The following is a 72,089-nucleotide window of genomic DNA, read 5'->3' as shown; positions in this document are numbered from 1 at the left end:
GCTTCCGGTTCCCTTCATTGTAATGAACTATGACTCATTCTATGCGAAGCTCTTAGATTTTCTGGATGATTGTGAGGATTGGGGTACCGTCTCTAAGGGAGAGGTTTCGTCTTTGTGGAAGATCTATAACACTAATTCTGATGCTTTAGCGTACTTGGCATAGTTTTATGATTTATTTTACTTTTGTTGTTACTATAAGGTTAAAGTGTAAATTTGTTGCCATATTATAGGTGAATGTTGAAATTTATTACTATAATTTATTTTACTTTTATTGTTAATGAAAAGTAATACATTCAGAATAAAATTTGACCTTTCTATTTGTTATTATAAAAATTTATTTAATAAAAATAGTTTTAATAGGATCATATCTTTTATTATAGTACAGGAAGGGTTGTATATGAATGGAAATTGAATCTGCCAAAGTTAGTGGCGTTTTTTCATAAACGTCGCTAAAGAACGGTACTTTTAGCGGCGTTTGTGATAAAAGCGCCGCTAAAGATCATGTTCTATAGTGGCGTTTGTGATAAAAGCGTCGCTAAAGGTCATTATCTTTAGCGGCGTTTGTGATAAAAGCGCCATTAAAGATCATGCCCAAAAGCGCCGCTAAAGGTCATGTTCTTTAGCTGCGTTTTTCACATAAATGCCGCAAAATTTAGCGGCGTTGTCTATAGCAGCATTTTTTGCGGCGCTTGTAAAAGCCAATTTTTGCAGTAGTGGGTGTTTATATAGCTTTCAGTGGGCTGCTGTTTTTGGTTTTGGATTAATTGAGAGCTTTGTTCTCACTAAAAATAATTTTATTTCTTGTTAGGAAAAAAACCATAAAATTTTCCAACAACTTAAAATAGCAATTCCATCGTTTCTAAAGCAGTCAGTGATGTAAGATCATTGCCATATCGGATCATAATAAAGCGAATTACAAACATTTTTAATGGCAACCGAATCACGCTCTTAAAGCAGTTCATATCGCTCTCCAATTCACTGATGTATGATCAACTTCCATCGTTACTCTCCATGATGTAACATCAATGTCACATATCAAACATATAAGTTACACATTTAAATATGTGAAAAGTTGTTTTCTTTTTTCTCAACAAGTACTAATGATTTTATTAATTCCAACAAGGCATAAAGATACCAAGCTACGGGCATAAAGAATCTCATACAACCAGCAACTACACACCTAAATAGGAACACACAATTAAATCCAATTAAAGCAATCAAAAGAGCAAATCCAATTCAAACCAGAACAAGGCCAATATAAACCAACAAAAGGCAGTAGAAAAAGTTATGCTTCCGCCACGCCTAAAACATAAAGGAAAACAAACTTCCTCGACTTTGTCTCTGAAATATCTTTGATTCCGTTCCAGCATATCTCAAAAACTTCTTTTCCCTGGCTCAAAAATAAGACAAGTTTTTACTCATGAATTATCGATTCAGTCTTCACATCTTCAGGTGTGTCAATTCCATAAGTCTTATGCTCAATGTATATCACCGTAAGTGTGAAATTGCACACTGATAGTCCAATAAAGTCGATCCTTAATGCTCCAATCAGCTCAAAAGAAAATACCTTACTTATCCCTTTCATCGAGATGGATTCAAACATTGTCTCATAAATCATATAATCATATCCACCAAATTTCTATAATTAAATACTTCAACACCCTCAAAACTCCAATTTATCTTCGCTACTGCCCTCTCTTCCTATCTATTTTGATTTCCATCAATTCGACAATAACATCTTCTCATCTCCTGTTAGTCCTCAAACCCAGACGCAACATATCAACCTCATTCCCCTTAATCAGCTTCCTAACTGCCCTCTCTTTTAACCCCATTACTCATACCCCTCACATTTTAGAAACAACTGCTCTTATCCCATTTAAGATTTCAAAATTCAGATATAATTCTTGACACAATTAAAATTATTTTGTTAAATTTATATTTATTATAACTTCATTTTTTAGTAATATTACCATCAAATGAATTTTTTTTCAAAATATTACATCAACAAATTTAATAAAACTTTTTAACAATGTTTACAATTAAATCCGAATTTTAAACTTTTAAAATAAACAATTAAATTTTAAAAATAAAATATAAAATTAAATTCTAAATTTATAAAAAATACGTAGCTTTTATATATATAGCATTAAAATAATAATAATAATAGTTTAAACACAGTATATATTTTCTGGCTATGGATTGAACACATTGGTAAGTTCCACACCAACCAAAAGCTCATCCCAAAATCACCTTCAAACGTCCCTATCTACAATTTCATTTCAATGTATAAAAACTTTGTGCAGCCCAAAACCCTATTTGACGTGCGCGTTGCTATTATAAAGCTTATGATTACTGCTCTGAAAGTATTTTAGTCACATCATCTAGGATGGTGATTGAGTGATACTACTTGAAGGTCATACGTATTAACGATGAATTTTGTTCAGATCTTTTTGGGAAAGTAGAACTAATATTTTGAGGAGTAACGTTATGATGGAATTCGAAAAGTTATATTTGCGATCGGAATGTTCAAAAGTAAATTTTGAAAAGTTTAAACGTAGTTTTAAACTATTTGCGTAATTATTTAAATATATTGAAATAAAAGAATGACTTAAATTAAAATTTTATATTATTGAACATATTTTAAAACTATAGGCTTATCAATTCAAAACAAACGAAATCCAACCTCTATTTTAATTTCGTAAAACCTGATAATTTTAGAAATAGATATATTTAGTATTTCATTTGAAAAAATTCAATCATTATTCAAAACTATTTCAGATTATATTAAAACTCGTTTTCAATATTAGCAGGGAAAAATGTGATGTTGACAAATTTTATTTAAAACTAAATTTCAAGTGAAATCATTTAAAATACCCATTTGAACAATTTTTAAAACTCTAGTGTTATGCAGTCAAGTTATGCAAATTAGAATAATAATCCCCAAAATAATGTTCCATGCCACAGTTCGTAAGTAAACTTATTACAGTTCCAAAATAATAATTAAAATTTAATTTAAAATACTTAAATATGAACACATTTGAGAAAATCCTTCGAAAGCTGTGCCCAAATCCTAACCTTGAAGGTTATCTATAAAAACAATAAACTAAGGGGGTGAGCTAAAGAGCTCAGAGTGAGTCTTAACTTATAACAAACTGTAATTTAAACATACATTTCAGAAAATAACATAAAGTTTATAAGCATTCTAATTTAATAGATATCAGTATGCATGATGATGCTGATGCAAAGTAATTCAGAAATCAGTGCAAAATTTTCTGCTAATGTTCCTACGCAACTCCGCTACACACCATAAAAGAGTTCCCCAAGACTCATCTATCTAATAACACATGGAAATTGTAGACAAGCCACCAAATAGTGCAGACAAGCCACCAGAACAGACAAATACATGGACAAGCCACCAAAATTCCAAATATACTACTAGAATATGTGGATATACCACTAGAAAGTGTAGATCATTAAACTGCCAGAATATTTCTCCTTTCAATATCATCCTGATGACATTCTAGAATAACATATTTTTATGTATTAATTATGTATTTATTCTGAGTATGATCCTGCTAATTTGAGCTATTTATGATCTTTTATCTCATAGGGACTAAATTTGAGGCAAAAGAAAAATTAAGGGCCAAAAGCATGAATTTAGAGATAAAATGGGCCAATGTGTGACACAAGGAAAAGTTGGTGCCAAAAGTGCAAGTATGGAGGACATAAGGGTTGAAATGTAAAAAAAAAAGAGATTTTACTCTATCAAACTCTATTTTAATTATATTAGGATAATTAATATTAAGATAATTATTAAGGATTATTTAATTTTAGGATTTTATTTAATTTATATTTATTTATCTTCAATTAAATGTATTTATATTTTGAGAATTTAAGTAGGATTAGACTATCTCCCCTAGCACTATAAATAGGGGGTGAAGTGACTCAAAATGATCCATATTTTTCTGTAAACACTCTCTTCCCAAAAGCCTAGGTTTTTGTTCTTCTCATATTTCCTTTCAATAAAATCTCCATTTTTATTTTATTTATTTTCTTTTCCACCACAACCATGAGCCACTAAACCTATCTAGCCGAAGGTTTTCGATATCCTCCAAAAAGGGTTCATAGGGCTTAGAGTTCGTACTTAGCCTCATCGCTGAGTATTCATCATTTCTTCGCACTACGGGGCTGACGCTTCCATCCATGTCCCTTAAGAAGTAAGCTTTTCAACGTATGCAAAGGCGGACGCTTTACATTTTTGGGAAAGTTGCACAGTCGGTTCGTTAACTTACTGCGTCAGAGGTTGGCAAGCCCAAGAGACACAAAATGGCATGGGATTCGCCATTGAGAAGCGTTGATCTAGCATAAGACGAACCCACAGAAGCGATTGTTGGCTAGAGTCAGGTTCCACTAAATCATAAGTCTAAATCCTTGGAGCTGGTGGTTGTAGGCGTCCTCTTCCACTATAACTTGCTTATTCAGTTTGAGAAGGATCATCTAAAAGCCGAAGATTGAACCCAAGGCGGAACGGGACAACTGGAGGCTGGAACCCCCATAAGAATTTCCTTTCTCTCAACTCTATTTTTAATTTCTCAAATTTTCGATTCAATGTTCTTATTTTTTGTTTTTATTTTATTTTTCGTTTCTAGATCCAAACTTTTAATTCTGTTATTAAAAAAATTGTTATTTTTTATTTTATTTTTTTCCAGGAACGCAGGTTTTCTTGGGCAAGATTCTGCTTGGGATTTCACGGAACTAGATATTGTGCAAGTCCAATCCCTGAGGATTTGACCCTACTTCCCTTTTACTATTTTTTTCATTATTTATTAGGGATAAGATATGTTTGGTGCTTTCAATTGCCGCATCACATCCCAACTCCATGTTATGTGTTATGGCATACAAAAACAAAATCAGAACAATGGGCATGCTTAACATGCAATCAAGTATAGCAATTTCAGAAATTTATCTCGTATTAAGATATCGGACTAGCAGAAACAAAATTATGCCATAATATCATAAAACATGAGTATCAAAACATAACATAACATATTTCATTATCATACAATCAATCAAACATCACATAATTCAAATAAGAACACTTACCTTAGATTCAGAATCAGTAAGAATTTTAGTACATCCCAATCATCACTTGATCATGTTTTGGAACATATGTTATTCATATATTAAACACAATTGATTAACATTAAATAATTAATTACATAAATTTTATTTGTTAAAACTTACACCTTAATCCTCAAGTCCGCAGCATAAGTTTGTAAATTCATAACTCCAAAACTTAGATCTAGACTAACCTAGATCGGGTTCGTACCTAGACATCGTAAAACTTAGTTAAAACCACCCTTAGGCAACTCCAAAAGGGTTCAACCAACCAATAAATAACTAATGACAATTCAGATCCATTTTCAGAAAGCATACTTACACTGTTTTGCCACTAATCGAATATGCAAAATGATTCCGTGGTCATCGTTGATTCGAGGCGTTTAGATCAATTCGTAAGACCAAAATAATACATAAATCAGAAATTAAAAATCACTCATAGTCTTAGAGGCATTCGACCAAAGTAGAAAAATTATTGGGAAAGAAACAATACTAGATCTTGCCTAAATTCGCACTTATGCTTTCCGTTTTCCTAGATTTGGGATGTAATCTCAAACAAAATTGAATGACACTATTCATCCAAGTAAATGAGCTTATTTAATAAGGAAAAAGTGCACAAAAAGACAACAATTAAGGGCAGCAAATGAAAAGCAAAACAACAGCCCCTTGTGATGCTTAAAAGGGGCGGCAACACCACAAATGTTAACTGCAAAAGGGTTGTTTTGAGAGGTAATAAATGGGTTAAACTGACAACAAAAAGAACAATTTTGGTGACCGAAAATAGTAACAAAGAGGCTGGAATAAATAGTGTAAAATGACAGTAAATTGAATGAGGAAAATAGATGCAAAGTGAAGGCTTTATGGACGACAACACAGGAGGAAAAATTAGCAGCAAACGGGTTGCAATGCGTGACTTCAATGTGAGGCTTCAATGTGAGGCAATATAAAGCAATAAAATGAGCAGTAATGGTGCTAAAAATAATAACAACAATGGGGTGCTTAAAGGATAAAAAATGACAACCAGTAGAGAAGAAAAATGAAGAAGGACGAGTAGCAAAAAAAATAAGATCCTCACATTTACCTTAGATTGTATATAGAGGTGAGTGATTCCTTCAAGTTAACTGGAGTACCCGAAAATGCACTATGATTAAAGTTGTTTCCATACTTAAAAAGGGAATAAACTCGAGCCTGGTTGAACTCATTGCCACCAGATTTCATCATCACATGGTAAGAGTTAGCAGAACTCTTCCTTATGAAGTACTTCACACTTAGCAAGAATGCTAAGTTGCAGAATGAGATCACTACCTTCCAATAGATGGATGACGAATCCTTGTATGAGGCGTTGGAAATATTTAAAGAACTATTATAAAGATGCCCTCATCACAGAATCCTGTATTGCATCCAATTAGAGACGTTCTATAACGGTCTCAATGCTCATACGAGGATGGTAGTAGACACTTTTGCTAATGGTGCTCTCCTTTTTAAGTATTATAATGAGGCTTTTGAAATCATTGAGAGAATTTCTAGTAACAATTACCAATGGCTGACCAATCGAGCAGTGTTAGGAAGATGAGTCACAAGAATACATGAAGTGGACGCTCTCATTTCACTCGTATCTCAGGTATCTTCGATATCCTTAATGCTTTAAAACTTTACTACTAATGAGTTTAATAATTTTACAGCTCAGCCACTGAATCAATTCGAAAATGTAGCCTGTGTTTATTGTAGGGAAGAGTACTTATTCGAAGAATGCCCATCAAACCCAGAATCCATGTATTACATGGGTAACTAGAAGGAAAACCAAGGTAGGTAAGGACCGCAATCCAATTTTTATAACCTATCTTGGCGAAACCACCCAAATTTCTCTTGGAGTAACCAAGGGGTTGGATCCAGTAACACTTACTCACAACCCAAACCAAACCAACCCATCCCTCTGGATTTACCCAATAAGTTTAAAAACCAACTCAAGTTGAACCTTTTAATGGCTTAGAAAACCTGTTGCAGGCATACATAGCGAAAAATGATGCATTGATCCAAAGTCAAGTAGCCACATTGAAAAACCTGGAAAACCGAATGGGACAATTTGCAACTGAACTTAGGAACCAACCACAAGGTGCTCTGCCTAGTGATAGAAAGAATCTAAGAAATTCGGGGAAAGAGCACTGCAAAGCATTGACACTAAGGAGCAGAAAGACAATAGAGCTTAACATTGTCGAATTCGAAGAAGAGCCAACTGATGTTCAAGATGCAGTGGAAGTTCAACCAAGTGTTGAAACTCCACTTTCACATTTGTTAGATGCAGAAACATCACCACAGACAAAGTACCTAGTTCAAGTTAAGAATCCTCCACCACTCTACCCTTAAAGACTTCAGAAGCAAAAACAAGAAGTCTAGTTCAAAAAATTCCTAGACCTACTCAAACAACTTCATATCAACATCCCGTTGGTAGAAGCTCTTGAGCATATGCTAAACTACATCAAATTCATGAACGATATCCTGTTAAGAAATGATGACTTAGAGAATTTGAGATAGTAGCTCTGACGAATGAATGCAATGCATATTTACAAGATAAACTATCCCCAAAGATGAATGACCCTGGATGTTTTACCATACCTTGCCACATTGGAGCATCTTATTGTGGTAAGACACTATGCGATTTAGGTGTGAGCATAAACTTGATGCTCATGTCCATATTCAGAAAATTGAGGATAGGTGAGGTTAGACCAACTACAGTTACGCTTCAGTTAGCATATCGATCCTTAACACATCCGAAAGGAAAAATTGAGGATGTATTGGTATATGTAGATAAATTTAATTTTCCTACTAACTTTATTATATTAGACTTTGAAGTAGATATAGAGGTGTCAATCATCCTAGGAAGCCATTTCCTAGTAATTCGAATGACCGTTAATGATGTGTAGAACGACGAGCTTACCATGCATGTTCAGGATGATCAAGTAACATTCAATGTTTTTAAATCCATATGATTTCCTAATGCAATTAATGAGTGTTTTGCAGTATTTGAGTTAGAAAATTTAGCTATAGAGTGGGAACTTAATTTTATTGAGGATCCACCCATTGGAATAGTTCTTTATGTCGGACCCTCCAAGTGATAAGGAGGGGGAGGAATATTTAGCCTTGCTAAAAACTGACCAAAAGGGATTTAATCTGCAATCCCGCTTTGAATATTTGGAATTAGAGAGCAGATATTATGTCCAACCAAAAGTGTTAATAGAGGAGCCACCTAAATTGGAACTAAAGGTACTTCCCTGGCACATAAAATATGTTTATCAAGGTAACGCTTCTACTTTGCTTATGATTATTTCAGCAAAGTTAACTAAGGAGCAGGAAGAGAAACTTATTTTAGTGCTGAAACAATTCAAGAAGGCTATTAGATGGACCATAGCTGATATTCATGGTGTTAGTCCATCCGTATGCATGCATAAGATCATCCTAGAAGATGGTGAGAAAGGGAAGATTGATGGACAATGGAGATTGAACTCCAATATGAAGGACGTAGTAAAAAAAGAAATCATTAAGTGGTTAGATGCGAGTATAATTTAACCTATCTTAGACAGTTCATGGATAATTTCGGTCCAATGCATGCCAAAGAAATGAGGCATTATGGTCGTGGAGAATGAAAAAATGAGTTAATACCGACCAAAATGGTTATAGGATGGAGAATTTGCATAGATTACTGAAAATTGAACAAGGCGACTAGGAAAGATCATTTTCCTTTGCCATTTTAAATCAAATACTGGATAGACTTGCGGGGTGAAACTATTACTATTTTCTTGATGGATACTCAGAGTACAACCAAATCACTGTAGCACTGGAGGATCAACACAAAACAATATGCACATGCTACGTTTCAAAGATGTATGGTGGCAATTTTTACTGACATGGTGGAAAAGTTTTTAGAAGTTTTTATGGATGATTTTTCAGTGTTTGGAGACACTTACGACGATTGCTTAGCCAATCTAGCTAAGGCACTAAGGTGGTGCGAAGAAACAAACCTTGTACTCAACTGGGAAAAGTGTCTTTTCATGGTACGAGAAGGTATTATTTTGGGACACTGAATAACTAGAAAATGGATCGAGATAGATCTAGCAAATGTAAATGTCATTGAGAAACTCCCACCTTCAACATCTTTAAAGGGTGTTAGGACCTTTTTGGGACATGCTGGATTCTATTGGAGATTTATCAAAGACTTCTCCAAAATTGCTAAACCTTTATGCAAATTATAGGGGAAGGATACAACGTTCAAATTCGATGGATAATGTTTGAAAGCTTTTAATGAATTGAAGAATCGACTAGTTTCAACACCTATTATCGTTGCACTCGATTGGGAATTGCCATTTGAATTAATGTGTGATGCAAGTGACTTCACAGTAGGAGCTATGATGGACCAGCCAAGGGAAATTTTTTTACATCCCATCTACTACGTAAGTCGGACTCTGACTGGAGCTCAACTGAACTATACAGTAACAGAAAAAAAGTTACTTGCCAAGAAAGATGCTAAGCCAAGATTGATCCGATGAGTACTTTTACTTCAGGAGTTAGATCTAGAATTTCAAGATTGAAAATGGGTAAAAAATCAAATAGCAGATCACTTATCCAGATTGGAGCCGCAAGAAGGAACTTTTCCACTTATACCCATTCAGGAGACATTCCCAGATGAGCACATACTTAAGGTAAATCACGTCTATAACACCCCTTGGTTTGCTGATTTTGTTAACTATTTAGCTTGTGGTTTGATGCCACTTGAGAAATCTTATATCATTTCCATACAACTCTAAGTGGAGGACACTTCAGAGGATCACACACTGCAGTTAAAATATTGCAAGCCAGATTCTTTTGACCAACTCTATTCAAGGATACGTATGCCTACGTAAAGAGTTGTGATCGATGCCAAAGGGTTGGAAATATAACCAACATAAATGAGATGCCCCAAACAAACATTATTGAGGTAGAATTATTCGATGTTTGGGATATTGACTTTCTTGGTCATTTCCCTCATTCTTTTGGTCGCAAGTATATATTGGTAGCAGTGGAGAACGTATCTAAGTGGGTTGAGGCTGAGGCATATCCAACGAATGATGCCAAGGTAGTAATGAAGTTTTCGCAAAAACGTGTGTTCACAAGGTTTGGAACTCCTAAGGCTATCATCAATGATGAGGGGTCCCATTTTGTGAACAAATGGTTGAAATGGTTGCTCGATTGACATGGAGTGAAGCACAAGGTTGCCACAGCTTACCATCCGTAAACAAATGGGCAAGTTGAACTGGCAAATAAGGAGATAGAAGGTATACTCGAGAAGGTAGTTTGTTCAAACTGACGAGACTGGTCCAAAATACTGGATGATGCTTTATGGGCCTAAAGGACAAAAAATAAAACACCTTTAGCGATGTCCCCTTATCGATTGGTTTTTGAGAAGGCCTGTCATTTGCCCTTAGAGTTAGAACATAAAGCTTACTGGGCTCTTCTACAGCTCAATTTGGATCTCAAGCTTGCTAAAGAGAAACAGATGCTTCAACTTAATGAGTTAGAAGAATTTTGAATGTTCTCATATGAAAATGCTGAATTTTTCAATGAGAGATTAAAAACATGGCATGACAAGCACATCCAAGTCCGAGAATTTAAAGTAGGTCAGCAAGTCTTGTTGTTCAATTCCAGAATAAGGTTTTTTTCAGGTAAGTTAAAATCATGTTGGTTTGGTCCATTCACTATTCATCAAGTTTTCCCATATGGGGTTGTTGAACTTCACAGTAAGAGAGGTAATTTCAAAGTTAACGCTCAACGCTTGAAACATTACTGGGGGGATAAAATTGAATAGGATAAAACCTTGCCCATTTTATCGGATTCCTAAATTTTTTTCCATTTTCTTCTTTTTAAATAAATCACTTAGGCTATATTTTCTAGCTTAGTATGTTAAAACAAATTTTGCCTAAGAGATTGGAACTTAAGCGGGACCACTTGTGACCCCTCCAATCTTTCCTGAGAATTGATTTTAACATAGTCTTCCAAGAAAATGTTTCCTAAGTGACAAAATAAAATTTTAATTTGTTGAATAAAAGGGTCGATTTTGATCCAAGTTTTAGTTTTCTTCTCAAATTTCAAATTATCTTTAAGTTCGGTACTTAATTGAATTATTTGCAATAATTAGCTATTTTTATAAATATTAAAATTAGCTTTTTTTCTATAAATATTTTAAAATAGCTAAAATAAATATTTTTATTTTTTATTTTTAATAAATAGGATAATAACAACTAATATATTATTATATTTTATAATATATATATTAATTGTTATTAACCTTTCTGAGATTAGAATTGTTCATTATTTTATCATTATTTTACCTAAGAGTTTTTATTTTTAAGGTAACATCAAAATTCCCTTCAACCAACCCTAACCCGACACAAATTGCTCCACCCTCTCCTTATTTTCTTGAGTTTTTATCTAGTGAATTACAAAGGTGGTACGAAATTATTTTACCAAAATTTTAATTTTTTTAATTAATTAATTTTTAAATTTATTGAACTGTTGATATTTTCTTTATAATTAAAATTTGGGAAATTATTATTTGTTTTTGTCTTGTGTAATATTCATGTTAAATCATGTCTCACAAAAGAACTCGTGCCTCTGTCCAAGTTGAATAATCACGAAACAAATTTCATTGTGAAGAATCCAAAGCAAAATACAACATCATCTTCAAAAATCAACAATTGCTCCCAAAGAAAGGTTTTACGTTAAAAGAAAGCAACTATACTAATTTCATGGCTAGTATTCGACAAGTTGTTGAAGCTTTAAATTGGGAAGTTTTTTGTGAGAGAAGACCTAGTACAGATGAATAGTTAGTCTAAGAGTTTTATGCAAATTTGACCTCAAGAGAATTAACAGAAGTCTTCATCCAAGGAGTCAAGGTAACAATAAACTTAAATACTATTAATGAATTCTTTGATTTACCTGATTTCAAAGACGATGAATATTCTTCCTTGATGGAAAGTATTGAGGTTGAGAAATTTCAAGAAAATTTAGAAGAACTTAAAGTTCTGTGTTCTAAATGGACTGTGTAAAATCATAGGACTCACACTTGTCGCAGAGAATATTTGACACCATTAGCGAATGTATGGTTTTATTTAATTCGATTCAGTCTTATGCCTATCTCACATTGGGCTACGATTTCAGTAATAGTCAATTATGATAACAAAGACCATTGATGTGAGAAAGATCATTCTAAGAGAAATTCGAAACTGTGCTGCTAGACGTTCTAGTCCAGCCTACTTTCCCTTTACGATAACAGTTTTGTGCTTGAAAGCTAAAATCTTTGCAAACATAAAGAATATAGGGTATAACCAAGGCACAATCACAGATTGAGACCTTTTCCGAGTAGTAGGAAATTCTATTCTACAACAGCAAGCTAAATCGAGCGATGAACCTGAAGAAGAAGAAGTTCCTACAGAGACAGAACCAATGCAGCCAGTTGAAATTCCTGATTTGGCAGAGCCAAATGAACTAATCTCTAAACCTGACATGGCTGCCCCAATGTTTAGAACTCATTCGCCTCACTTAGATCTTCGTGATGAGCTGTCAAAGTTGATGGACATAATGCAATATATGCAGTGGCATTCAAAAATACGAGACGACACAATGAGGGGCGCTTTTACAAAAATATTTCATGACCCGTTTATTTTTGTGCCTGAAATTTCAGACTTCATATTTGATCCATGGACTTTAATGTGGAGGAAGAACAAGGTGATTTAAGCAAAAACAAAGACGATGAAGCAAAAAATGGGTTAGATTCTCAAGGGTCTACAAATAAATAAAAATGGGGGATCTTGTCTTTACTTTATTTTATATTATTTCTTAGGATATTTTAAAGTTTTTAGGCTTAGGTTCTTTTATGATATTTCTATTTCTTGCATAATAAAATAAGAGGAGAAATCATAAATAAAAGTGAACAATTTGCAAAATAAGGAGTGTGACAATAGATATGTACATGTCTAGGATTGGATATAGGAAGAGCTTGATATTTAAGCAGTCAAATTTGACGCACCTCATTTTCTTGAGATCCTACCAGGTGTACAGTATCTATTCACTTCTATATTTTTGTTCTCTCTATTATTTTTAATAATGAGGACATTGTTCATCTTAAATAGGGGGACCAAAATTGAATTTTTTTTCAGAATACATTTTCTTATAATTATGATTAAGTTATATTTTATTCAAAAATTAAATTTTTTTGGTAATTATGCTAAACTTTAGTATAAATAAAGTTCTATGTTAGCTGATTTATGAAATAAATGTTAATCTTAATAAATTATGTAAATCGAACCATAAAGTTTTTAATTCTTTAGGAAAGCTAAGCATGCTTGAAGGTTTAAGTCTCTAGAATTGACTTAGTAATTTCTTGAGGCAAAATCCTAGGAAGCATGACATTTTGAAAATGATTTAGGCAAACTTTTGTTTGGACCGATTAAGCCTTTCAAGCTAACCTTAACGAATATTTATCACTTGAAACCCAACTTTGAAACTATAACACACAAAACCCAGCCTAGATGTTACGGCCAAATCTAGAGAAATTATATTAGTTTGTTTAAAATCCCAAAGTTTTAATCCCAACTTTAGAAACCATAAGTTCTGAAAATATTAACTTAAAGCAAAACACTTATACATTATTTTTTTGGAAATTACGCACATAACATATTTATTTTATAGAAAACTCCCAACTTGATCTCATTTGAAATTTTCTAATTTCAGTGCATGTTTCAAATATATAAATATGGCACTACTCTTACATATTTTAGAAAAACTTATACTTGAATACTTTTATATCACAAAAAACCATCAAGTCATGTAGCAATAATTTTTCCTATTACAGATTCTAATTTTGAAAATTGATTTCAAATATGATAAATCGTACGTTATCATCGTTTTACGTTAAAAATACCAAAATCCGACGAAAATGAATAGAAACCATAAAACAATTTTACAAACCAAAATATCATAAATAAACTAATCATAAATCAATTTATTTACTTAACCAGAAAATCAATCTGAGCTCTCGCACGCCGTCCGGTCCTAAGTCTGAAGACCACCTGAAATGCATTAAACAAACAAGTGAGCTAAAAGCCCAATGTGTAACACATCCAAGGAAAAAATCAGAAAACGTACACAAACAGATACGTTTTCATATACAGATTCAGTCATATTCTCATATACGAAATCAGATGTATTCTTATAATCAAATGCAAATGCATATGCAGATTCAAATATAGATACAAACACAGATCCTACCCCTATCCGCTACTCACCAACGCCGTCCAACCAATCACACCAATTAGGACTACAAGCGTCCATCCATCCCATCACAATGGGTCATGGTGGTATAGCACTCATATAAGTGCAGTTGAGCTATCAGGCAGAAATGTTGCGGCAAACCGCCATAATCATGTATATATGGTCGAGCCACTATAATTGCAGTCAAGCTGTCAGAACAAATATTGCGGATACTACACCAGAAGGTGCAGTAATACTGTCAAAATCGCACTTCCTCCATCACATATCATCTCCCACCCCAATGCATACACAAATACTAACAGACATCAGATGCACATACTCAATACATATTTTTCACATCAGAACATGCTAACAGAATTATCAAATCACAAACCATATACAAATTTCACATTTTAGACACACAAACAATATCCCTATCACATACAATAGAAAAATATCAAATGTCACATATCCGAGTCATTTTTAAGCCATGCGAACCCCACGAGAGGTCTAATTACGAATTTCAAAGTCTAAAGAGCCTACGTGAAAGTTTTCAAAAAATGGGCCCACATGACCCAACTGGCCCAGCTCATGTGGTCCACACAGTCTAACACACGACCCCAAATAGCCCAGCCCATGTGACACACACGGCCTGACACACGACCGTGTGACACCGATTGAGTAGTTTTCGACTTCATGTAGTTTGCTATTTTTCGAGTTTTTCGTTACACACCTTAATTATTTTGAAACACGAAAGTACGACACCTCTCTAGACCCCAAATAAACAACAGCCCTGAGAGAATCCCCTCACTCACTAAAGAACGTTTTACTCCTCATGAACCACTCCGAAAAAAAAAGGAAGATACGGCGGCAACAGTAGTGACAAGCAATTGTAGTGCCTTAGCAAATGGCGTCTTTGAAGAGAATGAAAAATATATTGTTTAAGAGAAAGTATATGAAATAAGACGAAAAAAGAAAAGAAAACAATAGAGGAAAAAGTGACAGAAAAATTACAGTAGCAAAAAGTAGTGAAAATCAAAATGGGAAAAGAAATGGAAAAATGAGAGTGTGGGACGTGAGAGAGAGTGGGGAGAGAGGGACAGTTGTGAGGGTGGAATTTTAAAGGAAAATCCCTCACCACTATTTTAAAACTACCCCACTAACTCCTATCATTATCCACATCAGAATCTTTTTCTTCTGAATTTAAAACAAAAAAAATAATCCCCATTTTGCACACACACAAGATTCGAACACAAGACCTAGGGATAAGCTAACACCTTACTACTGAACCAACAGACTCATTCTTGACATCAATTGAGAAAAAATAACATATAGGCTATAAGTTCAAAGATAAGGGTTTAGGCAAAATAGCAAAAATTCAAGGGAAATGATTCAAACCTGGAACCTTGCACACACTACTTACATCTCTCAACCATTGAACCAGATTAATTGACTTGAAAAAAACTTCACGTTCTTAACTAAAAAATCAGGGTGTGACCACTTTTGATTTCACGAACCCAATTTCTTCTAACCTAGTTTTTGGGATGTGACAGAGACTATATGGCCTGATTTTATTTGAACCTTGCAATAATAAGTCAACACTTCTCTTATAATTATATCTAAATTATCCCAAACACTAGACTCAGCCTATCTAAAATATTCTCTGAAGATAAGTTTGGGAAGTTGAGAAGAAGTATCAAAAACACAAAATTGTAGTACATGCAGTAATATGCTAGAAAAAAAGAAAAGAAAAGAGAGCATATGTACTAAAAAAAATAGATGTACAAGGAGCATGCGTACTCAAAAGCAAAATTAGTTGGTGAATGTGGAGGTATTTATTCCGAAGGTCCGATGTAAGCTGAGTCTAGGGTTTTAGCTCAAAATTATCTATCTTTTACCTATCCTTAGCCTAGCCACGTTACAACCTATTTAAAAGGCCTATTGATTCAGATTTCTATGCTGACTACATTAGTGGAGAGAAATTCTTAAGTTCAACATATGGATGTATAAATTAAACTTAGTGATTTCAGTTTAGTCTTAAATGATGGAATAAAAATTAATTGGTAAGAATTTAGCATGTCTTTATTAAGAAATCATTTAGTCTATTCTTTCTATCATGATAATAATTGAACATGATAATAATTAAATGCGTTAATTATAAAATAATTAAATTGAACTCAAATTATGAACATATTAAATTTTAGTTATTTTTATAATAAATGTATACAAATTTGATTTATTTTTGATAGTTTTGCACAAAGGGTGAAAATTGGCTCAGCAGTCACCTTGAGAAGCTTGAACCGTTAAGGCAATTTTTGTATCAAGTGACCCAAGAGTATGGTTGATTGTTTTTCCAACCATAGATGGTCCCATAATAATTAGTGAACACATTTTATAATTAATTTTGATCCAACACAAATTGGGTTACAATTAATTACAAGCTTGATGAAGAGAAAGGGGTCTAGTTGTGCAAAGTGAAGAGGACTGGTCCACCAAGAAATTTAGCAGCCCAACCTGTCCCATGTAGTTGCCCCAATCAGCTATTTTAGCTGATTTTTGTAACTGCAAATCAGCCCTTGAACTTGTCTTTAATTTTGTTCAAACCCCTCCCCTTTTTAAGCTTGCTATTTTTAGCCACAAGCTATTTTTAGTAGTCATATCCACCTATAAAAAGCCCCCTTCACTCCCTCATTTCTCATCCCTCACTTCACACATCTCTCTCTCTGTCTCTCTCAGATTTTCTTTCTTTCTCCCTTCTAGTTGCCTTTCAATTCCCTTCGTCCCTTGTCAATTTCCCCTCTTGAAAAAAAAACCTTGTACGCCTCTTGGAGTAGCAATAATCGAGTGTTCATGAAGGCCTTGGATCAGCAGTAATCGAGCAGAAGAGAGGAGCGCGCTAGTCTGGCTTTGAAAAACCATCGAGATTTGTTCTTCTAGTTCCCTTCTCTTAAACTTGGTTTTAAGTTTTGTGAACATGAATATTTGTATTATTGTTCTTCAATTAATTAAAATGACTTAAATTCCTTTCGTGTTAGATTAATTGCATTGTGTTTGCTTAGATTATTAAAAATGTGTTTGTGTTGTTATTAGGTCTCAATAAATTGTTCAATTAAATAAAATCATGCTTATGTTATACTTGCATTTTAGTTGTAAGGTAACAATTGAATTAATTATTTAAACGGATTAAAATTGTAATTAATGGACACAATATTTAATTGGTGCATGTTTGTTCTTCTAAGGTAATTGAGAGTAAAATTAATGACGGTATTAAACAATACATTAGCCTTGCATAACTTGCAAAATTATTGTGATCAAATTGTTTCAATATAGAGATATATTATTATCTCACGTAATCTTTTATTTGCTTATTAAAATTAAATTAATCAGTTGAATTGACATAGAGATATGGTCAAGAGATTAATAGGTTCTAATAGGTAAGTATGTGCATTAGTTAGCAATTTATCCGATTCTTGTGTGAAATTATTCGTAACAACATAAACACATCTTTAATTATTCTAAGTTAAAGAATAAAATTGATCTAACACATTTATGTCATATTGATTAAACTTATCTTTTAGAAATCATGCATTGAAATATTTTTACTTTTTATTTTCTTAGTTAAATTACTTAGTTAATTTTTAGTTTTACAACACCTCTTCAAATTTTTCATAACCAAATTGTTTAAATTTGCATTTCATAAATATCTTCTTGCATAGCCTCTGTGGGTACGATAACTCGACATTACTTGTCACTTTATTACTTGATACGATTGTGTACACTTGCACATTTTCATCATTCCAGTATACAGCATTGGGCGTACTATGTGGATGTGTGTAAATCTTTCAAAAAGGTTCAAATGTATTATCAGTAATGTTATGTATGATTTGTCTTTGGAACTCAGTAAGTTCATATGAACTTACTTTGTTACATTTTCCTTCTTAGGCTTGGTAATTGAAGGAAAGCTTTTTTAGACGGACTACGCTAGAATGCTACTACTATTGTGAGCTGACTATTTTATTTTGCGTCATGCATGACTCGAAGAGGTGGCATATAAGTTTATTTGTAAATGATTTGTACAAAGAACTTTTGTTTTAATAAAACTCTATTTTTATGAGATTTCTAGGAAGTATTAATGCTTGGTTTTAAATTAATATATTTTGTTTAATGATGTTATTATATTTTAACTTATACGCCATATGGTTTGTATATTATTTTTAAGCTGTAGATGTTTTCATTCAAACCTTGGTAAAGTAACAGTTAATATTTGTCTTGTATTTATAACTTTGTAAGAATTATATAAAGTTTCTCCTAAAATGTTTTAAATTTAGTTTGATTTTAAGTAATGCCATACCATACTTGGATCTTATTATACGGTCGGGTTTGATGTGTTACATCTAGACTAACCTAGATCGGATCCGCACCTAAACATCATAAAACTTAGTTAAAACCAGCTTTAGGGATCCCCAAAAGGGTTCAAGCAACCAATGAATCACTAACGACAATTTTGATATGCTTTCAAAAAGCATACTTACACTGTTTTGCCACTAACCAAATATGTGAATTGATTCCGTGGTCACCGCTAATCCGAGGCGTTTAGATAAGTTCCTAAGACCAAAATAACACATAAATCAACAATTAAAAATCACTCATAGCCTTGGAGGCATTTGGCCAAAGTATAAAAATTATTGGGAAAAAAACAATACTAGATCTTGCCTGAATCCACACTTACGCTTTCCCTTTTCCTAGATCCGAGATGTGATCTCAAATGAAATTGAATGGTATTCAACCAAATAAAGGGGCTTATTTAAAAAGGAAATAGTGCACAATAAGACAGCAATGAAGGGCAGCAAATGAAAAGAAAAACAACAGCCCCTCGTGATGATTAAAAGGGGCGGCAACACCACAAATGTTGACAACAAAGGGGGCTATTTTGAGCTTCAAAAAAATGGGTTAAACGAACAACAAAAAGAACATTTTTGGTAACCAAAAATCGTAACAAAGAGGCTAGAATAAACGGTGGAAAATGACAATAAATTAAAGGAGGAAAGCAAATGCAAAGTGAAGGCTTGATGAAGTTGGTTCAAAGATGCAAAGAAACTCGACAAAGATGCGAGCCATGAAGACCAAGACATGCAAGAGTCATGCGATGCAAACTTATTTTGTTTATTTTGTAATTTCTAGTCAATGAAATGTAATCTTAGTTCATTTTTAACTAAGTTAGGTTGTTGACTGATGTAATTAGCTTATGTATGAGCTGTAAACACAACTTTGTATAGGTTTACAAGCTAAAATTTCAAGTTTCCATGTAATTAGTGGGAGTAGGTGAAGTTTAGGTAATTACTTGCTGTTTTTGACAAGCTTAGTGCTTGGTTTATGTATTGGCATTATGCCATTATTCAATTTAATGAATGAAGATCAGTTTGTTCATCAATTTTTCCTCTTCATTTTTCTTAGCTTTTCTTCCTTTCTTTTACTCAAATTCTCTTGTTTGCTCAGCAAGTCTCGAGACTTGCTCGACAAGTCTGTGCTGAGTCTGTTAGTTTCAGTTACAGCATCAACAATTGGTATCTAGAGCCTATTTCTTAAGGGATCTGTTATACAAATACATGGCTTCATCAAGCTTTTCACCAGCTGGACCTCAAGTCTTCAATGGAGAAGGCTATCACATATGGGTGGTCAAAATGAAGACCTACCTGCAGGCATACGATCTGTGGGAGGTGGTCAACTCAGATGTTGAACCAGAACCACTTAGAGGCAATCCAACAGTGGCTCAGATCAGGCAGCATGCTGATGAGAGGACCAAGAGGCACAAAGCCATGTCTTGCATCCAGAACTCAGTGTCTGATGTGATTTTCACAAGGATTATAGCATGTGAATCACCAAAACAGGCCTGGGACAAGTTGCAGGAAGAGTTTCAAGGGACAGAAAGGACAAGGCAGCAACAGTTGTTGAACTTGAGGAGAGATTTCGAGAATTTGAAGATGAAGGAAGAAGAAACTGTCAAGCAATATTCTGACAGGATTATGGGCGTGGTTAATGACATCGGGCTCCTTGGAGAGCGCGTTCAATGAAGCTAGGATAGTGGAGAAGGTTATAGCAACTCTGCCTGAGAGGTATGAGGCAAAAATCTCATCTCTCGAGGACTCAAGGGATCTGTCCATCATCTTCCTGACAGAGTTGATCAATGCTCTATATGCTCAAGAGCAGAGGAGAGCAAGCAGACTGGAGGAGCACCAAGAAGGTGCCCTTCAGGCAAGAACAAATACTGCCTACAAAGGCAAGAAGGCCTGGAGAGACAAACCAAAGAATGATGCTGCAAGGAGAGAAGGTCAGACTTGCAAGCACTGCAGAAGGGTTGGTCATCCAGAAGAAAAGTGCTGGTTTAATCCAGAAGCTGTATGTCAGTATTGTAAGAAGAAGGGTCATGTTGAGAGAGTCTGCAAGAGTAAGACCAAATCGAGGTAGAATCAGTTTCAACAGATGAAAGTTGAGGCTCGAGTAGCTAAGGAGGACAGTGATCAAGAGGAGCAAGTCTTTGTTGTGTCATGCTCAGCTGCTCAGGAAAGGTCCTCATCTGGTTGGCTCCTAGACAGTGGATGCACCAACCACATGACACCTGATGCTGCAATATTCAAGTCTTTAGACAGAAGCTGCAGAACTAAAGTCAAAATAGGAAATGGTCATTTTATTCAAGCTGAAGGCAAGGGTGATGTGCTGATATGCACCCTTACAGGTACCAAAGTGATTTCAAATATCTTTGTTGGTGCACAAATTGATGAAAACTCGCTTCGAGATAGCTCGATTCTTTGGAAAAAGGTTATTCATTGTGTTTAAAGACCACGATGCCAAATCGGTGATCCAAGTGGATCCAAACGATGGCGATCCTATGGTGATAAGAGCTTTGTGGTTGATGGACAAAGAAGTCGACATTGCCTACACGACCACTTCGGATGAATCCAAGTGTGGCATCAAAGATGGACATGCCAACTTGGATCGATGGCGAATGGTCGAGAGGACTGGCTGAAAATTTCATCAACTCGATGGACCATGATGATGTATGTAAAGTATGTCAACTAGGAAAGCAGGCCAGACTCCCATTTCCCTCGAATCAAGCCTGGAGAGCCTTTGAAAAACTCAAACTGGTGCATACTGATGTGTGTGGCCCTATGAAGACTGAGTCATTAAGTGGAAACAAGTATTTTATACTGTTCATTGATGATTTTTCAAGATATTGCTAGATTTACTTCTTAAAACAAAAATCAGAGGTGGCCTCAGTGTTTTGGAAGTTCAAGACTGCTTCTGAGACTGAAACAGGCTGCAAGCTGAAGACCATAAGGTCTGATAATGGGACTGAGTACACCTCAGCTCAGTTCCAAGCCTTTTGTGATAAGGCAGGCATCAAACATCAACTTACCAACACATATACACCTCAGCAGAATGGTGTAAGTGAGAGGAAGAATAGAAGTTTGATGGATATGGCAAGGTGCTTGATGATTCAGAAGAATCTGCCTAAAACACTATGGGCAGAAGCAGTTAACATTGCAACATACATTCAAAATAGACTTCCAACCAAGGCTTTGGATCAGAAGACTCCATTCGAGGCCTGGTTTGGCTTCAAGCCATCACTGGCTCATCTGAAGGTCTTTGGATGCATCTGTTATGCACATGTACCTGCTGTTAAAAGGGACAAATTGTCTGAAAGGGCTCAACCTGGTGTACTGGTGGGCTACAACACTGTTAAGAAGGGCTATAGGATCTTGGATCCTTCAACAAACAAGGTGTCAGTTAGCAGGGATGTGGTATTTGATGAAAGGTCATGTTGGAACTGGGAAAGACATGAACCTGAAGAAGTTTCTGAAGAACTAGCAACAGACCAAGCTGAGCCAGACCAAAATGTTCCAGAAATGGACATTGATGATGTACCAGTCAGAGGAACAAGGCCATTGACTGAGATTTATGAAAGGGCTCATGTAGCCATAGCTGAACCAAGCAACTTTGAAGAGGCTGAGGCTCAGCAAGGGTGGAAGCAGGCAATGGCTGAAGAGATCAGCATGATTGAGAAGAACCAGACCTGGGAATTGGTTGAAAGGCCAGTCAGAAGGAAAGTGATTGGGGTGAAATGGGTGTACAAAGTCAAGGACAATGTTGATGGAACCTTGAACAAACTGAAAGCAAGGCTAGTTGTCAAGGGGTTCAGTCAGAGGTATGGCCTGGACTACCTGGAGACCTTTGCACCAGTGGCCAGGCTCGACACCATCAGACTACTGATTGCCTTAGCAGCACAGCTCGAATGGAAAATCCATCAACTTGATGTGAAGTCAGCCTTTCTAAATGGTTTCTTAGATGAAGACATCTATGTTGAACAACCACAAGGGTTTGAAATAGGTGGCAGAGAGCATATGGTCTACAAACTGAAGAAGGCCCTATATGGATTAAAACAGGCTCTAAGGGCCTGGTACAGCAGAATCGATGGCTACTTGACTGATCTGGGATTCGATCGAAGCAAGAGTGAGCCAACACTGTATGTCAAGAAACAAGGGACACAAATACAACTCATTGTATCCCTGTATGTTGATGACCTTCTGGTGACAGGAGGAGATCGAGCAGTGCTGGCTAATTTCAAGACCAAGATGCAGGAAGTGTTTGAAATGTCTGATCTTGGGGAGATGTCCTATTTTCTTGGAATGGAGGTGTCTCAAGTACAGAATGGGATATTTCTAAACCAGAGAAGCTTTGCCACAAAGATTCTGACCAAGTTTTCCATGCAAAACAGCAAGGCAACTAAAACACCTGTTGCTGTTGGAGAAAAACTATCGAGCCAAGGTGATTTTGAGAAGGTATGTGAAACAACCTACAGGAGTCTAGCTGGTTGCTTGCTATACTTGACTGCCACTAGACCAGACATCATGTATGCTGTAGGATTGCTCTCAAGGTTCTTGCATTGCTGCAATGAGAAGCATTTCCAAGCTCCAAAGAGAGTGCTGAGATATGTCAAAGGCACTTTAAACTATGGTTTGAAGTATAGCAAAGAAGGAAATCTGAAGCTGGTTGGCTACACTGATAGTGACTGGGCTGGCTCGATAGATGACATGAAAAGCACCTCAGGGTATGTTTTTAACCTTGGTTCAGCCATGTTTTGCTGGAGCTCGAAGAAGCAAAGTCTAGTGGCTCAATCTACTGCTGAAGCAGAGTATGTGGCAGCAGCAAATGCTATCAACCAAGCCATATGGCTAAGGAAAATCTTGGCTGACTTGAATGTGCATCAGGAGGAAGCTACTGAGATCTTCTGTGACAACCAATCTGCAGTAGCAATTGCTAAAAATCCAGTGTTCCATGGAAGGACAAAGCATTTCAGCATCAAGTTACATATTGTTCGAGAAATGGAGCAAGCTCAGGAAGTAAAGCTGATCCACTGTAATTCAGAGGATCAACTTGCAGACATTTTAACCAAAGCCCTTAGTGTCACAAGGTTCGAATGTCTAAGAAAGAAGCTAGGTGTTTGCTCCATGCAAACCAAGGAGGCTTGATGAAGTTGGTTCAGCATGCAGCAAACTCGACAGCATGCAGGCCATGAAGACCAAGACATGCAGGAGCTGCTGATGCAAACTTATTTTGTTTATTTTGTAATTTCTAGTCAATGAAATGTAATCTTAGTTCATTTTTAACTAAGTTAGGTTGTTGGTGATGTAATTAGCTTATGTATGAGTAAACACAACTTTGTATAGGTTTACAAGCTAAAATTTCAAGTTTCCATGTAATTAGTGGGAGTAGGTGAAGTTTAGGTAATTACTTGCTGTTTTTGACAAGCTTAGTGCTTGGTTTATGTATTGGCATTATGTCATTATTCAATTTAATGAATGAAGATCAGTTTGTTCATCAATTTTTCCTCTTCATTTTTCTTAGCTTTTCTTCCTTTCTTTTACTCGAATTCTCTTGTTTGCTCAGCAAGTCTCGAGACTTGCTCGACAAGTCTGTGCTGAGTCTGTTAGTTTCAGTTACAGCACCAACAAGGCTTTATGGACGACAACACAAGAGGAAAAATCAGCAACAAAGGGGTTGCAATGTGCAACAATAGAAAGTAACAAAACGGGTAGTAATGGTGCTGAAAATAATAACAACAATCAGGCGGCTTGAGGGCTAAAAAATGAAATACAATAGGGAAGAAAATTGAAGAAGGACGAGCAGCAAAAAGAGAAGAAAAGGAGAAAAAAAACAAGATGGCACCACTACTGGTGGAGGAGAAAAGGTGGTGGGACAGCCACACGTAGAGGAGGAAAGGAGGAGAGGGAAAGGGTGAGGAAAGAAAGGAGAGAAAAAGAAAACAAAATGAAAAGAAAGAAAACAAAAATATTAGCTTAGTCCTTTTAAAAAAAACTGATATTATCTTCAAGATAATTTAGATAAATCTTTTAATTATTCAAAATAATCAGTTTTTCAGTGTTTGAGTTAAACTGAAATCTAACAGTTGACTAGAGGACAGTTATGAACTGTACAAGGGGAGCAAAAATACTAAAATTTAATTTTTTACAAGGGAAGGAAATCGAACTTAGATCTCGAAGCCAGCTATACTCACTCCTTACTTTCTCTTAACTATTTAGCTAGGAACTCTTTCTTAAAATAAATTTACAAACTAAAAGTCACAACGTGACGACTCTTTTTCTACTAACCTAATTCTTCTAAACCCATTTTTGAGATGTGACAACTACATCTTGTACACAATTCTACAATTAGTTCAAGGTAGATAAAGCAAAAAGCCCAAGAAAAAGAACAATCGGGCAGAAATCTAAATTCGAGAAAAAGGAGAAATTACGTTTGAATCAAATCGTCATTGTTGATAAAGACAAAGTGATGACAGAAGCTCTCATTGGTCTATTTTGTGTTCAGCCATTATAGCAAGGAGAACTCTATCAATGTCCTTACCTTTGTTGCAATGAACACGTCTCTGCTAACCTGATACAATAACTAAGAAAAACTCGTATCAAATTAGGCTATTTTAGAAAGCTTAAAAAATCTATACAACGGTCAAATTTTTCAAATGGCGTCATCGTCAAAATACGTAAACAATTGCAACAACACTCACATAGAAGGAAGACAAAATCACCTCGACATTGGAGGTGGCCAAGGATGTTCCCAACGTCAAGCACACTAAGACCGACTTATTATTATGTTGTAAAATGGAACACAAAGGAAAAGAAAATGACGAGATGGGAGAGAGGCTAAAGTGCTCCGAGCCTCTCACTTTCATCTTGTTGTTGGCTAAAACTGACAAAGCTGGTGGAAGAAAAGAAGTCAGAAAGCAAGGTGAAACTAGAAATTTTATTTGGGGGATTGAGATAAAATTATAAAATTATGGAGAGGTCAAGGTTAAAAATTTGATATTAAAATGCTTAAATTATAATTTTTTATTTGTATACAATAAAAGTTTTTCATAATGCATTTTGTCATATTTTATTGGTATATGAATGAGAATGAAACTTCGAGAGTTGGACTTAAATCATGTCTTATACAAATTAATTTATAATAGATTATTCAAGACCATATAGATGTGAAAAGTTTTCAAATTACGTAACTAAATTTTTATGTCTATCTCAAATTTTATAATTGACAATAAATTAATCCAATTACAACTCAACATACACATTAGCTCAAGTATAAACACATATTTCACCATGCACACATAAAACATTTTAAGTAATAAACACTAAAACTTTATGAAGTTGGTAGTCAACATATTTAAAAATTCTATTACTAATATATCTAATACAAATTATTTTTATTGTCACTTACTACTTATCACATCAAAAACAACAAACAACCATATATATACACACATACATACACAATATTTATGGCTATGGGTTGAACACATTCCACGGTTCCTCATCAAGAAAAAGCTCATCCATAGTATTGCCAAAATTGTCTTCATTCATAATTTGGTCCAACACACTTTCATCAATGTCATTGGCTGAACATTGTAGCTGATGGCCATCAACCTTCTTTTCATTCATCATCATATTTTCCCACCACATGATCTCATCATGGTCAGGGAAACAGTATCCACCGTGGTTGTCACCGCAGTTAGCCAATACCACGTTGTTGCTTGTTTCTGCACGGTTGTTGTTATTGTTATTGTTATTATTGTTGTATTCATCTAAATTTACAAGAAAATTACGCTTTGATAAGATCTGAGGCCGAGGCTTGATAACCTTAGTATTAGATTTTAGTTGATAAGATTTCGGGTTCGAGGTTTTAGTGAAAGTATCTATATTTTTTTTAAGCAAGTGGGTGTTCCAATAGTTTTTCACATCGTTTGCTGTTCTTCCTGGTAGTCTACCAGCAATCAGTGACCATCTGCAATTGTTAAAAGTAACATTCAATTCAATCAAGTATTAACATTTCAAAAAATAAATTAAAATTTACATAAATTAAAATAAAAATATTAACTTCATTGCATTAAGAAAAAGGTAAATTATAGTAGAGGTCGCACAACTATGATTTTTTTCGTCACCTAACTATTAGTAAATTTCTTTTTTAGTCACCCAACTATGAAAAGTTACAAAATGATCACTCAACTAATTAATTTTGTCTTTTTTGGTCACTAGATGACAAACATAAAAGTGAAAACACTCAAAAATCCAAGATAATTGGGTAACCAAAAAAGAAAAATGAAACATAATTGAGTAGCTACTAATATAGTTTACCCTAAAAAGATATGTTCAACCAAAAAAATTAAAATCTTTACTTAAAATTGCTTGTAGCGGTTAAAGTTCTTATTTTACATATAAATTATATAAGTTCAAACTTTGTCATCCTCTTTCTACTATTGTAATGATTAAAAAACACTCTTTACCCACTACTTATGTTACCTTTTGTATCTAAAAATCAAATTAATTGTTAGCTCAAAATTTATTTTTATATTTTTAAATTTATTTTTAAGAAAAGTAAAACTAATATTTTATTTAGATAATTGCTCCCTACTTTTATAATGTGTTAGTATGGTACACTCACCTTTTTCCCTAAGTTGTTTATTTGTTTGTATCAAATTATAGAGTAAAAGTTTGAAGATTAAATATACTCTAAGCAAAGTTTTTAGAACTAAAACGGTGGTCGAACTGATCAGACTACTGTTTTGTATTATTCGATTAAATGAATCATTTAAAACATAAAAATAGAAATATTTTCTTTAAAAAAATAGTTCAATCGATTTTTTAGCCTAGTTCTCCTAGCCTATAACAATTCGTGGGTCAATCGGTCTGATGCCTCTCTCTAGACTAGTACCCCGATCGGTTCAAACAGTCATGACTCTAAGTCTCTACACTTTGTACATTTGGAATTTAGTCTTCCAACTTTTACTTTCAAGAATTTGATCTATCAACTTTATAGATTTAAAATCCGCTTTTAAATTATATATAACCACGTAATATTTAAATTGAAAAGCTAATGATATTAACTATTTGAACTAATTAATAAAATTATAAAATGTAGAGACCAAATTATGTTAAAAATTAAAATGTAAGGATTAAATCTTAAATTTAAACATATTACAAACACCAAAATTAAAATTAACCAATTTTCATAAAATGAAAGAGAAAAAGAAAAGGAGTTGGTGGGTGTGTGCCACGTGTTTTAAGGAGGAAGGTCCAAATTAATACAATTATAAAAATATAGAGACCAAACTAGAAATTAAAATATAAGAATTAAATCTCGAATTTAAGCATATTATAAAGATCAACTTTAAAATTAATCATTTTCCATAAAATGAAAAGTAAAAAGCTAGTGGGTGTGTGCCACGCGTATGAAGGACCTTCTTTTAATATATAAGTATATAGATATTATCGAAACTATATATTGTAATTATCTTATTAATAATTATTATTTTTCAAAAATTATTAGTTAATTTTTCATTTTATTATCCACATAAAAATAATGAGTTTTCATAGAGTTAATTTACACAATATCTAGGGATAAATTTAGCATTCAATATTTATATATTTTTTTATCAATTTGGCCATAATTATCTTTTTTAGCTAAATTTTTCTCTTGTTATTTTTTAGTTAAATTTGACCCTTAACCTTTAATAAAAGTCAAATTTGACCATCAATATTTCAAAAATAGTCAAAATGTTGTTGTTTTAATGAAAATACTAACTAAAACATTAATTTTTAGACAAGGCACCAACATGGCAATCCACAAATATTTCATTTTTAAAAAATTTATGAACTTTTATAATTTTTGAATTTTGAATTTTTATTTTGAGTATTTATATAATTTTTAAATTATTTATTGATGTGACATATAAGACACATAGAGCCATATTAGCATGAAATACACATGGACCGCCATGTGAGTTTTCATACCAACATCGTTAAAATTTATTTTTTAATTAGCATTTTCGTTAAAAGAGTGTTTTGACTCTTTTGAAAGATTAATGATCAAATTTAACTAAAAATAAATTAACAAAAGATGTAAATATTGAGTGCTAAATTTATCATTATGTCTAATATTAAAGGTAGCAAGTGAAGAATATCAACTCAACTTAGTGGAGAAAATGATAAAAGACAATTATATGGTAAAATATAATATATTAATAAAGTTAAATGATTAATTTAGGTAAAATTATGATTTCATCCTTTATACTATATTTAAAGATTTAACCCTATAGCTTAAATTCTCATAATTTGAACTTTCTATTATTATCAATGTTAAGCCTTAGTTTAAATAGCTTAAATGTACAGGTGGAATGTTTGTTTTTTAGTATTTGAAACTTAGGAATTTTGTATGTCATTGGGAAGGTGAAATTATGGTTATTAGAATTTGTCATTTATAGAGAAATAACATAAATTTTAGCTCAATCTCATGAATTGAGTTTTTTTTCATATATATAGATTCTACATTTCTAACTAAAAATTTAATTGTGCTATTAATTTCAACTAAGACACATGACTATTAATTTTAGCTTAACTATATAGTGATTTATAGCTTTATTATTACACAAGGAACTTTGTTACAAGTGAAGTGATTTATTTTTCCTCTTTCTTTGCATGCACTTCCTGTAAAGGTGCAATTCAACGATATCATTATATTTAGAATTAGTACTGGACTCTTGTCCAATTTGATTAGTTTTAACATAAATGTTGTTTTGAATTGGATTACTTAGTAATATTATCGATAGCTAAATCATTTTAAAATTGTATAATCATAAATTAATATAATATAATTATATTTTAATTTAAAAATTCATAATTTAATTCAATTCTAAAATGTTTTTTATTTACTTTAAAAGTCGCGAGTTGGAATGGATTTAAGAGACTTGAGAAGTTAAGTAGGGCTTGTGATACGAGGTAACAATATTATTATTTTACCATCTTTGGATTATTTATAAAAGATTAAATTTAATTTCATGAAATTATACGTAACATAGTAACTTTCTCATTTATAAATAAAAATTCAAACTCTTTTAAGAATAATTTATATCTGGATTTTACTAAGACCAATTTACAAACAATTAAAATATGCTTTTAAGTTATTCTACTCTTTGTCAATTTGAAATTAAATCTCTTTAGGTTTATTTTTAGTCTATATTTTCATTTTCAAATTTCAAATTTAATTGTTAACTCCACTTTAAAAGTTTTCTATCAAATTTGCTATTATGACATTTTGAAATTAAAAAATGCTCACTTGATAATCATGTAATAAAAAATATAACATTGTTTAGTATTGACGTGCATTTTAACAAAAAGAACTTCAAAGTTGTTTACATTGGATTTTTTTGTTTTGTTTTTGATAAATAGGGACACTAAATTCTTTAAAATAAAAGTAAGGGATCTATATTTCAAATTACGAAAAATTCATATACTTTAGAATACATTTTAACCTTTCAAAAATATTGGGATTAAATTATAAACTTTTGTATAGATAGTTGGAATTGATATGGTAGAAGATAAAAGTAGCATACCATTAAAATTCCAAAGATTAGTTTTTAACACATTAAATCTAACCAAAAAATACGATAGATATATATTTATTGTTTAATATATTATTTCGAATACATTGCGCGTTATATTTTTGAGCTGATATTTTAACGTAAAGACATGAATAACTGTAAGAATGATGGAATAATTGGAATTAGAATATTGACTTACCTATTACCTAGGAGGTTATGGAGGCGAATAATGAGGTCAACTTCATCAGCAGCAAAATGTCCTCTCTTGATATTAGGCTTCAAATAATTTAGCCACCGCAGTCTACAGCTTTTCCGGCAACGATTCAAGCCTGCACTTTAAGTCTTTTAACCCCTTTTTTTTTTTTGGCTCATCATCACAAAAATTACAATATGTAAAAAAAAAAAAAAAAACCCATTGTGTGTATGTGTGTGTTTACCAGCTCTAGCAGGCACTTGATGCCATTTCCCTTCACCATATTTCTCAATACATTTCTTAAGAAGAAGGTCTTCTTCTTCAGTCCATGCACCTTTTCTAACTCTTAAAGATGAGCCCTCCATATAGAAGCTGTTATAGCTAGCCTGCTAGCTAGGTGTGTTTATAAAATGTCACCTTTTCTATAATATCCTGTGTTGGCCAAACTCCGTTTATTTATAGCTTAGAATCTCAGTGGGAGATAGAAAAGCCTTGATAACACTGGCAACGTGCATTGTTTCTTATCCGCAGAAAAGTTCCTCCTAAGAGAAAGTAAGTAGTGAGGGCTCTGTTTTAAAAAGTATTGATTGCAGCTACCATTCCAACTATATAATTCCAAAACATTTCAACTTTGCCTACTTACAAATGTGTGTATTATTCAATCTGACGTAGTAGCTTACATGTATGGTAGAGGTTATAAGTTTTTTAGTTCCAGTTTTCACTTTGTGTGAGTTTACAATTTAGGTAGGGGTGAAGTCAGAAATTTTTCTCGGGAGGAGGGTGAGATTGGGTATATATGTTATGAAAGTTAAATTGCAATTTCACCACTTGATTGATACAAATCTTTATAGTTTTTAAGAGGATAAAATCAAAATTTTATCATTTTTGAAGGGTTAGACTAAAATTTTACCATTTATTTATTTAAAAATTTATAAAACTTCAAAAACTAAAAGCAAAAATTTTTATTTTAGGGGACGCGAGGCCTTGCCTACCCTTTCCTTTGCCCCAGAATTTAGATTTTGATATCTTGCAATTTTTAGCACAATGTACTTTGTAATAGTTAATTCTGATGATAGTTGTTTGAGTATATATTGTTTATATTATTTAGTAATTAAAAATGCATTTGGTAAAATAGAAAAAAAGATTTGTTTTCAATAATGATAATATGAGAAAATTTTAACTTTTTATATTTATATGAATTCAACCAAGATAATAGATTTAATAAGGCGTTTTAAACTCTATTTTTTTTAGTTTTATAATGTGTTTTCAGTAAGATAATGAAAACAAAATTTTTATTAGTTTATAATTTATATTTTTTCACTTTTTAAAAACCTTTTTTAACCATGTTTTCTATAATATTTTCCATTTTTCAAGAAAATGAAAAATACATATATTTCCTAAAACCAAATAAAGTCTTGAGGCTCCATTTAGTTTCTAAAATATTTTTTATTTTCATTTTAAAAACTAAAATTTAATTTTAATTTTAAATTGAAAAGCATGTTTGCTAAATAAAAATAAAATTTTAATTTCAATAATAAAAACATGAAAACATGTCTAGTACGTAATTTTTCTATAATAAAAGGATCATAATCAAAATAAAAATTCATATATTTAAATGGATTTGAACTAGGGTGAAAAGTTTGATGTTTGAAAATTATTGAAATAAAAGAACATTTTTGCATTTAGATGGGTTTCAATTCAAGTCTATTTATATAAAATTAAAAATATATATATATTTTCAACTTTTTCAGTTTACAAAATACTTTTAATGAAAACAACATTTTTTAGACCTTAGAATTAAAATGTCATATATGTATTTTGGGTTTATATATATATATATATATGTGTGTGTGTGTGTGTTTGTGTGTCTTGAGAAAGAACATTTGCACGTTCATGTTTGGTGGAAGTTTAATGCCGAAAAGGTCCTTTTCTTTCTAATAAACATTTGTTGTTGTTTTTTTCACTTGGAATTTAATTTTAGATTTAATAATTTTTGATGGAAAACAGTTTTAATTAATTTAATCTAATAACTAATTTTGAGTTTTTTTTAGACCTCAGAATTATTTTTAATGTTTCGGGTTCCACGTATACCATTTGAAAATTTAGGTTGGTAATCAGTCAAACAATGTTATGCTTGACAACTTCATTTATTTACTTTTTTTCCTTCCAGAGTTTTTGTTTTCCCTTTTTACCCTTATTTTATTGAGTAAATTATAGTCAAGTTCATTGAACTATTAATAAGTTCATGTTTTGGTCACTTAACTTCAAAAAGTTGTAAAATAATTACTAAACTATTCAAAAGTTTTCATTTAAGTTACCGAGCTATTAGAATCGCCGTTGTATGGCCTTCTCCATTCTCGCCTCTAGCACCAATCAAAAGCATAAGCTTGCCCTCTTCCTCTACAGTTTCTGTTTTGAATGCCACAATCTATGAACTAGAATACAAATAGCTTTCTTCTCCGATCTTCGACATCAACTGTCAAATTAGCTTGGATATGTTCTTCTACTCATCGATGGGTACCGTTCCACCATATCAATTGTCAAATCATCGCTTGAAGTTCACTGGTTGAACTTTAAAAGAAAAAGATTTAAGAATCCAATGACTTAAATGAAAAAAATTTGAATAGTTCAGTAACTATTTTGTAACTTTTTGAAGTTGAGAGACCAGAATGTAACCTTACTAACAATTTATTAACCTTGGGTGTAGCTTACCCTATTTTATTTTATTATTTTTATTTTTTTAGTAAGAATAGAAATTAGTCCTACTTTAATTTGCCAAAATTTGATTAACATACTTTACAAAAATTGAAAAGTTAATCCAATTGTTAATAAGAAACATGAACTTGGATGGTTGATTTTTGTTAATTTGTAGCAATTAAACGAATATGTTTACATATAGGTTTTTGAATTATTGCTTTTCAAGTGAGCAATTAAACGAAAATTTTTTGCAATAATACTTATATTAACTTCTCAAATTTTATAAAATACGAGGATCAAATATTAACAAATTAAATTATACATACACCTCGTGAGACCACCAATGGCACTTGGCGAGCTCATTGGTTGTCTTAGGACCTCGTCAAACCCTTATAACCTAAGACTAAAAGCATAGACATTACCTCACCAACCAAGATCTTGGGACACCTGTCTCACGAGTGCACGATAAAGTGAGAACATGTTAAAGGATTACACCCTTGGCAAAGGCGACATGCTTGACATCCATATGTTGCACTTACTTATTACCTTGAAAGGGCAACCTACACCTAGGGAAGAGGAACATAAATAGGATGACTAAACTCAAATAGTACAAAACCAGTAGTAGAAGGGCACGTGGAGCCTCAGGAAGGGGCTAATTGTCACGTCCCGAAATGTGGGTTAAATTTTCGGGTTAAATCTGAAATTGTTGGATTTATTTTAATTTTCCATTTGAGTGTGCAACTAGGCTTCTGTTTGGGCTTGATCTATCATACTACCAAAACCCGTATCAATACTTATGCAAGTATTGACACCTTTCTAACGAGTATTGATACCTTCGTAATTTTTAGAGTAGAAAACCCTAGGTAATTAAGGGTATTTTTTCTTGGTTGGGCCCCTTTTTGTATTTTTCATTTTCCCTTTCTCTATTTTCCATTTTCCCTTTCTCTATTTTCCTTCTCCATTGCGTCGTCTCCCATTTCTCTTTTCTTTATAGCCATCGCACCTTCCACCATCATTGACCCGTCATATTTTTCCTCTTCTTCACCGTATCTGCAACATTAGGATTATTTCCCTTGTCACCGCCACTTCTTACATAATTGATTTCACTCTTCTTGTTGAATTACCTTTGTTCATTTGAATCACTATTAGCATTGGCACTTTTAACGTTTGATCCGTTTTCATTTGCTACAAGTCGGTAAGCAAAACCCCTTATAGTGGTTACACTCTGATTTCAGATTCGTAATGGGTTGCAGTTTACACTCTTCCATTTTGTTTAACCAATTTCTGTTGGATTTTTTGAAATCTTTGTTGTCGAATATGATATTATATGTGTTTGTATGTATTTATCGTTTGAAACAACAGATCTAGGAGAATCAGATCAGAAATTGAACCGAAGGAGTGTATAGGAATAGTGAAATGTCGCACAGGTAAATGTGTGTCTTAATCACGTTTTTTCGTGTGTGTATGGGCTTGGCTGATTGTATAAGTGCTTATTTTTGTGTGATGTTTATTGATTTTTATTTATTAGTGTTGGTATAATATCCTAATGGTTTCGGTTGCGACAAGTAGCAACAGTTCTGAAAAGGTTACATCTTCTGTTAAGTTGCTGAAAAATTGTGAGTACTGTTTGGTTGAAAACTCAAAATCGTGTGCCGTAAGTATGATATTACTATACTGTCAATTTATGAAATTTTGTAGTTGGGTAGATGTGATGTTGATTTCATGTTGTTATTGCACATATTGTAGGTGTATGCCCTACTATTGCTGGATATAAGTTAAATTGTCACTGTTTTCATGTTTATAACATTTTGATATTGTCACCGTATATTATATTGTCACTAGTTATTAATGGCATGATATTGTCGCATGGGGTTTGATTTTAAAGGAGGAAGTGTAGGCATTTAATGTCGAATCGATTTCTCGATCAAATTATTGTTTTATTGCCGATTTATCCGCAATTTATTGATATATTGGCGGTTCATTCGTAAGATCTTATAATCCTACTGATATGGTGCGTAAGGCTGGTTGAGTTCTGGGGAACTCTTATTGTGGTGTGTAGCAGATAGATGGGTAGGAAAACTGCAATGCCATTCATGTATACTGTTTGCTTTCTAAAATCACCGTGAGATTGATCATCTGATATGCATTATTTCCTGAAAGCTTGTATGTTATAATTGTTGTTTATATATTTATCTGTATTTGTGTTAAGACCATACTAAGCTTTATAGCTCGCCCCTTAGTTTCCCTTTTTTTCTAGATAGCTCATGAGGTTAGGGCTCGGACTCGTGATTCGAAGAACTACCAATGGTTTTGAAAAAAGTATTTTAAACATTATTTTATAAACTTTGTCGATTTTTGCCTTGTTTTAAACAAACTATGGCATGGAATTAGTTTTTCATATGGATGCTTTGTTTGGGATTTAGTATTACTGTCACACCCCAAAATTTAGGGTGTTAATTGAAATAATTAACCAAGAAATGAATTAGGCTTGGTGGTTAAGTAATTATTGTTTTCTTAGAGATCCAAAGTTTGAGCTCCACTCCTCCCATTTTCTTTTCCTTTTATTTTCAGCAAACTAAGATAAAAACCACACTAAAATATATAATGTATAGTGTAAGAACTAAGAAAGAAATAGGTCTTAGGCCTAATGGTTAGCACGCTAGTCTCCCCTTTGTGTACCCAAGTTTAAGCCACCCCTTTCTCTAAAATGCATTTTCATTTTCGGCCGCAAGGATAAATTACCATGCTGCCCCTAAAGTTCCAAATCCCTAGGTATTTAGTCTCTCTTTTCCTAATTAAACTAGGATTTTGCTTTATTTTCCATTCAAAATAGATTTTGCCTTCTTTTCTCTATTTATTCTCATTTTTCTTTCCCATCATCTTCTTTGCATCATATTTTCTTTCCATTTCTGAAATTATTTTTGCTTTCCAAATCAAAATCAATCCCTATACAAATCATTTTGCCTATCAATTTTCTATTTCACCATTGATAGCATTTGTTTCTTTTCATCAAGGTTTGGTAAGTACATTTGTTTCAATTAGTAGAACTCGTAAATTCCGCAATAGCATAAAATCACGTTAATCTTTCAATTCAATTACTCAATCTTTTTGGTTCTTGTCGAATCTTTCAATAATCTTGATAAATCTTGAAATAAATCATTGACTCGTGTATAAATTTTATTTGAATGGCCTGATTTAGGTGAATTGAATCAGAATCGGGCATGAAGAATATCAATCAGTCTCACAATGAAATGTGTGTGTTCTTTTACAAGTGAATTGGGGCAAACTGTGTCCAAGAATAGGGCCACATGATCTCCCACACAAGCAAATGGACCACAAGACCCCCACACGACCATGTACCTCTAAAACCCTAGGCTAATTCGTGAACCACACAACCATAGCCTTTATACACGGTCGTGTCTCACATGTAGGATAATTTTAACGTTTTACACATGGCCTGGCCATATGGCTATGTAACCCTTTCACCCGGCCTATAATTTCTAACACGGCCCAGCCACACGGCTATGCATCTCATGTTTTACAATTTTGTCTAAAAATTTTTGTTAAGTGCAGTTTAGTCCTTGGATATTCCCTGAACTATTTTTAGAAATTTATTTCACTCCATTGAGTCTCTAATAATATTAACATTTTGGAATCCATAGTCTAATTGACTGAATTACTATTGTTATGTGCATGATATGTGAATGATACATGCCACTGTCTCTCAATTTCTGATAATTTGCTACTATTAAAATTTTCCATTGTATTACTGATTGCATGCTAAGCATGCCTTCCACTAGTGTTAAACTGAATACATGATAAACTGTAAAAGTAACATATTTTAATCTCATTCTTAATGCGTTTTTGGATTATGAACTATGAAAATTAGTGAATTTGATGCTCCTAATCCTTTAAATTCATGTTTCTATTCTTAGGAGAGCATTTGGGAGCGAAAGGAGTCAAAAACAAGCTAAAATCAGATAAATAGAGTTGTTTTCAAGATCCACACGGCCTGAGCATTTCCACACGGGTTGGCCACACGCCCGTGTGAGCCACATGAGCTGGCCACATGCGCATGTGCTAGCGCGTGTCAATTTTGCACTCTACTTCCCAAATACGTAGAAAAACTCAATTTTTAGGCTTTTTAAGCATTCTAAAGACTATAAATACCAATTAGAAGAATAGAGAATGGGGCAATGAGAGAAGATCGAAGAAAAGACTCGAAGAATGTCATTAGAATAAACTCGGAAGTGGATCTCCCTCAAGATCGAAGATCTTTATTTAATTTCCTTTGAATTTTTATTGAGTTTCTTTATGTCTTGTGGTTATCCTAACTTTGAGATGTTTTTATTTAGGATTATGAACTAAATTCCCTAGATACCTAGAGAGGATTAAACCTATGATGAATCTTATTATTTTATTTCTAATTTACATGATAAATACTTGATTCTTGTTCTCAATTATATATGATTATTTCTTGTTTTAATATTTTCAGAATATTAATTCATGTTTAATGTGCTTATTTCAGTGGAGAAAAAGTCCCTGTTTAGGAGTAGATCTAACATAATTGAGTATGGTTGCATGCAATCCTAGAAATAGGATGACATAAATCTACCGGATTAGAGTCAAATCTAATAGGGGAATCTATAGATCGAGTTAATGAGACGATAGGGGTTTTAATTTGAAAGAGACTTCAATTAATCAACCTAAAGTCAGTTGTTTTTACTCTCAAAAGAGATATTATCATAATTTAGGGATTTCTACGGATCAAGACACAAGTGAATAAATCGTTTAATTCAGATTCATAATAATAGGTGAAGTCTAGGTGAATTCTTTCCCGGGTATTGTCTATCTCATTGGTTATCTTCGATTATTTTCCTATTTCATTCTTTGTTGCGTTCTTAGTTAGATTAGTTTAGTAATTTTAGATTAAAAACAATCACTCTAATTTGTCAGCTAAATAATAGAAAAACGGTAATTACTAGTACTTTTAGTCCTCATGGATATGATATTCCCTACTCACCATAACTAAACTATTGTTCAATAGATGCGCCTTAGTCGTATTTATAGTTAGTTTAGTGACCATCAAGTTTTTGGTGCCATTGCCGGGGACTAAAATATTAGGAACACTTGATTTTTGTTAATTTAGCCATTTATTCTTATTGCATTTTACTTTTGTTTTTAGTTTGATTTTTACATTCTAATTTTTTCTTTTATTTGCTTTTGACAGGTTCCTTTAGTTTATGATTAAAAGAAACCCGTCGGGACCATTATTATTTTACAGTGAAATTGAAAGTACAGCTCACAAAAATCGTAGAGAAGCAAGGCAAAGTCGATAGAATATAGTAAATGAGCAAGAGGACATTATTATTACTAATGAGATGGGTGATAATTAGAATAATCAGCTACCTCATGCAGTTGCTGCAAATCTTGCAAATCCAGATCATGTTCCTCATACTATGTACAATTATGCCAAGCCCACTCTAACTAGGGTTGAATCGAGTATTGTAAGACCCACCATTGCTGCAAATAATTTCGAACTGAAGTCGAACACTACTTAAATAATTTAACAATTTGTTCAGTTTGATGGTTTAAAAGACGAAGATCCAAATACTCATTTGGCTAATTTTCTGGAACTCATGATACTTTCAAGATAAATGGAGTTTCTGATGACGTCATTTGCATACGGTTATTCTCTTTCTCATTGAGGAACAAAGCTAAACAGTGGTTGAATTCTTTACCAAGAGGTTCTATCACTACATAGGATCAAATGACTAAGAAATTCCTACTGAAGTACTTCCCACCGACTAAGACAGCCAAGTTGAGGAATGATATCACTTCCTTCGTTCTGATCGACTTAGAGACCTTATATGATGCATAAAAGAGATACAAGGATTTATTGAGAAGGTGCCCTCACCATGGGTTACCTCTATGGCTACAGGTTCAAAAATTCTACAATGGTTTGAATCCCTCAACTCGGTATTTGATCGAGGCAGCAGCCAATGGAACTCTAAACAATAAAATAGCCAAAGTAGATTATGAGTTTATAGAGAAGATGGCACTGAATAATTATCAGTGGGAAGTCATGAGGAAAAAACCAATGAAAGCAGCCAGTGTCTTTAATTTAGATGTTGTCACCATGTTATCAAATTAGGTAGAACAGTTAAATAAGAAAATTGATGGTTTATATGTTTCTACGCAGGTACATCTGGTGATGCAATGCGATACAAATGGAGGAGGAATGAACAATCCAGAATGTCTACCCTATGGTCCTTGCACAGAAAACAAACAAATCAATTATATGGGTAATAATTCTAAGCTTCAAAATAACCCTTATAGTAATACCTATAATACAGGTTGGAGGAATCATCCCAATTTCTCTTGGGGTGGTTAAGGAAATTAGAGAGCACAACCCCCTCCAGGCTTCCAACAACAACCTTACCAGCAAGAGAACAAGCCAAACTTTAAGGAGATGTTAATGAAGTTTATCTCGATGTCGGAAACCCGCTTTCAAAACACTTAAGCAGTACTTAAAAATTAACAAGCATCGATTCAAGGGCTTGAGAACCAAATCAACCAACTTGCTAAGTTAATTTCAGAATGACCACAAGGTAGTTTGCCTAGCAATACCGAAACTAACCCAAGGAAGCAACTTCATGCAGTTGATGTACGAGATAAAAAAAGGTTAGTTGAATCTGAACCAGAACCGAGGCAGGAAATTGTGGTGAGTAATAGTAAGGTCGAGGTAAGCCATAATGAACAAAAACCAGTTGGTAAATAATATAAACCTCGAATGTCATATCCTAACGCGACGAAGAGAGACCACACGAATAAATAATTTGGTAAATTTCTTAAACTTCTGGAAAATTACATATTAACTTACCGTTTATTGAAGCTCATTCGTAGATGCCCAATTTCGTTAAATTTTTAAAGAAGCTTTTGGCAAACAAAAGGAAGTCAGATGATTCGTCGACTGTGGAGCTAAATGCAGTTTGCTCAACAATACTACAAAATAAACTACCCATTAAATTGAAAGATCCAGGGAGTTTTACTATTCCTTGTTTAATTGGTAGTTTGAATATTAATAAATTTTTGGCTGATTTAAGGGCTAGTATTAATGTCATTCCTTATAAAATGTTTAAGCAATTAGGTATTGGGAAACCCAAACAAACTAGGATGAGTATTCAATTAGCAGATAGAACCATTAGATTTCTTAGGGGTATTATTAAAGATGTTCTTGTAAAAATTGATAAATTCATATTCCCAGTTGATTTTGTTATTTTAGACATGGATGAGGATAGTGATGTACCTTTGATTCTAGGCTGGCCCTTTTTAGCAACTGCTAGAACTATAATTGATGTTGGTACGGGTGAGTTAGTACTTTGTGTAGGTGACAAAACAATTACTCTCCAAGCTCGTGATTTTGTTAAGACATCTAATGATCGAGATGGTTTTACAAGTTCTGTTAATATGAGTAACCAAGTGGCTCAACTTTCTTTGCAGAAAACCCCTCGAAAAAACATAATGGAGTCATGTTCCAGTCAATAGGACAGAACGACTCACGAAGAACGAATGTTACAAATCGATGAACTAGATAAATGGCGAACACAAGTCAAGGAGAAACAAAAAAAAACACGATGAAGAGCCAAAGAGACACCATGATGAGCATGTGGATGGAACGAACCAACTTAAGGTTCGTAACAAGGTACTATTAGATAAAACGGATCCACGAATTTCCATTTTGGAGTTTGATGCAAAATAGATCAAATCCCTTTACAGTACTAATTGTCTTCCCATACGATATAGTCGAGGTAACTCATTCTGGATTTGGTACATTTAAGGTAAATAGTACTCGACTTAAACCTTATTTTGATAATAAAATTAATAACGAGAAAGAGGAGTTTTGACTCTACGAACCACCATGACCGTGCGAATACAAGGTAAGTTGAGCTTAGACTTTAAATAAGCATTTCTCGGGAGGCAACCCAAGTGTTAACACTGCTAATTTTCTTAATTTTATTTCATGTTATTTTTAAAATTAATTAGTTTTAAAAAAACAAAAACTGGTTTTAACCCACACGGCCCGGACACACGGGTGTGTCCCAGGCCGTGTGCACTATAAGGGATTTGACATTGAGTTACACGACCTGGAGACATGGCAAAACTCTTACATTGTTATTTAGAAAAAATCATGCATAGTACTTACTCATTTTACGAAAAAGCGTTTAGTTTGATACTTAATTTTGCAGCGAATATTTTCAGAGTTTTTAAGTTTTGAAAACTGAATTCCAATTTGTCAAATTCATATGATTTTGCAGTTTTACGTTTAGGATCACCCAAATATTGACAAACATATCAAAAACCCAAAAACAAAACCAAATCTGAAAACTTAGTACAAAAATTCAAAAGTCCAAAAATCTTAATTAAAATAATTCGAACCATCTTATGTAGAAAACCAATCCGAGCTCCTGCACGTCGTCCGGTCCTAAGTCTGAAGATCAATTGAAATATATTAAACAAACAAGTGAGCTAGAAGCCCAATGTATAACTCGGCCCACAAACAAAACTTTTACTTATAACATGCACATATACAAAGATCATATCAAAATTTCATATTACCATAAACATATATCAGATAAGAATGTCACATTTCTAGAAACATATATCATATCAGAATGTCGTTTCAAATCAGAACAAATCCTACCCCCATCCCCTACACTCCAACTTCGTAAAACCAATCACACCAAATAGGACTACAAGAGTATATCCATCCAATCACACCAGGTGGTGGTGGTATGCCACTCATAATGGTGTAGCTAAGCTGCCAAACATATATATTACGGTTTAACCACCAAAATTGTAGTAATACTGCCTGAAAACACTTCCTCGATCATCAAAACCCACTTCAATGCTCATGCAAAATCATAATGGCAAATGTACATATCACATAGTCGAATCAGATATCAATCAAAACAGATGACAGAATATGGATGTCACACATGCTTTACAAAAATAATCGTGCTTTCAAAAATGATTGACACATATTATACATGTAACTCACATACTGAACATATGAATACATATACCTCATTTCGGGTCTTTTTAAGCAAAATGAACCCCATAGAGGGTTTGATTACGAATTACAGATTTTAGAAAAATAAAAATTTTAGAAAAATGGGTCACCCACCTGTGTGGTTTCACAGGACCCAGATGATCAGCCTGTGTGGCCCACACGAGCTACCTATCCTGCCCGTGTGATTTCACACGCCCGTATGTTTCACACGACCTTCCTGGTTTACCCGTGTAATCGCACACGACCATGTGCCCCACACAGCTTACCTGATTTGCCCATATAATTCCACATGCCCATGTACCCCACATGGCCTAACTGATTTATCCGCGTAATTGCACACGCCCGTGTGCCCCCCACGGCCATGTGATAAAAAAACAGTTTTGAATTTCTTGGGGTTTTTCCTAATTTTCCAGCTTTATTCGCAGGGGTTTCAAGTTAGAAACACACCTAATTGTTTTTTGGTGCCAGCTCAAAAGCAACACTGCCAACTCCTATTACAACACCAAAAGAATGAATTAACGCCAAAATATCAAGTAATCTAATACAATTTCAACGAAATCAAAACATTCATTCGACTAAAAATGCTAAAAATATCAACCCTTACCTAGAAATCAATTACTAAGGTACTCAATTTGTCGGAAAAGATTTATGTTGATCACAATCCTCCCCTAACAGAAACCCCCAAAAGAAGTCATCAAAGCACAATCTAACCAACAAGAATTCCTTAAATAAAACCTTACCAAAAGAACATGATTTTTTTCACTAATAACAACAATGACAAAGAACACCATACTTACACGTCACTTACCACAATTTCAAAACCCCAGATCGCTCACCAAAGAACAAAATCCAAAAACTAGGCACGACAAACGATAGAATAATGGGGAAAAGCACATATAAACGATCAAAAAGAAAAGATTAAAGGTTGCAAAAGAATAATGGAAAAAAATTAAAGAAAACAAAAGAAAAGAGAATAAAAGACAGCGGTGAATAGTTCTCTAACGTGAAAATGCAAAATGGAAGAGTGGAGAGTGAGAGATGGTTGGTTGATGGAGAAAAATTAGGAAAATCCCTCATCATTTTTTTTAAATACCCCACTAACTCTTATTAACTATCCACATCAGATTTTTCCCAGAGTTTAAAATGAAAAATAATAATTTTCACTTTACATATGCAGGGATTCGAACACAAGACTAAATGGTAAGCCAATGCTTTACCATTAAACTAGCAAGCTCATTCTTAACATTAGTTGAGCGAAAATAATTTATAAAACAGATGTTCAAAAATAAGGATTTAGCAAAAATAACAAAAATTCAATGGAAGGATTCAAACCCAGAACCTCGCACACACTACTCACACTCTTAACCACTGAACCGGAACAAATTACTTGACATAATTTTCACAACCTTAATTCAAAATAGGGCGTGACCACTCTTGATTTCACTAACCCAATTTCTTTTAACCTGGTTTTCGAGATGTGACAGGTAGTTCATCCACAAATTTTTAGGTAGCTCTTATCGGCAAATTCGTTGTGCATTCACAACCTTCTGGCAGCGTAATAACCTGCAACTTTGGTGGTTCATCCACAAATATTTTGGCAACTCTTATCTACAAAATCATTGTGTATTCACAACATTCTGGCAGCGTAATAACCTGCAACTCTGGTGGTTCATCCACAACACGGTGTGTAGGAATAGAAGAGTTTTGGGAAACTCTTATTATGGTCTGTAGCGGTGGGGTTGGATCTTTTCTGTTAAACTGAAACTACATTGCATTCAGAAGCATGCGTATACAAAAATATGAATTTTGAAATTTTTGTTGAGAGTTACACTATGAATCGTGATTCTGTATGTTTTGTCTATCGTTTGCACTGGTTTTCTTGTGATTGAACTCCCCCTTATTTTATATCTTACAGATAACCCACCAAGTTAGGATACGGACACGACATACGGAGGGCTCAGAATCGTTTTATTGATATAAAAGTATTATTAGGCTTATTTTTATAGTTCCGATTACTTTATAAATATATTACTTTATTTAAATTGTGGCATGAGACTTATGTTTAGGCTTTATTTATCATGCATGATTTTTAATTTGAATTTAGGATATTGATCATGGAATTAGATTTGGTTATGCATAAAATAATTATGATTTAACTTAACTAAAACTAAACTGAATATCACTTCTCCACTGCTAGGTTATAATTAAAATTTGAGTAATAAATAAATTAGAAATTAACAAAATTTTCAAGGGTGATCACTGTTATAAGAAAATTGTTAAATTTAATCGATTTTTATTAGCTCATGAGTTTTTCTGAAAATAGGCTAAGTTTTCTTCCAAGATAAACAAATATTTTAAAATGATTGTTGTCTAAACTCTAATAGCTTACTGGGTCATTTCGGTGGCAAATGTAATCTTCTAAATTCGGGCCTAATGTTTAGGCCGGGTTGGGAAGGTTATAATTACACGTTTTAATATCAACTTCAAACATTGTTAAATCAATTTAAAATGGTTTAAATATATTTGTTCCTAACAGATTTGGAACTAAAATTAAAAGAACAAGATAACTTCATTAAACTGATTTGTTTCCTAAAACGGGTTAAATTAAGAAGTGTTTTTGAAATTGAATCGAAATTGTTTTCTAAAAAGCGATTTTAACCAATTCTAGTGAAAAGTATTGATAACTTGGCATCTGGTATTGATATTTGACCAAATAAACGGGTTTAATAACAAATAGAATGCCAAATAAGCATTGATACTTATACTGATTGATCACGTTTTACAAAAATTGGCAGAATGCCAAAACCGTATCGATACTTTAATAAGTATCAATACTTTTCTAGTTGGTATCGGTACCCCTTTGTAAATTTTGAAATTTTTGCAAATTAATCCTATTTTATGCTCAAGTTACTGAAGTTGTTTGAATTAAAATTAAGAACTGTATAATCTAAATTTTTTTATACAATGGACTTTCTAACTTTTTCCGGAAACTGAATGTTTTACTGGGTCATCTCGGTGACTAATGCAACCTTCATAATTCGACCATAACATCTGGACTGGGTTGGGAAAGTTGCACTAATACTACCCTTTATAAGGCCTCGGGGCCCAAGATATTACTCATACCCTCTCCCAACCCCTTCTCTCTCTCCTACTCATTTTTCCCATTCTGTCTACAACCCTTCTCTCTCTCTCAAGACATCCACCATACTCCACCACCTACTACTATTCGCCGATTAGGTGAACCATCTTTAGTCTCCATCATCTTAACCTTGTATCAACGAAAATAAAGAAACTAACCTCTCAATATACAGATGAAATTTACAATTAAACCTAAAAAAAATCCCTTGAATTTTATTAGTTTTTAATATGAATTTCTTCAGTTTTAAATATTAATGATTTAGTTATTAATACAATTCCAACACGTCAAGATTACTGTATTTTCAACTATTTTCAACATTTAATATGGAGTCCAAATATGTTTAACTTATCTAGTTTTTCATTCGATATTATGTCAACCTCACACTTAAGTGAAATAGTGACACTTTAAATTTTTAGCGAAAGGATTTAGATTTTAATTTTAAAAATTAGATAGGAACTTAAAAATCAATTTAAATAAAAATACATGATATATTCAAAAATAATAATGTCAACCACCTTTTATCATATAATATGACAAATTGAACCAACCAATCAACCCTAACCATAGATATTCTAAGTATTGATAATGAATTAGAAAAAACAAACTAATAATTTTCTCTAATGTCATGTTACAATTTCTAAACTAAGCATTTTGACGTAGCGAAAATCTCTGTAACTATCGTTTCAAATAATCGCCACAAGATCTTCAATTGCTAAACGACAAAGAATCAGTTTAAATGTTATCATATAATCGAGAGGTGCTTTACTTGAAATATCATGTATTCTAAATTCAAATAATATATTATTAAAAAGTATAAAATATATTTATATTAATATTTATTAATTTATAAAATAAAGGGCTTTTGATAATTTATAAATTAATTTATAGTATAGATTAACTCAAATTCTATTTTATAATAATTAATTAGAATTTTAGTGTAATTCTTTTTATATATACAAAGCTTACTTTTACTTAAAATCCTTCTCTAGCTTTAAATCGGAGGAAAATACACGTTTAAACGTCTTTAAACTCACATCTTCCTAATTATTGCAAAAGTTATAATCTTAATTGAGTTAAAATTTAACTAATGAATTTTCATGTAATTCTATTAGTTGGAAATTACTAATAGCTTAAAGAAATTTTTATCTATACTTAAAATTAAGCTTTTGATTAAGTTGGTGACATAAATCAACCGAACATCAACTCAATTAAAATATTCTTTCATATACAAGATAGACAATATTAAATATATATACGAGAGAGTTTTACGTTCTCATTTTTATCTTTATTTTCTAAGTGTTTTTTATTGTATGTTATCTGCGTATTTTGTTGTTGGTTGTATATATTCGAGCCTTAGTCTCAGTATTACTCTTAATAAAATTTTATGATTGAGGAAAAAACTTCAATTTAATATAAGGGTTTTAACCGTATTAATAATAAAACTTTTATTTTTATATCTAAAAATTGGAGATCAAAATTTTGAAAGTAAGAGAAACCTAGAATATATTAACCACACTTAAAAAAAAAAAACCCCAAAGAAACATTACTTTTACTAGAAATTGTTTACTGAAAAGTTGGCTACACCTGACTTGGCAAATTTCAGTACTTAACCAGATATGTGGTCGAAATAGTGCCGACAGACATAGTTGTGATGACTTTGAAGCACTCATAGGCAACATAATCTGTGTTTTCAACCACCAAATGTGACGGAATTATTTGAGAACGTCATTTGACTCGATTCGTTACTGCTTTCATCGGCAATCAATGTGTTTTGGCTATTTTGACGAAATTACTTGAGAGCGCCATTTGACTCGATTCATTACTGCTTTCGATCGGCAATCAATGTGTTTTGGCTATTCTTGATATTAAGGTTGGTGTAATTCATCAACCTAATCTGAATGAAATTATTATAGAGATTTTATTTATTAGTAGTTTTATATAAAATTTAGAAAAATACACACATAGAAGTGTAAACAAGATGATATTAGTGTTCGCAAGTTACACGACTTCGACTCAAAAATAGTTTGAATTCAATTAGGTAATTATCGAGCCAAGCTCAAGCTCAAGCAACTCAAGTTGAATTTGAGCTTAGTAATACTTAGCTCAAATGGCTTGCGAGCCTTATTAAGTTTTTCATTTTAATATTGTTATATCCCTCTACCATTTGAACACGTGTCAACATCAAAAGTAGTGTTGACCTCCCTATTGACTCCGCCGGAAACAATGTCTTGCCCAACCACCCACTTTGATTAAAGGAACATCAACCTCCCGCGCTCTTGACCGCCCGCTCTCAGCACCCTTTGATAAGACTATCCGCTCTTCTCAGAAAGGGATAGACATTCGCTTCTTAAGTGTAAACACTCTTCAAGTGAAAACACGCTCTCAAGGTCATGAAGGGCACACTTGAGCGTAATAGCCTCGTATTGATTGAATGAATAACAGAATGGGCCCTACAACACACGTCCTTCACGAGTTGGATGAGGGTAACTTTCTTCATAATTACTTGTCACGTCACACCAATGGACAAGGGAACCTCTCCTATAAATACCCTAATCAGCGATGAAGAATGGATTGATCTTTCAGCACCCTAAAGCTATTCTGAGCAATTATCTTCACAATTAGTTTGTCCTCTTGTCCTTGTTCCAGCTCTCGGCCTCTTTAGGTGAACCAACTTCAACATCACCAACTTGATCTCCTCCTTCCTCTTTGTCCTCCTCCCTTATTGTATATTGTATTAACAAATATATATTAAATATTTTATATTATTAAATTATGTTATTATCCTTAATATGTATTATTAAACCTAAGCTTAATTATCGAGCTAAGCTCAAGCTTAATCGAGTTCGAGCTTGAGTACAAAATTGATAAATGAGCTTAATTACGCTCGAGCTTGAGCCGAGTTAGAGCTTAAAAATATATGTTCAATCGAGCTTGAGCCAAGTATCAAGCTCCAAATTTTGAGTCAAGCTCGAGCTTGCCAATATTTGGGTTCAACTTGTCTTAGCTCGATTACGCCCCTATAAACGCATGATAATATTTGAATCTAAAAAAAATGATTTTTAATGTCTCAACTTTACCATTTCAACCAAAATTTTATTGAATTATTACATCATTTTTTATAAATATATTTGCTATATAATTTTTTCACCATTATCGTAGGTGTGTCATAATAGAATGTATATATATAATATTATTTGATGCAGAAATGACAAATTTCTTGTACTTCATAAGTAAGATTAAGAAATGATCATGTGCCTTTAAATGATATTTACAAAATTAAAAACTAAATAAATGAAAAGGTGACGATTTCTTAGCCCTCTATACTTGTGGTATTAAAAAATTCCAAGTCCAATATATCAAATAATATTCATGTGTATATTTGGTTGATTACAAATTGAGGATGTCATTGCAAATACTTGAACCCTGTAACTTAATATGCCACTTGCCTGTATAAAAAAAAAAAAAAGCATTCAAATTTGTGTACTGTTTCGAAAACAAAAAATATAATATTAACTAAAATTAAAGTCCAATTAATAATAGATATTCAAATTTAATAAAAATGGATTAATAATAATTAAATTGACTAAAATTAAAATCGTTTTCGTTTCTCCTCTAAATTTAGTTTATATCAATAAATTTAAAGTAAAAACAACATATATACTTAAATATCAAAAGTTTTCCGCATATATGAGTAAATCAACCATATATTATATCTATAAATTATATATAAAAGTAGTGTCCATAAGGGTTAACTTCACAACACTTTACTGCTGCTTCTATTCTTTTCCTTTTTGCCATTAAAAAATTATGGTAAATTTTCAGTTTTGGTCCTTCAATCATGATCACATTTGAAATTTAATTTTATATTTTAACTTGACATAATTTGGTCATCTACTTTTACAATGACATTAGTTAATCCAAATAGTTATTACCGTCAACTATTTCGATAAAAATGAAAACATTTTTTCTTTAAAACACCTTTATAGTACAAAAAAATCTATATTGATCTGCCTCAACGGTTTAACTACAATTACTTTGATTTAACATTTATAGTTAATCCAATAAAAATATTTTATTAACTTATTTTATTTTAAAATACATATTTAATGGCGACTGTATATTCCAACTTACAAATTGATAAATTTATTATTTATTTTCCAACAACTTAGGAAAAAATTAAAAACATAAAGTTGGTTTTATTTCTAAATAATAATTTTATATACTTGCATGAAATATATATTTTATTAATTTATTATTTCAAATTTAATTTTAAATGATGCATTTAAACAGTATGTTTACTCAAAAATTCATACTTGATTCATTAATTTTTTTTAATTTATATTTTTAAAGGTATAGATCCATATGTTGGTTCATGAGTCAAGCTAAAATTACTATCAAATTCACCCTTTAAAAGGGACATGAATGTTGCAAGGCATTTCTTATCTAACACCTGTCCAAATAGACACCCGTTTATCATTTCTTTCAAAAATTATATGACAACTATCAATTTTTAGTTTGGGTCCTTATACTATGCTTAATTTTAAAATTTAATCTCTATATTTTAATTTTGACATAATTTGGTACCTTAATTTTTATAATATCATTAGTTAGTTTAATTATTTTATTCTTATTAAAATGTTGAGTGAATTTTTAAAATGGTTAATACATTTAAAATTTTCTAGTGAATTCAAGTCCATTACAATGTCATTTTTTCATTAAATGGCTACAAGCGAGTTTTTTTTTAATTTCAATATATCATACTAGAGATTTTGACAAAAATTTAATGGTGTTAATAAATGGATCAAAAAATAAAACAACTAAATTGTTTAAAATAAAAGTATGGCCATTAAATTCTAAATATACAAAAATTATAGAAATTTAAAGTATATTTTGATCTTCAAATTTTTACTTTATAATTTAGTAAAAGAACAATTAACCCAACAATACGGATTGAGTCTTATCTCGATTAGCATCGGCATTTTTGTCAGTATACAAGAGAACATGGGTTCGAATGTGCTGAAGTGCATCATCCTCCTATTTAAGGATTGGAGAGGGACTACAAACAATTCTAAACATTATAAAAAAAACAGATATAATAAGAATGTATAATAAAATTAATATTAAAAAAATTTGATCCAAAAATAATTAACCCATAACAAAGTGTGGGTCAAAATCTATACTAAAAGACAATTATAATTGGCTGAGATTTAAGTGTGGACTTTTGACCTGACTTATTTATTTTTGGACAACATAATTAAAATTCTAGAAGCTAGGGTTTTTATCTTTTTCTTCTTCCTATTCTGCCCTCTGTTCATTTGTGACTTTTTCTTCCCCTCGTTGTTTGTTCCAATAGATAAAAGTAAAATCCAAAAGGTTTCTACACTCTTACACATGTTGCGCTTGTATTTTTCTTTGCGTTTTCTTTGTTTTTTTCACCAATAATGATTAAATTTCAATTTTATCCTTTATATTGAAATTTAAGATATGTTTTAATTTTTTTATTTTTATAATGTCATTAATTAATCTAAATAGTTAATATTATTAATTATTTGAACTAATAATTGGATGTCAATTTTCTTAAGAACATTATTCTAACAAAAAAATATTTTATAATGATTAGTTCAAATGAACTTTTAAGGAAAAACCTACATTAATATTTTCATCAAAATAATGAAAAATATTAACTATTTTGACTAAATAATATAATTATAATATTCTTTAAATGATATTTACAAAATTAAAAATTAAATAAATGAAAAACGTGGCGATTTCTTAACTCTTAATACTTGTGGAATTAAAAGTTTCCTTAGTTCATTACAAATTGAGAGAGGAGATGTACCTATACCTTAATATGCTACTTGCTCAATAAACCAAAAAAACATTCAAATATGTGTATTGTTTTGAAAACAAAAAATACAATATTGACTAAAATTATGCTTGTATAAACGAAAAAGCATTCAAATTTTTGTACTGTTTTGGAAATAAAAAATACAATATTGACTAAATTTAAAGTCCAATTCTAATAAAATTCAATTCATAATATTATTAATTTGTAAATATCAATGGTTTGATGCTCTTTCCTACTAAAATAATTTTTTTATAAGAGATTATACTACGCTAATACAATCAAAAGCACCATCAACTTTATCACATTTAAGAAATATTTAAGAGATCTGTAGGAGCAAATGTCAAAACATTACCTCTCTCTATCTCCACAGTCACCATCTTGACAATTTGATCTGCGACTAAATTAGCTTCTCTCGGAATATGTCTAATCCCCACTACTCGAAATTTTATAGTTTTTATTGAATCCACCAAATCAATGCGCTCGAAATTTTTTACTCTTTTTTTTTTTTTTTAGTTTTCTTTTACCTAAGTTTTGAAACTATTGAATGAAATTTTATTTCATAAATATACTGGAATACATTTTAAGCTACCTAAAGTACTATTCATAAACCAAATAAATACTTTATTTCAATTTAAAATAAATAAAAAGTTACAAAATACAAAGAGAAATATAGAAAGAGAGAACCACCTTTTAAATATTTTTGTCTTTTTCGTTGGCTTAAAACCTAAAAGAAAATATTGCAAACATTATAATATGTTAACAAGATAAAAGAAATAATATCTTTTTAAGGGATTTTGCAATATGATATTCGAAATTTAATATTTGTTAACATATTACTAGGTATATAACATTATTTTGTTTCATTTGATTGAAATGTAATAATTTATTGTTTGGTTGATAGAATATAATATTATCTAAAAGTACATTTTGATAAATTGTCTTCGTATAATTTACTTTTTTTATTGTTTACTACACAACTGTTGAAGCTTATAACATTATATTTTACTAATAAATGCATACATTTATCTACTAAATTAATTATCTCATTTTTCAAATAAATAAATTAAAATTAAGAAACAACGATAAATAATTAGGTTTTGTTTTAAATCTATTATTAAAACATGTTATTTACTATATGTTTTAAGGAAAAGTTAACCAAAATGATAAAGACAAAAGAGTGGTAAACTATTATCAAAAGTCGAACAGAAGCTTTAACTGATCTAATTCCTATTCTTGATTCAAATAGTCGATAAGGGTTAACTTCAGAACACTTTAAAAAGATATGGTAAATTTCTAGTTTTGGTCCTTCAACTATGATCATATTTGAAATTTATTTTTATATTTTAATTTGATCATCTACTTTTACAATGACATTAGCTGACCCAAATAATTATCGTCAACTATTTTGACTAAAATAATAATATTTTTTCTTTAAAACACCTTTCTAACAACATTTATATTTAATCTAATAAAAAATATTTTATTAACTCATTTTTAAAAAAAGATACACATTTAATGGCATTTCTTATCTAACACCTGTCCAAATAGACACCCTTTTTCTGTTTGTCATTTCTTTTCAAAGATTATATAACAACTATCAATTTTAGTTCAGGTCCTTTTGAAATTTAATTTCTATACTTTAATTTTTGACATAATTAGGTATCTCAACTGTTATAACATTATTAGTTAGTTTAAATATTTTATTCTTATTAAAACGTTGATTGAATTTTTAAAATGGTTAATACCGTTAAAATTTTCTAGTGAATTCAAGTCCATTATAATGTCATTTTTTCGTTAAATGGCTACAAGCGAGTTTTTTATTTCGATATGTCATACTAGATTTTTTGACAAAAATTTGGCGGTCTTAATAAATGAACCCAAAAAATAAAATAACTATATTCTTTAAAATAAAAGTATGGCCATTAAATTACAAATTTACAAAAATTATAGAGATTTAAAGTATATTTTGATGTTCAAATTTTTACTTTATAATTTGGTAAAAAAAATTAACCCAATAGGGCCGATTGAGTCTTAGCTCAATTGGCATCGGCATTATTGCTAGTGCAAGAGGACGTGGGTTCGAGTGTGCTGAAGCGCATTATCTTCCTATTTATGGGTTGGGGATAGGCTATGAGTAGTTCTAGACATTATATCGAAAAGAGCAGATATGATAATTGTACAAGCCCAAATATGCCCGGGCCCAAGCCAACACTCAGGCCCAAACCAACAAACAAGACCCAAACCCTAAACCCAGCAACTAGCAGGCCAACACAGCAAAACTAAAAATCAAAAGAAGAAAACCCTAGCATGAAAGAAGCCTCGCCTCCAAAGAAGCGTCCGATCGGCAGTAGGACTAGGAGATCGGCCTCCCCACGCGCGCCATTTGCTCCACGAACTCCTGCAATCGCGGACTCAAAGAATCCGGAAGAGAAAAACAAGCAAAGAAAATGACAATATCATCGATTTATTTTCTTTTCTTTTTTTTTTGGCCTATAAAAGGCCACTTTTAATATGTAAAAAGAGGGAGAAGAGAAAAATCAACAGGGAACAGAACCAATATCAGTTTTTCTTAAGGTGATTTTTTGGTTTTCATTGTAGCGTTCATCGTTTTTCCACATATATATACATATATTTTCTTTTACTTTTTTTTCTTTTATTTCATTTAAACTAATAAAAAACAAAAAGAGGAAAACTTACCTTTCGACGAAGTCACCGAGCCGTCGTCATCTCCGTCACATTCGGAGCAGTGGTGAAGGGGCTAACGATCGGCGGCGCAAGGAAGCTAGGGTCGAAACCCTAGCAGAGCAAAAGAGGGGGGTTTCTTCCTTTTCATTTGGGTAAATGATTTTTTAGAGAAAAATATGTTTTAAATAACAGATCAAAACGGCGCCGTTTTGTCTAGGCCCTGACCCGCGCGGTGACCCGACCCGAAGGGGAGGATCCGCACTTTTGGCTTCAAAAGGGAAGTTGCGCATTTGGCCCCTCCCTTTTGTAGCACACTTCAATTAAACCTTTTTACTTGTTTTAAATTTGGGCCACATATTTTAATTTTGTTTCAATTCGGTCCCATGCTGCGCAACGTTTAGGAAGGCGGGAATAATTTCCCTTTTGGTCCTCCGTCATTGCTAACGCATTCAAATCGGTTTTTTTTTGTCTATTTTCAAATCTACCCTATTTTTTCATCTTTAATTCAATCTAGTCCATTTTTTTACTGTTTTACTATTTAATATTTTTTAATCTTATTATTTCTATTATATTATACCATTAGTTACTATCATTACTACTGTATATACATGCGCATAGGTTTTTTATATAGCGCACATATGTTTTAGTATACGTTTATATATATTTTTATTCATATGTTTTATTTTCAATTTTATTCCTAATTTCTATATATATATATATATATATATATATATATATATATTTTAGTTTCAAATTTTCTTTTTGTAAATATGTATATACGTATGTTGTTATGTATTATTCTTCATTTTTTTCCCCACAAACACATACATGCACATTTTAAAATATTCACATGCTTTCCATATTTTATAATTTAAAGTATATATTCATCTTTTATAGTATACATATACATTTTTTAAAAAAAATTATTATGAACATTTTTATTGTTCCATATATATTCCATTGTTTTATATTCATATTGTACATATACAAGTAATTCATATTAAAGTATTTGTTACATGTTATACATTAACTTTTTGACATGCTTTTTTTAGAAAATATATATTCCGGTTGCGTCAAAGCATTAAAATCATCGTATTTACAAATTTCCAAAATATTTGGCACTCATGATTCTCGAGAAAGATCGTGTCCTAACTTACTGGATTGCGATTATTTTTCGATGAATTTAGAAAGCCAAGTATTTGTTTTGCAATAAATCCACAAATTTCAAATAAAAGCTTAATCTCGGGAATTTAAAGATGTTGGGTCCTAACTTACTGGTCATGACATTTTATTATCCCGAAATAAGAATTTCAAAAACAAAAGGCAATATTCGGTATTTTGAAGATTTAAAAATATTGTGCCCTAACTTACTGGGTGTGATGTTTTATTTCTTTGAAAATAAGAATATTTTATTATTTTGATTCATTTGCGAGTTAAAAGTTCTCTTCTAAAATCTTTTCAAACTTTCGATAACAAGACATTAAATAATCAATTTGGGTACGGATTTTGGGCGTTACGAGGGTGCTAACCCTTCCTCGTGCGTAACTGACTCCCGAACCTTATTTCTCAAATTTTATAGACCAAATCTATTTTTAAGGTGAGCCAATCACACCTAAATCAAGAATCGGTGGCGACTCCAATTTTTATTTTTTAAAAGTCGACAACTAAATTTTTGTTTTCAAAAGGTGGTTTCGACAGCTTGGCGACTCCGCTGGGGACATTTGAGAGTCGAGCCATGAATTGATTATGTTTTGTCTTCTTTGTCGAAAGTCAAAGTTTCTTAAAAATCATGATTTCCTTTCGCATTTATTGATTTTCATCGTGGTTCATTCCCATGGTTGAACCAAGCTGGTTGATCTATATTTGCATTTTGCATTACATGGTCCGTTTTACCCCTTTAAGTGGGAGCGAGAAACTAGTCCTTCGTGAGGTTTTCACCTCCGTGCAGGGTAGTGAACCGCTTCCGGGATAAATCCGTACCTATATCTTCGTGAGATTTTCATCTCCGTCCAGCCATAGGGAAATGTATCCCCCTGAACTAAACTCGATTCATATGAGCCTGTAATGGGTGAGGATCGAGGAATCTGCTGGTTCGGGTTCCCTTACTCTAGAAACTAACCCTCATATAGTAAACTTTAGGAACTTGCCCTAGGTAGAGCTATACCAAACCCTAGAGGAGTCCTGAATAGGTGCTTTTATTATTTCCTGTGTACATTGAATTGTGATTTTATGCATGATACTAACTTGTGTGTTTTGTTTTGGCTGCATGACATTTTTTACTGCATGACATTTCATCATAGAAAAGAGGTGTTGATTCACGTTTGGTTGTTAATAGAGAACTTGCCACAGAAAATGGGTTTCTTGATAAGGTGAAAGATAATATGGTTGTCCGAGTATAGTCTAAGAAAACGTGACACAAAAGGTAATAGCCTAACAAGAGGAGTATACGACTTTTCTGCGTGACCTGAGGATTCAAATTGTCAAAGGTCCCAATCTTTTAAAGAAGCTAATGAACGTGAGTGGGTAAGGAGTTATGACCTAGATCAAACAAAAGGAGCTCAAATTCGCAAGATGCATCTTAATATCTGAATGGTCGATGTCTTTGCTTGGAGTACGAGGGCGAGGCCGTATATATATATCCGCTTTGTGTAAAGAAATTTGTTTTCTAGAGAAGTTTTCTAGTAAAGAATTGAACCAGAATCAACGTCTCTTTTTTGCATTCATTCCATGCATTTACATTTCATTACATCATATGCATTAGACATCTTTAAATGACCCTAATTAATTAAAATCACTGCTCAGTTAACCTGGAAACCAACCAACCAAACAGCGATACGGCACTTGAGTAGAGACAAAAGATATGGATCAGAGATTGGAAAAGCTCGAACAGTATCAGAATGAGGTGCAAGACCGACTTCAGCTATAGATGCAGGAGCGGTTAGACAATATGCAACAGGATATGTCTGAGAAGTTGCGGGAATCCCAAAATGACATGATGGCAAAGCTAACCCAACTGATAACTGGGGGAAGTGATAAAGGAAATGGCCCCATGGCAAATGTCGAAGAGGGAAATGATGATGAACCTCTCTATCCTCCAGGTTTCACCCCTCCACATGTGCGAACTCAAGCTGAATACCCGCGTAAATCTCATCATCACCATCATGCCGTAGCGCTTTGGTGGTGTTTCAATTTCAAGCCGGACCGGCTCTAATCCCGAAAATAACCCTGTTAACTCTGCTATTCCTGACTTTGATGAAGTGGCTGAGAAGGAAAGAATGAAGGAGGAGTTACCAAAACAGTTAGAGGAAAGGTACAAGTGGCTCGAGGAGAAGTTCAAGGCGATGGAGGTCACTGAAAGTTATCGAGGCATTGACGCTAAGGAGCTGAGTTTAGTTCCAGATTTAGTACTCTCTCATAAGTTTAAGATGCCTGAGTTCGAAAAGTACAATGGGACAATCTGCCCAGAAGCTCATATCACCATGTTCTGCAGGCGAATGGCGGGATATGTTAACAATGACCAGCTCTTGATACACTATTTTCAGGATAGCCTTACAGGGACAGCATCTAAATGGTACAATCAACTAAGCCGTAGCATGATTGGTTCATAGAGAGATTTAGCACAATCGTTCATGAAGCATTACAGTCATGTAACAGACATGGTTCCTGACAGAATCACCCTTCAGAATCTGGAAAAAAGCCGAACAAGAGCTTTAGGCAATATGCACAAAGGTGGAGGGAAGTGGCCGTTCAAGTTCAACCACCACTATTAGAAAGAGAAACAACAATGCTATTTGTCAATACGCTGAAATCTCCATTCATTACGCATATGTTAGGAAGTGCTACAAAAAGCTTTTCTGACATAGTCATGAATGGTGAAATGATCGAAAATGCTATAAGAAGCGGGAAAATTGATACAGAGGAGAGTAACAAAAGGTCAATCTCAAAAAGAAGAGAAAATAAGGTAAACAATACGTGTTACTCTAAATTAGTTACTGTGAGTCAGCAAGAAAGGTGGTTGGAAATCAACAGAATTCATCGAGGCAAGATTCCGGCATAAAGACTGAAAAGTTCCAGTTTACACCAATCACAGTACCGTATAAGGAACTGTATCAAAATTTGTTTGATGTACATGTTGTTTCCCCTTTTCATGTGAAGCCTCTACAACCTCCGTATCCCGAATGGTATGATGCGAACGCACAATGTGAATACCATGCGGGAATTAAGGGACACTCGATTGAGAATTGCACTGCCTTCAAGAAGCAAGTTGAAAGACTTATCAACATGGGTATTGTCAAGTTTGGTGACTCGTTTAGCGCAAGAAATCCGCTACCCAGTCATGATTGAGGATGGGGGGACTGCAATGTACGAAGAAGTGGTGAGAAATTTGCACATCGATGTCATACATGCAGACACAATTAAAAGGGTCCTTATTAGATATTCGCCTTAGAGGTGTTCTAAATAATGGGACTGTAGAGGAAACCCCTGAAGTATTTAGAGTCTGTTAGAGTAACACACTTGTTGCTTTCAGCCTAGAAGCAATAAAAATTTCTTTGTGAGATAAGGTCACGTCTAAACATTATTATTTTAATGAAATACATTATTGCAATCATCTTTGAGCAAATGTTCTTTCATTCTTTACGATTTTTTTTCATTCTTTTGGATTTTTTCTGCCGAACCATTCATTCATTCATATTATTCTTTGTATATCCTTTAGCACCTACAATAGGTCCTTGGATATCAATGACATGAGTAACGCTGCTATAGACTCAGAATCTCCTTTTGAGTGAGATATGTGTTTAGAGGGATCTCATGACTTTGGAGATGTCATAAATTGTAGCTTATCTCCTGACTTGTTGAGGATGGTAATGCAATAAGAGAAACAAATGAGACAATAGAGACTGTGACCTTGAGGGAACATGCATGACCAAAAAAGTAAAGCAAGACGTTGTTGAGTTACTTCAAGCATTCAAAGATGCCTTCGCATGGTCATACCAGGATGTGCCCGGTTTAAGCGCTGTCATTACAATCTGAACAACAGTACGATATCAAAAATTTGCAGTATGTTCAAGGTGAATATCATGAATGGAGCAATGAAAACTCTACCGGGGAAATGCTACTCTTTCCAGTTTATCACGTTTTTTATTGAAGTTGAAATTCTTTCTCTTCGAGTTTTGGCTAAGCTGAAGTAGGATGAAGATCCAATCCCGATATGACTAGTTGAACCTAGTTGAAGAAAAAGGCTAGAAACTAGTCATCAGGGTCAAATGTACCAAGAAATGAATAATGCGAGCCTATAGCAAAAGGTTTGTCCCAGAGAATTCCACGATGGCGACCTAATGCTGAAGAAGATCCTCACTCTACAAAAAATATAACGGATGCCAAATTGGGAAGAACCTTATGTTATAGAGAAGGTATTTTCCAAAGGAGCTTCGATTTTGAGTGAGATAGATGATAAACCTGCAAAATCCTGTAAACTCAGGTTCAGTCAGGAAATACTCCGCTTGAAGAATGAGATGACTAAGGTAAAAACCCGCAAAGATCACTTTGAGTCATAAAAAATGACGAGATGAAAAATGAAAAAGTGAAAATGAAAACTGAAAAAAGGAAAAGTAAAATGGAGAGGCTAAGGTGAAAACCCGCAAAGGGCGCCTTAGACCAAAGGGGATTTGAGTTGAAAACCCAAAAAGGGCGGCTCAAATATTGATCAGAATAGGGCATGAAGTAATCAGAATAGCTCAAATACTGATCAGAATGGGGCATACAGTGGTCTTGCTACACCTAAATCAACAGGAAATGGTAGGCGACATCTTGAGGCGTCGACAAAGTACTATTGATCTCCTAAACACATGTTAAACTCAAAATGATCTTCAGAAAGTTTGTACAGAGAAGTTCAAGCTGCGATATCTGGGGCACCTAATCTTTATACTATTTTTGTTATTCTTGGAACACTTCATTCATTTCCAAAATAGGCATTCCTAAATCTCTTTGTTATCCATCTTTATTATCCTTGACAATTTATTCATTTCAAGTTATGCTCAGAACCAACTCTATTCTTATCCATGATCTTTTTACAAGCATGTTGTATTAGAATAATGATTAGTAGATCAATAAAACTTTCACAAGGGAAGTTTTGCATATTACTCTTAAAATTTCTAAATAATATAGGAACCTCAAACAGGACTATTGTTTAGAATGCACCAGGTTAAAGGTTGGAAATCTAATAAGGAAGAGTCTAAACTAAGACTATCCCTTTGAATTTTCTTGTCTAAAGTATTGATTCAACAAAATGGCAAGATGCCGTGTTGGTGAAAAAGTTTCAATGAACAAGCAAGCAATGATCACCGAATAATAAGAAAAAGTTGTTCTTGGAGAAGAATTCTTCATTTGTGCATAAGCATTTGGTGTAACACCCTGGGAATGGTGTAAGAGACAAAAGAGTTTCACATTCTGTATCCTTGAATTGTGATAGCAGAGGATTGAGAAAAGGCCAAATCTTTTTACTTTTGGGTTACAACGGGAGAAAGATGGTACAAATTTTGCATCCCAGTGGATCAAACTTGGAAGTTTACAGTGGGGGGCAATCTGGTCAAGTGTTTCTTGGGAGACGCCACCCGAGCAAGAAGACGCTATAGCACATTAGCGATGAAACTTTAAATAAACTTTGAGTAATGATAACCTAAGTGACAAGGAGGAATCATTCTCGAAAATGACATTCTGCATTCATTCAAATGTCATTCATTCATGTCTAGTGAGGAGCATTTGATTCATTTTGATCACGACATCCAAATCACTAGGCATAATTAGGTTCACAAAATAAATCATACAGGTCATGTTCCGCAGAGAACAGATCAGCAAAATCATAAAGCCTTGTCTCCCTAAGCAACAGTGGAGCAGGTTGAAATATAACAAATCTTGTCTTCATGTATTGGCATGAAGCAGACCAAAGACAACAGATCTTGTCCTCCCATACTGGTGGCGAAGTAGATCGAAGAAAGTAGATCTTGTCTTCATGTATTGGCATGAAGTAGATCAAAGAAAGTAGATCTTATCTTCATGTATTGGCGTGAAGTAGATCGAAGATAGCAGATCTTGTCTTCCCATACTGGTGGCGAAGTAGATCGAAGAAAGCAGATCTTATCTTCATGTATTGGCGTGAAGTAGATCAAAGATAGAAGATCTCGTCTTCCCATACTGGTGGAGAAGTAGATCGAAGGTAATGAATCTTGTCTTCATGTATTGACATGAAGTAGATCAGAGATAGCAGATATTGTCTTCATGTATTGGCGTGAAGTAGATCGAAGATAGCAGATCTTGTCTTCATGTATTGGCGTGAAGTAGATCGAAGATACCAGATCTTGTCTTCATGTATTGGCGTGAAGTAGATCGAAGAAAATAGATCTTGTCTTCATGTATTGGCGTGAAGTAAATCGAAGATAGCAGATCTTGTCTTCCCATACTGGTGGCGAAGTAGATCGAAGAAAGCAGATCTTATCTTCATGTATTGGCTTGAAGTAGATCAAAGATAGCAGATCTTGTCTTCTCATATTGGTGGCGAAGTAGATCGAAGATACAAGTCTGATCTCCTTGAAGTTGCAATGGAATGGATTAAAACCACAGATCTCATCTCTCTGAAGTTGCAGCAGAGCAGATCACATCAGATTTATTTTTAAGTTGTAGCAGAACAAGTTGAAGCTATAAGTCTTATCTCCTTGAAGTTGCAATGGAGTAGATTAAAGATAGCAAATTTTGTCATTAGGAGAAGCTACAATGTACAAATCCTACCTCCCTGACATTGCAATGGGGTAGATTGAAACGCTAGTTCCTGTACCTTTAAAGATGCAGTAGGAAGGAACGAGGCTACTTGAAGAAGAAAAGCACCGAAGAGTCGAGGCATAGTAAGACCGGACATAATTGGGCTTTTTAGACTTTGCTCTATTCCCGTTACACGACAACGAGCAAAGAGGGGCAGCTGTACAAGCCCAAATATGCCCGGGCCCAAGCCAACACTAAGTCTCAAACCAACAAACAAGACCTAAACCCTAAACCCGGTAACTAGCAGCCCAACACAGCAAAACTAAAAATCAAAAGAAGAAAACCCTAGCCGCAGCAAGCCCTCGCCTCTAGCAAACGTCCAGTCACCGTAGGACTCGAAGATCGACCTCCCCAAGCGTGCCGTTTGCTCCTCGAACTCCTGCAATCGCGGACTCAAAGAATCCGGAGGAGAAAAACAAGCAAAGAAATAATATCATCTATTTATTTTCATTTTTTTTTCGGCCTATAAAAGGCCACTTTTAATATGTAAAAAGAGAGAGAAGAGAAAAATCAACAGGGAACAGAACCAATATCAGTTTTTCTTAAGGTGATTTTTTGGTTTTCATTGTAGCGTTCATCGTTTTTCCACATATATATACATATATTTTCTTTTACTTTTTTTTCTTTTATTTCATTTAAACTAATAAAAAACAAAAAGAGGAAAACTTACTTTTCGACGAAGTCACCGAGCCGTCGTCATCTCCGTCGCGTTCGGAGCAGTGGTGAAGGGGCTAATGATCGGTGGCGCAAGGAAGCTAGGGTCGAAACCCTAGCAGAGCAAAAGAGGGGGGTTTTTTTTCTTCCTTTTCATTTGGGTAAATGATTTTTTAGAGAAAAAATCTGTTTTAAATAACAGATCAAAACGGCGCCGTTTTGTCCAGGCCCTGACCCGCGCGGTGACCCGACCCGAAGGGGAGGATCCACACTTTTGGCTTCAAAGGGGAAATTGCGCATTTGGCCCCTCCCTTTTGTAGCACACTTCAATTAAACCTTTTTACTTGTTTTAAATTTGGGCCGCATATTTTAATTTTGTTTCAATTCGGTCCCATGCTGCGCAGCGTTTAGGAAGGCGGGAATAATTTCCCTTTTGGTCCTCCGTCATTGCTAACGCATTCAAATCGGTTTTTTTGTCTATTTTCAAATCTACCCTATTTTTTCATCTTTAATTCAATCTAGTCCATTTTTTTTACTGTTTTACTATTTAATGTTTTTTTAATCTATTATTTCCATTATATTATACCATTAGTTACTATCATTACTACTGTATATACATGCGCATAGGTTTTTATATAGCGCACATATGTTTTAGTATACGTTTATATATATTTTTATTCATATGTTTTATTTTCAATTTTATTCCCTAATTTCTATATATATATATATATATATATATATATATACCTTATATTTTAGTTTCAAATTTTCTTTTTGTAAATATGTATATACGTATGTTGTTATGTATTATTCTTCATTTTTTCCCCACAAACACATACATGCACATTTTAAAATATTCACATGCTTTCCATATTTTATAATTTAAAGTATATATTCATCTTTTATAGTATACATATACATTTTTTTAAAATTATTATGAACATTTTATTGTTCCATATATATTCCATTGTTTTATATTCATATTGAACATATACAAGTAATTCATATTAAAGTATTTGTTACATGTTATACATTAACTTTTTGACATGCTTTTTTTAGAAAATATATATTCTGGTTGCGTCAAAGCATTAAAATCATCGTATTTACAAATTTCCAAAATATTTGGCATTCATGATTCTCGAGAAAGATCGTGTCCTAACTTATTGGATTACGATTATTTTTCGATGAATTTAGAAAGCCAAGTATTTGTTTTGCAATAAATCCACAAATTTCAAATAAAAGCTTATTCTCGGGAATTTAAAGATATTGGGTCCTAACTTACTGAACATGACATTTTATTATCCCGAAATAAGAATTTCAAAAACAAAATGCAATATTCGGTATTTTGAAGATTTAAAAATATTGTGCCCTAACTTACTGGGTGTGATGTTTTATTTCTCTGAAAATAAGAATATTTTATTATTTTGATTCATTTGCGAGTTAAAAGTTCTCTTCTAAAATCTTTTCAAACTTTCGATAACAAGACATTAAATAATCAATTTGGGTACCGATTTTGGGCGTTACGAGGGTGCTAATCCTTCCTCGTGCGTAACTGACTCCCGAACCTTATTTCTAAAATTTCGTAGACCAAATCTATTTTTAATGTGAGCCGATCACACCTAAATCAAGGATCGGTGGCGACTCCAATTTTTATTTTAAAAGTCAACAACTAAATTTTTGTTTTCAAAAGGTGGTTTCGACAATAATAACTTATAATGAAATTAATATTATAAAAAATTAACCCATTTATAATTGGATGAGACTTAAGTGTGAACTTTTGACCTAACTTATTTATTTTTGAACTCATTTATTATGTTTTTTTCAACCCAATTGAGTAATTAAAATTCTAGAAACTAGGGTTTTTATCTTTTTCTTCTCTTTCTATTTTGCCCTATGTTGATTTAAAATCGAGTATATTACAATGTTATTAGTTACAATTTTTGTTAAAATTATAGAGATTTAAAGTATATTTTTATCTTCAAATTTTTACTTTATAATTAAGTAAAAAAAAGTTAACTCAACAGGGTCGATTGGGTCTTAACTTGATTGACATCAACATTGTTGTCAGTGTAGGAGAATGTGAGTTCGAGTGTGTTAAAGCGTGTTATCCTCCTATTTAAGGGTTAAGGAGGGGCTATGGGTAGTTCTAGGCATTGTATAAAAAGTTATAGATATGATAAGAACTTATAATGAGATTAATGTTAAAAAAAATTAATCCAATAACAAAGCTTTAATCCAAAAATAATTAACTCGTACCAAAGTGTGGGTCAAAATGTAACGCCCCAAAATTTGTGTTTTTGAATTGTTAAAACTTCTCAAGCAATTTATTCTAGTTCAATGGTTAAGTGTTGTGAGTGTTGTAAGTAGTGTGTGAGAGGTTTTGGGTTCGAATCCTTTTCCTTTAAATTAAGTTAATTTTTGCTCAACCCCTGACTTTGGATATTCGGGCTATATGTTATTTTCACTCAACTAATGATAGAATGAGCCTGTTGATTCAATGTTAAAGCTTCAACTTACACTTTGGTCCTATGTTTAAATCCATGTGCGTGAAAATGAAAAGAAGTTTTGCTAATTCCCCTGCTTGTGCCTCCCATGTGGTGGAGGTTGGGTAGAATTTGAACTCTAGGAAAAAATCTGATAGGATAACTAATCAGAATTAATAGGGATATGGGTAGTTTTTTTTTAATTCTTTTTTGAAAACTTTCCCAAAAATTCTCCTAAAATCCCTCACACTTTCTACCGTCCCTTTTTTTTTCCACTTTTTCCATTTTCTGGCTTGGTTGTTCTCCCTTTTCTCTTTTGTTGGCTTCCAAAATTGCAATTTCAGTCTTTGCTACTCTATTGTCGTTTCTCTATTATTCATTTTTTGACGGGAGAAGAAGGTGGTGCGTATGACGACCCTCCGACGACCTAGGCACCATTTTAGGCTACTATATTCTCAAGGGTACTAGAATTACAATTGTTGGTTTTGCATCAAAAAATGACCAGGTGTGTAACGGAAATCTCAAATAATAGAAAATGGCACGACGCTGCAAAAAGCCCACTGTCGAAGTTACATGGCCATGTGCCAGACAGTGTGACAGACCATGTAAGCCACACGGGAGTATGGGCCATACGGGCGTGGGCTCAATTTTTGTAAAAAATTAGTTAGGGTCGTATTTGAAGTGCGATTCAAGGTTAGCCACTTCATAAGCTTCGAAATGTGTTATGTATGATTTAGAGTTATGAAATTTGATATTCTTCCTCTACTTATACGATTTCTGAAAGCATGAATTTATAATATGATGTGTTAGCATGTATGACATGTATGTATCTGATATCTGATTAGTATTGCATGAGCATTAGGGTGGGATATTGATAAGACGGAGGAAGTGTTAGTATTTTAATAATCTACCTTATCTAATATCTAAGACCACATATCTGTTTTGGTGGCATTGCCACACTTAACTATTTCTAGCAACTTGACTGCACTGTTCTGAAAAGTGACATACGCTCACTTATAGGTGTATTGGGTTGGATGGGTATTTATTACCCTAATTCGTGTGTAAGGATGGACGGAGATGGTGTGTAGCGGATGCGGTAGGATTTAATTCTACACCTAATTATGCATTTGATTTTGTATCTGAATATGCATCAAATTCTGTAACTAAACTGCAACTGCATATGTATCTGTTAATTTATATGTTACTTATTTGTTTGTTGAGTTGAGTTTCACACTAGGCTCGTAAGCTCACCCTTTATTTTTATCCTCTCAAGTAATCAGTAAACTTAGGACCAATCGACACATAGGAACTCGAATTTGGATTCATATGATAAACGGTTTAAATTAACTTTATGTTTTAATTTAGACTTTTCAGACTTATGGACTGCAAATTTGTTTTGGACTTTTCATTTCATTTATTGTTGACTTGTTTTTCTAGATTAAAAAGTATTATACTTTCATCTGCAAAATGATTTGTTACAAACTAAACCACGATTTTCAAAACCTTATAACTTAGTAAATGTAACACCCCAATACTCAGCCTAGAATTTTTGACCATATTCTGAAGGTTACATTGACCACCAAGATAGCTCAAAACAAAATGTCATTCAGATACCTTAAAACCAGATAAAAAATACTTATGTTCTAGCTTTTAAACCAAAATGGACTTATTAATCTTAATTTTTGAAGTAATCCGACGTAAAAGTATGACCCTTTTATAGTCAATTTGAAAATTTTGAACAAACACTTAAAAATGTCTAATTTTCCAAGTAACCAACATACTTTAATAAAACGTCAAGCACAGAAACAATTGATGTAACGCCCTGAATAGTTTATTTCTATTTTAGTAAATACCTGACATAACTGTGTATCTGCTTCAGTGGTTAAGTGTTCTGGGTGTGTGTATGAGGTCTTAGGTTCAAGTCTTCCTTATTGAGTGGGCTTATTTAAAATTGTCTGTTAATCTATATTAGAATGAGCCAGCTAGTTTGAGTGGTAAGGGAGTTAGTGTGTTAGAGGTCTTGTATTTGAATTCAGGCGCAAGCGTGGATGTTACTTTTGCTCGGTTGCGTGGTAGAGTTCTGGTGGAGTTGGGATTCTGAGAAAGTTGTTTGTTAATGGGATAGTGGGGAGGAATTTGAAGGATTTATGATATCTTTTTATTTTTTTTTAAAAATTCCTCTCTTTCCAGGAAAAACTGACGTCAATTTTCATTTGCTTTTCTCTGCTCTTTTGTTATTCATCTATTTTTGCTACTTCTTTCTATTTGGTTTCAATCTGTCAACGAATCTTTGTATCTTGCTGTTTCATTTACTTTCGATTGTTTGGTAAGTGGGATTCTAGTGCTTCTATAGTTTTCAAATTCCAAATTGTCGGGTGGAGCTTTATTTTCTATTTTGGCAGCAACGAATCGTGAAGAATGAGTCTCTCCTCCTGTGGAATCTTAGTTGAAATCATTTGGGGCGTTGGGGTAAGTGTTGAACGCTTGAATTAGACTGTTGTTGATTTCGTGGTTTCAGTTTAATCATGAATTATGACTGATTTTAATGTTTGGTTTGTCAATTTTAGGTTCCGGTGATCTCGGGTGTGTTCTTGCATCAAAACTGAAACAGGTGTGTTCCAAAAACGCAAAAAATAAGCTTCGAGAAAACCCAAAAAACCAATCTATCAACGCCACATGGGCATGTGCCTGCCCATGTGGTTGGCTGTGCGCGAGACACGGCCGTGTGTTTGATGAGGGCATGGCCATGCGCAAGACACGAACGTGTGGTAATGTGGGTGTAGCCGTGTGGGTTATGTGGGCTAGGCCAAATTGGGTGTGTGGGCCCACACGGGCATGCCACACAGGCTGTGGGTTTTGGGCCAGGCCATATGGGCCACAAAGGTAAGGTTAAACTGGGCGTGTGGGCCTACACAGGCATGTGGGCCCATGATTCTGAAATTTTCCCTAGGGTCGCACAGGTCGTTTCGATCGACTGTGGGCCTACCGTGAGGTCAGTAAGGGCTAACTAAACCCTAGACTATGTGATCTGTTATTCTGATAGTATGCTCTGAGTAGAACACTGTTATGCATGTCTGATTATTTTACTATATATATACTTGATATTTGTATGCAAGCATGTTCAGCATGATAATCTGTATCTGTAATCTATAAATATGTTTGGGGTGGGATTTGTATATGTGGAGGAAGTGTTATGTATGGCGACCATCGCCTATTTTCTAGTAGCTTGGCTGCACATTATCTGATATGTGCCATAATGGCACAATATCGTGTGTAGGGATAGGTGGGTCTTTTAAACCCCACATGGTGTGATGGGATAGTTGGAGTTGGTGTGTAGAGGATGGGGGTAGGATTCTGTATATCTTTTCTGAATATCTAATTCTGTTATCTGAATTTGTAAAGGACTTAAGTCCGAATCTTAATCTGATTGTGTATGTGGTATCTGCATGAATAGCATGTCTAATTCTGTTGGGTTACACATTGAGTTTACAAAAACTCACTTATGTTCATCTATTCTATGTAGGTAAGCTACGGACTTAGGCAGATCAGTGTGACGAAGCCTCACGGTGACCATGAGTTCGTAGACTCACTTAAGTATTGGTTTTTATTTAGTTTAAGGAATTATTTTCTAGAGTTTTGTAATAATTGGACTCTCCGGACTGTTTGATTTTATTTTGGGATTTAGATTTTTGTTTTTACATTTTATTTGCGACGAATATAAAAAAGAAACATGATTTTTACTAAAACAAAGGTTTTCTAAAATTTACGAATGGGATTTCCAAAAATAAAATTTTCTACGATTTCCGCTGTAAATTACATGTTGGCAAATAAATTAATTAAATAACATTTTCAACAATAGATATAAACGAAAATGAGTTATAAAACTAGAATGATTTATAGTAACGACTCCGTTTTCAAAATATTTTTTTGTGACATCTCTAGATTCAGCCATAATGTCTAGGCCGGGTTTGGGGTGTTACAATTAAGTTAACTCTAACTGAAAATCCCATACCACAGTTTACTTGAATTTGTTTACAAAACCAAATGAACTAGATCAAAATACTATAGAAAACTTTTTTGAATAAACCAAAACGAAATACACTAAGATCCTCTGATCCGTTGAGTCCGAGACTTATCCACTCGGTTTACCTGAAAGAGGGAAAACTAAGGGAGTGAGCTACGAAAGCTCATTGTGATTCCAAACATACGTAAATAAGCGGTGTCAACAATCGTCCAAACAATACAAAAATCTTGAATAATACACAGTTTCCATACACGTTGAATAAGTGAATTAGTACACAAATAATACAATCAAACGTATATGCAATACACACTTGAATTCCAAAACAAATACAATGTGATCCCACCTATCCAACTGCTACACACCATCTTCGTCCATCCAATCACACTAAATAGGGTTTACTAGACCCTTCCAACCTCTACACACTAGTTTTGGGTTATGGTGGACCCATCCATCCAAATCACATCGTTATGTGGTCATTTGTAGCTTGAATTATTACGGTTTTACTGCCAAATCAAATAATACAGTTAAACTACCAAACCAGACTTCCTTCACTTCATATTCAAATCTCAAACACAGATGCAAATGTAGATAACAGAATCAATACGGATATACAGAATTGAACATAATCATTTTTCGATCTCACGTAATCACTGAACATTTTGTAATCAGTTCAGTTTAGTCGAATCAGAATCAGAATTAGACATATTCGTATTTGGATACAAATTGACGGAACAACAATGCATACACTTTCAATTATCACATCCAAACATTCTCACATTTCAAACTTAGTTTACCAAATCACTAGGTACCCATTCAAATAACGAATTAAATATTATGAATACATACTCTTATACACAATCGAGAAGTAAAACGCCATTAAATAACCTTCCTCACACAAAAATAGTGTTTTAATCACTTTTATAGAGGCTTAAACGAATTCTGGATCACTTGAGGACTAAAACAAATCAATTTTCAAAAAGGTGAGAAAATTACAAAAATAGGGCCACATGGTAGTGTAGCTAGGCTGTGTGGAGGGATCCAAACCATGTGATAGGGCACACGGCTGTGTGACTGAGGGACATGCCCGTGTGACTAAGATACACAGTCGTGTGGGAAAATTGTGTAACTCTCTGACCTCGTGTGACAAAATTACACATTTTATAAGCGGAAGAGACACGATCGTGTGGCTGAAAGACACACCCGTGTAACTAAAGCACACGACCATATGGCGGAGGGACACATCCATGTGCTATCAAAAAATTCCCAAACAGAGGTCACATGGCCATGTGGCCTACCCGTGAGACCCACTCCAGGCCGTATGACTTGAAAGTTACCCTAATTTACTAAATAGCACACGATTGTGTGGACCACTCGTGTGCCAACCCGTGTGGTCCAAAAATCACCCCAAATCTTGCTGTAAATCACAACATTCAACCATAATTTCACCCTAATTCAGATAGTTCAAGAATACTCACCCAAAAGATGATGCCACACACTAACAATCAACTGATTCTCTTATACTGTACCATCTTGAAACTTAATTACACAACCGTTCTAAATCCTCAAGAAATTCGATCTCAACTATATGTACGAGAATCAAGGAAACAATGTAAATCTTTAAAAAGAAAACGATATTTATACTTTCCCAATTTGAAACTTGATTAAACGAAGGATCAGAGTACCAACGAGGCCTTTGAAGAATGACACAGAATTACCAGAATTGAAGTAAAGGAAAAATACTATCAAAGAATACAATTGCCAAAAGAAAGTTCAATCCCCATTTTAGGGAAAAATGAAGGAAGCTAACGTGAGAGGAAAATTAGAATGAAACAGAACATGAGAAAATGTGTTTTTTCTTTTTGAAGCTTTCCTATTTCAAAATTAAAATAAAAAAAATAATTAAGTCAAAAATTTACAAAACTTAAACCTATCAAAATTTTCAGAGTTGAAACCAGAAAATAGTTTTCACTTTGTATATACAGGAATTCAAACACACAACCAAAGGGTATACAGAAGCTTAACCATTGAACCACTAGGCTCATCGTTGTCCCTCAAACGTAAAAAAAAGAAAGAAAAAAACGTAAAAGTCTATCCAAAACTACTGACTCACCTGCAAACCTTAATTCTTTTAACCCCAAATTTCGGGGCATTACAGTAAATTTCATTGCAAAATGAGATGATCACTTAAATGGTTATTTTGTAATAAAGTAATGATTTTAACGAAGATTTTCCCTAAAACTAAAAAATGATTTATCAAAGTTAACATTGATTTACTACATGATTTCAAATTCAATTTATTGGTTTTCAAGCGAGTTAAAGTAACTCCTCAAGATTCGGCCATAATGTCCAAGCTAGGTGTGGGGTGTTACATTTGGTGGTATCAGAGTCTAGATTCAAAACTCGGACTGTGATTTTTAGGTTCAAAATTTTTATGAAATTTATTTTAAATAATTTTTATTTTTGATTAATTCTGATAAATGAGTTTATAAAAAGTGAATCTGAGTCTCTGTCGCTAATCCGAGTAAGTACTTTTAGTTACTTTAGTAGAGGCTGTAGAGTATAACTCTTCTTCTTTGAAAAAGACACTATGATAACTCTGATAAAACTTTAGACTCAGGGTTTTAAATAGGGAAACTTTAGACTCATTTATTATGTTTTTTACAAACCAATTGAATAATTAAAATTCTAGCAACTAGGGTTTTTAACTTTTTCTTCTCTTTCTATTCTGCCCTCCGTTCATTTGTGACTTTTCTTCCTCTTGCTGTCTTTTCATTATTACTTTTTCAATTTAAATAATTTGCAGAGGTATTTTCTTATTATAATAACATTTATGGTGCTTTTATTACCGTATTTTGGTATACTCTAATAGCATGTATGTAATCAATTACCCAATAATCATTACACCATCAGTAAATTTCATTACCTGTCACCTGATATGTACAAAAAAATATAAATATGTTTGTTTGTACCATGCAATGAATTATGTGTTTTTAGTTAATCTTATGGCAGCACAATGTGAGATGCATGGGTTTAATACATTTAATAATTATGGTAGAGAATTGATATGTTAACTTTCGGTAGTAATGAAGATGACGGTGTTTATCTGGCTGATAGTCGTAACACGAAAAGAGTTAGGTTTAA

General features: G+C 33.2%; 2 protein-coding genes and 2 non-coding genes across 5 annotated transcripts; 1 reads left to right on the top strand and 3 right to left on the bottom strand.

Annotated features, from left to right (window-relative positions):
- Positions 1-6,401: 6,401 nt before the first annotated feature.
- Positions 6,402-6,507, bottom strand: LOC128042685 (small nucleolar RNA R71). The gene has a single exon (XR_008198198.1). It is a non-coding gene; the product is annotated as a small nucleolar RNA R71 (small nucleolar RNA).
- A 13,496-nt stretch (positions 6,508-20,003) lies between these two features.
- LOC105789150 (uncharacterized) lies at positions 20,004-20,862 on the top strand. The gene is made up of 2 exons (XM_052633955.1): positions 20,004-20,396; positions 20,455-20,862. The coding sequence occupies exons 1-2, from the start codon at positions 20,004-20,006 to the stop codon at positions 20,860-20,862; spliced, it is 801 nt and encodes a 266-aa protein (XP_052489915.1).
- A 5,243-nt stretch (positions 20,863-26,105) lies between these two features.
- LOC105789158 (transcription factor MYB114) lies at positions 26,106-31,107 on the bottom strand. Of its 2 annotated transcripts, XM_012616428.2 has the most exons (4): positions 30,778-31,104; positions 30,540-30,669; positions 26,604-26,748; positions 26,272-26,503 (listed from the first exon to the last, which is right to left on the bottom strand). In XM_012616428.2, exons 1-4 carry the CDS (start codon positions 30,896-30,898, stop codon positions 26,408-26,410), a joined length of 492 nt encoding a protein of 163 aa, XP_012471882.1. In that variant the 5' UTR covers positions 30,899-31,104; the 3' UTR covers positions 26,272-26,407. The 2 variants fall into 2 exon arrangements, with proteins under 2 accessions (XP_012471874.1, XP_012471882.1); XM_012616420.2 differs by having other exon boundaries at positions 26,106-26,748; positions 30,778-31,107.
- Positions 31,108-39,048: 7,941 nt separating this feature from the next.
- On the bottom strand, positions 39,049-39,155 carry LOC128042686 (small nucleolar RNA R71). Its single transcript, XR_008198199.1, has one exon. It is a non-coding gene; the product is annotated as a small nucleolar RNA R71 (small nucleolar RNA).
- Positions 39,156-72,089: the final 32,934 nt, after the last annotated feature.

Source organism: Gossypium raimondii, chromosome 7, assembly GCF_025698545.1.
Source record: "Gossypium raimondii isolate GPD5lz chromosome 7, ASM2569854v1, whole genome shotgun sequence".
Classification (NCBI taxonomy): domain Eukaryota; kingdom Viridiplantae; phylum Streptophyta; class Magnoliopsida; order Malvales; family Malvaceae; genus Gossypium; species Gossypium raimondii.
The sequence above is the reverse complement of the archived record's forward strand: the minus strand, read 5'-3'. Positions and strand labels throughout refer to the sequence as shown.

Bases quoted from the DNA above. Each gene is read 5' to 3' on its own strand.
- LOC105789150 (XM_052633955.1), top strand. From the start codon at position 20,004: ATGGCTTCATCAAGCTTTTCACCAGCTGGACCTCAAGTCTTCAATGGA. The intron at 20,397-20,454 runs GTCAAGCAATAT...GGCTCCTTGGAG, and splicing joins AGATGAAGGAAGAAGAAACT to AGCGCGTTCAATGAAGCTAG.
- LOC105789158 (XM_012616420.2), bottom strand. From the start codon at position 30,898: ATGGAGGGCTCATCTTTAAGAGTTAGAAAAGGTGCATGGACTGAAGAA. The intron at 30,670-30,777 runs GTAAACACACAC...CTTAAAGTGCAG, and splicing joins TCAAGTGCCTGCTAGAGCTG to GCTTGAATCGTTGCCGGAAA. The intron at 26,749-30,539 runs GTAAGTCAATAT...TAACAATTGCAG, and splicing joins CATAACCTCCTAGGTAATAG to ATGGTCACTGATTGCTGGTA.